Here is a 72,089-nt window from a genome sequence, read left to right as displayed (position 1 = left end):
TTTTACTGTAAAAAACCTTAAGACGCCTATAACAATCGGTGCCATTTACCGGATACCTCACACAAACATCCCAAATTTCAGTGAGAAATTAAAGTCACTAATAACAAACAGACAAATGAATAAGCACCACCTTCTCTTAGCTGGAGACTTCAACATCAACCTTGGCTCACTAGATGATCAGCCTGTAACTGATTTCATCAACAATATGAACAACACACTTCTCATACCAACAATAACTAAACCAACCAGGCTCACTGAGACAAGTGCAACCATAATAGACCACATATGGACCAATATACTAGCCCCCCTTAAATCAGGGACAATCACAGATAGCACTACAGACCACTACCCTACCTTCCTCCTGACAAACATTAGTAAACCACCACTTGAATACAACAAAGTCTCATTTAGACTCCATGACGAGGCCTCAGTAAGGAAGTTCACAGCTGACCTAGAGACTGTTGATTGGTCTACAGAATTCTCCAAGGCCAATGGTATTGATGACTGGACAGACATTTTTCTTAACAAATTACTTAGACTATACAACAAACATTGTCCTATAAAAACAAAACAGATCACAAACAAACGGCTTGGTTGCCCATGGCTAACCAGCACCATTCTGAAATCCATTGACAAGAAACACCAATATGAAAAGCAATATAGACAGGGCTTAATACACAAAGATATTCTTAAACACTATTCATCAGCTCTCACCAAAGTAATAAAGAAAGCCAAAAAACTATACTACTCCAGTAGATTCACAGACACTAGAGGAGATATAAAAAAGACCTGGAAAACACTCTCTCAGATTCTAGGGACCCACAAACTGAGAAAAACCAAGAATATTGTCCTAACTAAACCTAATGAAACACCACTACATCCCACTGACACAGCTAACAAGATAAACGACTTCTTCTCAACCATAGGATCTAATCTCGCCAGTAAAATCCCACATACCAATGCCCATTCTGGGGACTACCTAGATGGGAATTTCCCTGATTCCTTCTATCTTGCACCAACTGAGCCCATGGAAGTCATTGAGATTATAAAGTCACTTAAAAATAACTCGGGGAATCTGTCTCATGTCCCACCATTACTGTACAAGCGAGCGGCCCATGTCTTTTCGCATGCTATTTCATTACTTTTTAACAAGTCACTAGAGACTAGCACCTTCCCGAAACTACTCAAGATGGCAAGGGTTACACCAATACATAAAGGTGGTGACCCTACAGACTTAAACAACTATAGGCCAATATCTAACTTACCATTGCTATCCAAAATCTTTGAGAAACTCGTGCACAGGAGACTGTATTCATTTATAACGGCTCAAAACATACTCAACCCCTGCCAATTTGGATTCAGGAAAAATAAAAGCACTAATGATGCAATCATAAAAATGCTAGATCTGCTTTACACAGCATTGGAAAATAAGGAATATCCACTAGGAATTTTTATTGACCTAAGAAAAGCTTTTGACACAGTAGACCACGACTTCCTACTCCACAAACTTGATCATTACGGTATAAGAGGCCATGCGCTTGCTTATTTCAAATCTTACATTACTAATAGGTATCAGTACGTCACCATTAAAGACATAGCATCAGCAACACGGCCACTTGATACTGGAGTTCCGCAGGGAAGTGTCCTTGGTCCCCTGCTCTTCCTCATATACATCAATGACCTTCCAAATGTATCCCAACACCTGAAACCCATTCTCTTTGCTGATGACACGACCTATGTCATCTCTCACCCTAATCTTGCCACCCTCAACACCATTGTGAATGAGAAGCTGATTAAAATATCGACTTGGATGACAGCCAATAAACTTACGCTTAACACTGACAAAACCTACTATATTATGTTTGGTAGCAGAGCAGGAGATGCACAAATTAACATTAAGATTGACAACACTCTAATTACCAGAAATAATGGGGGCAAATTCCTAGGCTTATACCTTGACAACAACCTGAATTTCAGCACCCATATCCAGCATATAACCAAAAAAGTATCCAAAACGGTTGGGATCCTCTCCAAGATACGATACTACGTGCCGCAAAATGCCCTTCTCACACTATACCACTCACTTATTTATCCATACCTCACCTATGCTATCTATGCTATTTGTGCTTGGGGATCAACTGCAGCAACACACCTAAAGCCAATAATAACCCAACAAAAAGCTGCAGTAAGAATAATCACTAAATCCCATCCCTGGCAACACACCCCCCCACTCTAGATACATGATTATATACACCTGGAAAATCCTAGAGGGACTAGTACCGAACTTGCACATGAAAATCACTCACTACGAAAGCAAAAGACTTGGCAGACGATGCACCATCCTCCCAATGAAAAGCAGGGGTGTCACTAGCACGTTAAGAGACCATACAATAAGTGTCAGGGGCCCAAGACTGTTCAACTGCCTCCCAGCATACATAAGGGGGATTACCAACAGACCCCTGGCAGTCTTCAAGCTGGCACTGGACAAGCACCTAAAGTCAGTTCCTGATCAGCCGGGCTGTGGCTCGTACGTTGGTTTGCATGCAGCCAGCAGCAACAGCCTGGTTGATCAGGCTCTGATCCACGAGGAGGCCTGGTCACAGACCGGGCCGCGGGGGCGTTGACCCCCGGAACTCTCTCCAGGTAAACTCCAGGTAAACACCTGACAGAAACCTCCCAGCAAGGCATCGGTGAAGATGATTGGGCTGCATTTACCCACCAGTGGGACATGTTTAGAAATGGAACCGACTGAACGCCAAGTCAAGTCATTGCTCAGCTCCAGGCCTTCTGTGAGCCGGACTTAGAAGCCGCGTTGTTCCAGGAAGCCATCACAGAAGCCAGCAGTACCGAGACAGAGGTCTTAGATACCATGAGACACCTCACGATGTTGAACGTGGCGCTGAGTGTGAGACGGGCAACACTACTTCAGACGAAGCAGATACCAGAGAAACACATCAGGCAGTATGTGGCAAGGCTCCGCAGACTGGCCAGTGTCTGTCACTGGACCAAAATTGGGACCTGCAGCACGGCCACCTGCTCCGGTACCATCGCTGTGGACTACACCGAGGATGTCGTCAAACTTGTTCTCTTAACTGGTCTGGCAGATGACGACATCAAGAAAGAGGTCCTCAGGACACCAGACATTGACTCACGAACTCTGAGTGAAACTGTCAGTTTCGTTGACAGCAAAGAGACTGTTACCCGCACCATGGCACCCAAGAACCTATAGGTGGTGGCCAGTGGTTACAAGATGGTTTGTGGGAGCAGCACCCAGGCATCACTAGCCCCAGCACGGGATCATGGCGAGCAGGCCCAGATGAAACACAAGATAAGTTGCCAGTGCAACTCCCTCACTCCCCAATCAGTATGGTGAGAGGCAAGCTCAAGGAATTCACGTTGTGTCTCAGAAAAGGAACAACCCACGCATTGGTAAATCATCTCCACCATCATCCAGCGGGTCAGTGGAGGTGCTCTTTCACTATGTGGCCACCACTGAGATCAGCCCCTGCGTAGGTATTGCAACCCAGGAGTCCCAAAGGCCTGTTATCCTGGGTATAAAGGGAGCAAAATAAACACAGCAGAAATACTTTTGACTTGTATTATCCTTCACCAATTTAGAACAGAAGTATGTACACTATATACACTATGTACAGCAATAGGTATTAGTGCACTCCACGGTAAGCAAGGCAGAATAGAAGCCACTAGAGAGCAGACTGTGCTTCAACCAGCTCTAGAATGGGAATGACAAGGGCAGACAGGAGAGTGGTACCCACATAACCTCTGCGATTGCCAAAACCATCTTCTCATTGGCTGGAACCTGGGTACTGGTTGAACGACAGGGCCCTATCGTCAACCCTCAGTCCCCTGATTCACTGGTTGGGGGAGATAGCCTGTAAATGAGGGTGTGTACATGCACTGAATAAAGGTTACATACTCTTTGCATGCTACATCCCCACCCCGAGAGGGCTCAGGATTAGGCTCCCACCTCCCAGTGGTAACCGTGCCGCCATGGCACAAAATAATGGGACCGCCTTTCCTCTCAACCATCCAACTCTTAGATAGAGCTCAGCTTTTCTCGTGGCAAAAAGCCAAACCCTAAGCTCAGAGTGAGACAGCAGACAGTCGGGCTAGCTTAAGTCCAAGACACGGGCGGACGGTAGCCCACATCCCCTCACTAAAAAAAAAAACCCACACCAGGGGATAAAAAAAAGAGCTTGGAAGGGGTTACTACAAGTAACCTGACCAGCCGGGCTGTGGCTCGTACGTTGGTTTGCGTGCAGCCAGCAGTAACAGCCTGGTTGATCAGGCTCTGATCCACCAGGAGGCCTGGTCACAGACCGGGCCGCGGGGGCGTTGACCCCCGGAACTCTCTCCAGGTAAACTCCAGGTAAACACATCCTAACCTAATATATAATTATTATAAATAATATTGTTAGACCCTAGATAAAGTCTGCCAACATATTTTCTTTACCGGCAATATGTAAAATTTTTATAGAATAGGGTTGCAGTCGTAGACTCCATCTCATGAGCCTTGTATTGTGGTTCTTCATGGCTTGGAGATATACTAGAGGATTGTGATCACTGTAGACCGTGACCACCTGCGAAGTTTGTCCCACGTAAACATCAAAGGGCTCCAAAGCCAGTACCAGCACGAGGGCTTCTTTTTCAATGGTAGAGTAAGCCCTCTGATGCGGCTGGAACTTTGCAGAGAAGAAGGCTACCAGCTGCAACTCCTTGGCCCCGTTTTGCAACAGTGCTGCCCCAACCCCAGACTCACAAGCATCAACCTGTAATGAGAAAGGTTTGGAGAAGTCTGGGGACAAAAGAATGGGTGCAGTACACAATAATCTTTTTGCTTTGTCAAATGCAACCTGAGCAACTGAAGTCCAAATAAAGGGAACTTTGTGACTGGTAAGAGAGGTAAGAGGGGCTACAATATCTGAGAAATTCTTACAGAATCTTCTGTAAAATCCTATCATGCCTAGGAAATGTTGAAGAGATTTCCTCTCATGTGGAACTGGATAATCTTTAATGGCAAGAGCTTTAGCAAGTTTAAGAGCAACTTTACCACTACCTACCTCATGGCCTAGAAAAGTAACAGTGGCCTGGCCAAAGGAAGACTTCGATAAATTAACATTTAAATGGGAACTTTGAAAGGTCTCAAAGAGAGCCTTAAGTCTAAATAGGTGTTGATCTCAAGTATCAGACACCACAACAATATCATCCAGGTATGCTGCCGTGCCTTCAAATCCTTTAATAGTCTGATGGATAAGTTTCTGGAATGAAGAGGGGGAGTTTTTCATTCTGAAGGGGGTAACTGTATACTGATAATGACCTCCTGGAATTACGAAGGCAGAGATTTCCTTCGCCTTATCCGTCAAAGGTACCTGATAGTAACCTTTAAGGAGATCTAACTTGGACACAAAAGTAGCCTTACCCACAAAGTCGATTATGTCATCCAGACGAGGAAGAGGGTAAGCATCTGTGATTGTGACCTCATTCACCTTACAGTAGTCTGTACACATACGAAACCCTCCATCAGCTTTTTTAACAAGGATGCACGGTGAAGCCCATGGACTAGACGGCTCCTCCACTAACCCATGCTCTAACAGAAATTCTACTTCCTGCTGAAGTAACCTCTGCTTTTCAGGATTAGCTCTGTAGGGGGAGAGTTTAATAGGTTTAGAGTTTCCCACATCTACTTCATGATAACCTAATGTACATTTTTTTTCGGCACATCCGAAAAAATATCATCCGAAAAAATATGAGTTTCAGATAGCCCTATAATTAAAGGGCTAGGGTTCTTGAGGAGGACAGAGTTTGGAAGTTTGTCAGTGATCAGTGAACGCAGTTGCGCAGCTGTGAGAGTGCGTTCATAATCAATGCCAATGGAACGAGCAATTTGCCAACAACGTTGGGTTATCCTAGGTTCTCTACACATATGCTGCTATATATGATAATTCTATGTAACTGTGTTTGTGTATACCTGAATAAACTTACTTACTTACTTACTTACTAGGTAGGTTAAACAAGGTATATGCCGACACCAGACGTCTGACTCGTCTTGGTGGCATACCCAAATATACAAGTTATTTGCTATGCACAGTACGATTGCAGAATACCCCAATGTAACATGTTATTTGCAGAACACGCTTAGCTATGCACAGTACAATTGCAGAATATGCATACGCTTACAAGGTGGATGCGCAATAGCAAAGCTAACTGCAAAATCTTCACACCGAACAAGCGAGGAGCGAGCTGTTAAATGATCACACAATAGCAAGGCTGACCATAGCAAAGCAACTGACACGCAAAGTTTGTAAAGCGCTGGCAAAGCTAATGCAATGCCAGACAGCAAGCTACTCACTGTTCCACAAGATTGACCATAGTGAAGCGAGCACACCTGAACAAGCTAGTAGCGAGCTGTTGAACAAACATACAATAGCAATGCTGACCATAGCAAAGCAACTGACACGCAAAGTTTGTAAAGCGTTGGCAAAGCTAATGCAATGCCAGACAGCAAGCTAGACAATGTTCCTGCTTCCAGCTTCATCCTAGGCTCAACCTGTTCTCTAAGTCCAGCTCCAGCTCTTGGACAGGCTACCCATATTACAACCCAGGAGTCCCAAAGGCCTGTTATCCTGGGTGTAAAGGGAGCAAAATAAACACAGCAGAAAAACTTTTGACTTGTATTATCCTTCACCAATTTAGAACAGATGTATGTACACTATATACACTACGTACAGCAATAGGTATTAGTGCACTCCACGGTAAGCAAGGCAGAATAGAAGCCACTAGAGAGCAGACCGTGCTTCAACCAGCTCTAGAATGGGAATGACAAGGGCAGACAGGAGAGTGGTACCCACATCACCTCTGCAATTGCCAAAACCATCTTCTCATTGGCTGGAACCTGGGTATTGGTTGAACGATGGGGCCCCATCGTCAACCCTCAGTCCCCTGGTTTGCTGGTTGGGGGAGATAGCCTGTAAATAAGGGTGTGTACATGTGCCGAATAAAGGTTACAGTGGGTGAGGCACTGCCACATTCAACTTTGTCTTTGACAGTAGCTGTGGACGGTGAGGCTTACAACCTGATGAAGACACCGTGTCCACCACAGCAGTCTGTCAACATCTCCGCCATCGCCGACTCAGGCTCAAAAACCTGTCTGATGGGGCTCCAGCTCCTTAAGAGGTTGGGTTTACGCCAACACATCACTCGTGTCTCTACATGCATTCTTGCTGCAAATAATGCAAAGATAAATGTTCTGGATGCTGTGTTCCTCACACTGTCAGGCTGCAATAAAAACGGAGAGCAACTCAAGACTTCTGCTAGGGTCTACATAACAGACTCCACTAGCCTGTTTTACCTGAGCTTGAAGTTGCATTGGAACAGCTGAGGGTTATTGGGCCAAACTTTCCAAAAATTAGCGCAACAGAAACCAGAGTGTCCGGGAATGCCATGCGTACAGGTACCCACCCCACTGTGGCAGGGTGTGGATGCCCACAGCATATAGCACCACCTCCCTACCCTGCTATTTTGCCCATTATACCTTCACTTGAGTCCACGGCGGAGATGAAGACTTGACTCTTGGAGAGGTATGCTTCATGAACCTTAAACATATGCCAGCACCAGCCACTCTCTGCAATGGCAGGTTCCCCAATGGAGATTCGGATTGATCTGGACGTTCAACCAGTGGTGGCCAGGAGACCCCCAAATGTCCCAGTTCATTGGCAACAGGAAGTGTCAGACCAACTCGACAGAGACGTGGCACTGGGCATCATAGAGCATGTGCCTCTGAACACACCTGTGATGTGGCTTCACAGAATGGTCTTGACACCCAAGTCGGATCACACGCCTCATCGTACAATGGATCTGCAACCACTAAATCACCACAGTGTACAGGAGACCCATCACACTGTTCCACCTACGAAACAGGCAAAAGCCATTCCACCTCACACCTTCAAGACTGTCACAAATGCATGGAACGGTTTTCACTCCATTGAGATCTGGCCTGAGGATCACCACAAGACAACATTCCTGACTGAGCAAGGCAGGTTCTGCCACCGTCACACGCCTATGGGCTTCCTCGCATCACAGGATGCCTACACACAGTGGTAGGATGCCATCATCGCTGATGTACCCAGAAAGACCAAATGTGTGGACGACACCATCATATGGGATACAGATTTGATGGAACATTGGTGGCGGGTGATTGACTATCTGGAGCTCGTAGGATGCAATGGGGCGATCCTCAACCCAGCTAAGTTTCAGTTTGTCTCAATGGAAGTGGAGTTTGCAGGATTTTAGATAACCAAGTCTGAGGTGAAACCTCTAAGTATCTGAATGTCATTGCATCGTTCCCAAGACCCTCCAGGTGTCACACTACGGCAGGACCATGGCCATGATGGCACCATTCAGACCGCTCCTCAGCCCTAAGGTCAGTTTCAAATGGGACTCTGATCTGGAAGAGGCATTCCACTGCTCAAAAGAGGCAATCATCAACGAGATCGAAGCAGGGGTCAAGATATTCTATCTCAGCAAGCATACGTGCCTCAACACAGACTGGTCTAGAACTGGGATGGGATATTGGCTTCGCCAGAAACATTGCAACTGCAACCACACTATTCCCGGGTGTTGTGCAGATGGATGGAAGATAACACTGGCTGGGTTGCAGTTCTTAAGGGATGCGGAGAAGCAATATGCACCAATTGAGGGAGAAGCCTTGGTCGTTGCATGGACCCTGGAAGACAACTGCTTCCTCACCATGGGGTGCTGGGATTTTATCATAACTACCGACCACAACCCGCTCGTGAAAATTCTCAGCGATCAAGCACTAGACGACATCACCAATCCGAGGCTCTTCAGACTCAGACAGTGCACTCTCATGTGGCAACACAAGATTGTGCACATTCCTGGGAAGACTATTCCAGCAGCAGACGCAACATCTCGATATCCACCAGCTACAGACCCACTGGACACAGCCAGTGAATTGTGTGCTCTGTCCTCTGTCTGGCTCCCGGTGAGTTCCCATGATGACCTGGAGATGCTACTCATGGCGGCAGCAAGATCATCCATGGACTCACTCAGGGCTGTCACATGGGAGAGGATCAAGTAGTGCACCTCTGAAGACCATGACCTCCAACTATTCATGCCACTAGTCGAGTTTGGGTTCCCACCATCCTGTGATACTGTACAGAAGGAGCTGCAGTCATATTGGCAGTACCATGACAGATTATCTCTCGTGGACAAAGTCGTCATGATGGACCACAGGATCATGATACCACAAGCCCTTTAGAACGAGGTACTATGGACACTTCATGCTGCTCACCAAGGCACCAGCCATATGCACAGTAGGGAATTGGGTGCTGTCTTTTAGCCCAGCATCACAAGAGAAATTGAGGGCACACAGTCCAGGTGCCATATGTGCTGGGGAATGTCACTGTCCCAGCCATGCATGCTGCCTGTACAACCATGTGTGCCAAACAACCCCTTCCAAGCCATTGCCGCCGACTTCTGTGAACTGTGCGGCATCAGGTGAGACTCCAAGCAGAAATCAACCAAATCTTCGAATGGGCCACTCAAAACAATATGAAGTTCAACGAGGAGAAATTTAAACTACTCAGATATGGGAAACTTGAAGAAATTAAAAATGTATCAGGGTATGCAACAAATTTTAACCATATAATAGAGCGGAAAAATAATGTGAAGGGCCTGGGAGTGATAATGTCAAAGGAACTCGCCTTCAAGGACCACAACAATGTATCTACCTCATCCGTTAGGAAAATGATAGGATGGATATTGAGAACCTTTAAAACTAGGGACACCAAGCCCATGATGATTCTCTTCAAATCACTTGTGCTGGAATACTGCTGTACACTGATGGCCCCCTTCAAGGCTGTTGACATTGCAGATCCGGAGAGTGTACAAAGAACTTTCACGGCACACATAAGTACGATAAGGCACCTAAACTTCTGGGAAAGGTTGAAGGTCCTTGATCTGTATTCCCTCGAATGCAGGCGAGAGAGATACATGATAATATACACTTGGAAGGTCCTGGAGGAATTGGCACCAAACCTGCACATGAAAATCACCCCCTATGAAAGCAGAAGACTAAGCAGGAGATGTAACATTCCCCCGATAAAAAGCAGGGGGGCCACGAGTACATTGAGAGATAACACAATAAGTGTCCAGGGCCGAAGACTGTTCAATTGCCTCCCAGCATACATAAGGGGGATTACCAATAGACCCCTGGCTGTCTTCAAGAAGGCACTGGACAGGCACCTAAAGTCATTACCTGACCAACTGGGCTGTGGTTAGTACGTTAGCTTGCATGCAGCCAGCAGTACCAGTCTGGTTGATCAGACCCTGATCCACCATGAGGCCTGGTCTCTGGCCGGGCTGCAGGGGTGTTGACCCCCGAAACCCTCTCCAGGTAAACTCCAGGTACTTGGTCATTGTGGACAGGTTCAGTGGTTTGCCACACATTGCTGTCTCCAAGTCTGGTGCCAAGGGTTTCATCACAGCCCTTCTCAATTACTTTGCAACATTTGGCATGCCCGAAGAATAAAGCACAGACAGAGGCCCAGAGTTCACTGCAAAGGAAACAGCATCACTTCTGCGATGATGGGGTATGAGACATTGTCTTTAATCAGCACACCACCTGCAGTCCAACAGGTGGGCAGAGGTAGCCGTCAAGTCTACGAAGAGCTTACTGACATCACACACAGATGCGAATGGTAGTCTCGACACCAAGGCAGTGACTGCTGGCTTGTTACAGTATCAAAACATGTCAGACCCTCAGACCAATATGTCATCAGCACAAATCATCTTCAGCAAGAACCTTCGGTACCTGCTATCCGTTACTCTGGGAACACAGGTATTCACCATCCCAATGGTTCACCCTGTGTGTCGTCAAATGTGGGGCAAGCAAGAGGAGGTTCTCCAATTGAGGTTCACCCAACAATTTGATGATCTATAGCACCATACCCGGCAGTTTCCCCCCTTAGCACCTGGCAATCGGGCAGTTCTGCAGAACCAAACTGTCATTTGAAAACAGGTGAATTTGTAAATGAAGTGATAAGCCTATAGAGGCAGGTGCCAGAAGTCGCCAGAAACTTACCACACAGGTCAGCTGTTTTAATAATCTTCCTGGCCTGTTAGTGTACATGCATATAATCTAGTGATACCAGTGAATAGCAGAATACAGTGTTGTAGTAGCAACTAACCAGTATTATAATGGTACTTAGTGGAGTGGAGTGACTTTCATTAGTTTCTTTTTTCTTGAAATACCAGACGTATACTGCGAATTTCGTATAACCTATAGTTACCAGCGGTCACAATATACACAACGAGAAGCAATTATTACTACAGAAAAAGTGTCCTTCCTCCAAAATTTCCACCAGTCAACTATAGTTATAATATAGCATTTATTGTGGTGGAGACGAAAAACCTAGAAAAGCTAGATACAGTGATTGATAAACAAGGGCTGAGGCTCGACTGTTCGTCACTGTAGGAGCTGCCAGCAATCACCGGTTCTTCAACACGCAAGTTATACTTTTGTATCAATCAAATCACATATTACTCGGGTAGATAATTTCCAGTAGATCCTTCATGTGTTAGCCCAAATCACCGACTAGAATGTTTTAAATAAGTGACCCACTGATCAGATCAGATCGACTGGTCCGAACCCTCGACTGGTCCGAACCCTCGATGGTCCGAAACCTTGACTGGTTTCAAACGGATTCGTTAGACAATAAAGCAGACTGTAAACGGATGGGGTTGTAGGCGCCCTTATCAAACACAAATAAATATAAATCAGGAACGTACACGGTAAGCTGTCCAATATACAAGTACAGTTAGAAATAGAAATACAAATACCTAGAGCTTCATTTAAGGAGGTTATTAATAGAGTATTCAAGAGGTTGCGAGTAGAATTACAGTAAATCAACCATTCAAATCATTATGAAGCTCTGTATAGTCTGCAGTCAATCAAACAAACGGGCTTCCACATGGATAAATTGTCATTTTTGTGGAAATTGGTGTCACGCCCCTTGTGCAGATATCCAAGAACTAGCTACAAGCAGTATTAAAACAGGGAAGTGTTTTTGGGTATGCCCAAATGAGGAAAATCTGTGGACTAAAATCACAAGGGTATTAAAAGAGGATAACATCAAAGCTGCTTTCATAGACAACCTGGAAGCTTTCTACAACAGATGGGAACATAAAAAGTCTGGGCTGAATGGTACTGCCCTTGATACTGGCCATGTAGTCAGAAACTGTAAGGCTGGAGGTGATGTCCTGGTAGTCAGTAAATGTGGGGCTGATAGTTCTGTCCTGGGAGACAGTAATGGTGAAGCTGGAGGTGCTGTCCTGGGAGACAGTAATGGTGAAGCTGGAGGTGCTGTCCTGGGAGACAGTAATGGTGAAGCTGGAGATTTTGTCCAGGTAGTCGGGAGTTATACGCAGGAAGGAATACATATAAATGACCTCATAGGGGACAGGAGCCGTAGTGGGGAAACAAGTGTAGTCAAAGATAAGATAAAACCAATATTGCAAACTAGAAATACCACAGGAAACAGCAAACAAGAGGACTCCACTAGCAATAGTGAGGATATATTACCAAAAACAACTGGTGGGAGCTCCATTGTTGGTGCTAGGGAGGATAGGAATAAGACAGGGAAACATGCACCAACAGGGAATACAGTCACAGAAACCCAAGGCAAACGGAAACCAAGCCTGTGCACATACTATGCACTTTGTATCTGCAGACATGGGAAATCTGGAAAAACAGACGGGACGTGCAACTATGACCACCCTAGAAAATGCCCTGCCCATATGACAACAGGAAAATGCAAACTCCCTTCCTGTAAGCTTTTTCACCCTGAAATGTGTACCTCTTCAATACAGGAAAGACTGTGCTATAACTTAAATTGCCAGGCACACCATCTAAAGGGGACAAAAAGATACAAAACATCCAGGCCATGGGAAAACCTGGGTAGCCACAGCCACTCAAGAGGGAGAGGTTTTTTAGTCCCAGGAAGGAAAAAAAACTGGCAGGAAATGGCAGAAATCGTACACCAAATCCAGTCATTCCTGGAGTGGAACCACAGTCGATGGTCTCCACTCCAAACCAATGGATACAGATACTAATGCCGGAAAAAAAATCCCCCCCCAGTACCAACAATACCACCAGTCCAATGACATTCTTTTTTGCAAATATACAGGGTCTAAAGCCAGCAACAAACAACAAAATATCTTTCATCCGTGGACTGCTCGCAGAGGCAAAGGCAATGTTCGCGGCTTTCACTGAGACCCACATAAAGGATCACTTGGACAACGAAATATGGATCCCAGGTTACAACCTATACAGATATGACAGAGTGAACAGGCAAAATGGGGGGAGGGGGAGTTGGCCCGTACATTGCAGAGTCACTTGTTTGCGAAGAACTGCTTAATGCCTCAAATGATGTAGTGGAAGTTTTAGCAGTAAAGGTCGAGAACCAAAACCTAGTCATTGTGGTAGTCTACAAGCCTCCAGATGCAACATCCCAGCAATTCCAGGAACAGCTGTTAAAAATTGACCACTGTCTGGAAAATCTTCCAGCTCCTGCACCCAACATCTTGCTCCTGGGGGATTTCAACTTAAGGCACCTAAAATGGAGGAATATAGCAAATATTGTTGCAGTAATAACACCAGGAGGCAGCACTGATGAAAACTCACACGAGGTATTAAATCTCTGCACAAAATTCAATTTAAGCCAGCAAATAATAGAGCCTACTAGACTGGAGAATACACTAGACCTCATCTTCACTAACAATGATGATCTGATAAGAAATGTCACCATATCAAAAACAATATACTCAGATCACAACATAATTGAGGTTCAGACATGTATGCATGGAGCCCCAGACCGACATAATGAGATTAGTCACGAGGGAGCATTCACCAAATTCAACTTCAATAACAAAAACATAAAGTGGGACCAAGTAAACCAAGTCCTAACCGATATAAGCTGGGAAGATATACTAAGCAACACAGACCCAAACTTATGCCTAGAACAGATTAACTTGGTGGCACTCGATGTATGCACAAGGCTTATTCCGCTAAGAAAAAGGAGGAGTAGATGTAAAATAGAAAGAGACAGGCGCTCCCTTTACAGGCGACGGAAAAGAATAACAGAGCGGCTAAAAGAGCTCAATATATCTGAAATGCGTAGGGAGACACTGGTCAGAGAAATAGCAAGCATCGAACTTAAGCTAAAGGAATCTCATAGGAGTCAGGAATCGCGGGAAGAACTAAAAGCCATAAATGAAATCGAAAGAAACCCAAAGTATTTCTTCTCCTATGCCAAATCAAAGTCGAGAACAACGTCCAGTATTGGGCCCCTACTTAAACAAGATGGGTCTTACACAGATGACAGCAATGAAATGAGTGAGCTACTCAAGTCCCAATATGACTCGGTTTTTAGCAAGCCACTAACCAGACTGAGAGTCGAAGATCAAAATGAATTTTTTATGAGAGAGCCACAGAATTTGGTTAACACAAGCCTATCTGATGTTATCCTGACACCAAATAACTTCCAACAGGCGATAAATGACATGCCCATGCACTCTGCCCCAGGGCCAGACTATGGACCTCCGTGTTCATCAAGAACTGCAAGAAACCCCTAGCACAAGCCTTTTCCATCCTATGGAGAGGGAGCATGGACACGGGGGTCGTCCCACAGTTACTAAAAACAACAGACATAGCCCCACTCCACAAAGGGGGCAGTAAAGCAGCAGCAAAGAACTACAGACCGATAGCACTAACATCCCATATCATAAAAATCTTTGAAAGGGTCCTAAGAAGCAAGATCACCACCCATCTAGAAACCCATCAGTTACACAACCCAGGGCAACATGGGTTTAGAACAGGTCGCTCCTGTCTGTCTCAACTATTGGATCACAACGACAAGGTCCTAGATGCACTAGAAGACAAAAAGAATGCAGATGTAATATATACAGACTTTGCAAAAGCCGTCGACAAGTGTGACCATGGCACAATAGCGCACAAAATGCATGCTAAAGGAATAACAGGAAAAGTTGGTCGATGGATCTATAATTTCCTCACTAACAGAACACAGAGAGTAGTCGTCAACAGAGTAAAGTCCAAGGCAGCTACGGCGAAAAGCTGTTCCACAAGGCACAGTACTCGCTCCCATCTTGTTCCTCATCCTCATATCCGACATAGACAAGGATGTCAGCCACAGCACTGTGTCTTCCTTTGCAGATGACACCCGAATCTGCATGACAGTGTCTTCCATTGCAGACACTGCAAGGCTCCAGGCGAACATCAACCAAATCTTTCAGTGGGCTGCAGAAAACAATATGAAGTTCAACGATGAGAAATTTCAATTACTCAGATATGGTAAACACGAGGAAATTAAATCTTCATCAGAGTACAAAACAAATTCTGGCCACAAAATAGAGTGAAACACCAACGTCAAAGACCTGATACACCCCATCAACTAACTACACGAATACCACCTGGTGGTTCACACTTACACTCACTCACCCATTTGACCATAAACAGAAATATTAATCTCGATCTTAAAATAATGAATCCTATGATACTCCAATACTGAAACTATGTACTGTTCCAAAACAAAAGCATTCACATTGCTAAACTCACAAACTAGTATTTAGTCACTTAGCCATAATACCAACTTACCTCATAATTTGTAATATTTTAAAATAAAGAATTAAACTAAGTCTGCCCGAAATGCCTAGCCATGCTAGGCATTCTAGTGGTACACTCTGTAATCATTATTTTACTACATGTAAACCACACAACAACCAAATTCTGTAAATTCAACATTGTAATCTTTATAGAGAATAAACTTTGAATTTGAATTTGAATTTGAATTTGAATCATGTCGGAGGATCTCACCTTCAAGGACCATAACATTGTATCAATCGCATCTGCTAGAAAAATGACAGGATGGATAATGAGAACCTTCAAAACTAGAGAGGCCAAGCCCATGATGACACTCTTCAGGTCACTTGTTCTATCTAGGCTGGAATATTGCTGCACACTAACAGCACCTTTCAAGGCAGGTGAAATTGCTGACCTAGAAAATGTACAGAGAACCTTCACGGCGTGCATAACGGAGATAAAACACCTCAATTACTGGGAGCGATTGAGGTTCCTAAAACTGTATTCCCTGGAATGCAGGTGGGAGAGATACATGATTATATACACCTGGAAAATCCTAGAGGGACTAGTACTGAACTTGCACACGAAAATCACTCACTACGAAAGCAAAAGACCTGGCAGACGCTGCAACATCCCCCCAATGAAAAGCAGGGGTGTCACTAGCACGTTAAGAGACCATACAATACGTGTCAGGGGCCCGAGACTGTTCAACTGCCTCCCAGCATACATAAGGGGGATTACCAACAGACCCCTGGCAGTCTTCAAGCTGGCACTGGACAAGCACCTAAAGTCGGTTCCTGACCAGCCGGGCTGTGGCTCGTACGTTGGTTTGTGTGCAGCCAGAAGTAACAGCCTGGTTGATCAGGCTCTGATCCACCAGGAGGCCTGGTCACAGACTGGGCCATGGGGGCATTGACCCCCGGAACTCTCTCCAGGTAAACTCCAGGTAAACAGTTAGAAATAGAAATACAAATAGCTAGAGCTTCATTTAAGGAGGTTATTAATAGAGTATTCAAGAGGTTGCTAGTAGAATTACAGTAAATCAACCATTCAAATCATTATGAAGCTCTGTGTAGTCTGCAGTCAATCAAACAAACGGGCTTCAACATGGATAAATTGTCATTTTTGTGGAAATTGGTGTCACACCCCTTGTGCAGATATCCAAGAACTAGCTACAAGCAGTATTAAAACTGGGAAGTGTTTTTGGGTATGCCCAAATGAGATAAATCTGTGGACTAAAATCACAAGGGTATTAAAAGAGGATAACATCAAAGCTGCTTTCATAGAAAACCTGGAAGCTTTCTACAACAGATGGGAACATAAAAAGTCTGGGCTGAATGGTACTGCCCTTGATACTGGCCATGTAGTCAGAAACTGAAAGGCTGGAGGTGATGTCCTGGTAGTCAGTAAATATGGGGCTGATAGTGCTGTCCTGGGAGACAGTAATGGTGAAGCTGGAGGTGCTGTCCTGGGAGACAGTAATGGTGAAGCTGGAGGTGCTGTCCTGGGAGACAGTAATGGTGAAGCTGGAGGTGCTGTCCTGGGAGACAGTAATGGTGAAGCTGGAGATTTTGTCCAGGTAGTCGGGAATTATACGCAGGAAGGAATGCATATAAATGACCTCATAGGGGACAGGAGCCGTAGTGGGGAAACAAGTGTAGTCAATGATAAGATAAAACCAATATTGCAAACTAGAAATACCACAGGAAATAGCAAACAAGAGGACTCCACTAGCAATAGTGAGGATATATTACCAAAAACAACTGGTGGGAGCTCCATTGTTGGTGCTAGGGAGGATAGGAATAAGACAGGGAAACATGCACCAACAGGGAATAGTCACAGAAACCCAAGGCAAACGGAAACCAAGCCTGTGCACATACTATGCACTTGGTATCTGCAGACATGGGAAATCTGGAAAAACAGACGGGACGTGCAACTATGACCACCCTAGAAAATGCCGTGCCCATATGACAACAGGAAAATGCAAATTCCCTTCCTGTAAGCTTTTTCACCCTGAAATGTGTACCTCTTCAGTATAGGAAAGACTGTGCTATAACTTAAATTGCCAGGCACACCATCTAAAGGGGACAAAAAGATACAAAACATCCAGGCCATGGGAAAACCTGGGTAGCCACAGCCACTCAAGAGGGAGAGGTTTTTTAGTCCTAGGAAGGAAAAAAAACTGGCAGGAAATGGCAGAAATCGTACACCAAATCCAGTCATTCCTGGAGTGGAACCACAGTCGATGGCCTCCACTCCAAACCAACAGATACAGATACTAATGCCGGAAAAAAAATCCCCCCCCAGTACCAACAATACCACCAGTCCGATGACATTCTTCTTTGCAAATATACAGGGTCTAAAGCCAGCAACAAACAAAATACCTTTCATCCGTGGACTGCTTGCAGAGGCAAAGGCAATGTTTGCGGCTTTCACTGAGACCCACATAAAGGATCACTTGGACAACGAAATATGGATCCCAGGTTACAACCTATACAGATGTGACAGAGTGAACAGGCAAAATGGGGGGGGGGGAGGGTTGGCCTGTACATTGCAGAGTCACTTGTTTGCACAGAACTGCTTGTTCAACCTTTGGACGAAGACCTACTTCGACTAGTGGATGGTACCACTATGACCCCGCCTCCACCTGCTTCACCTCACCTCACTACAGTAAATAAGCCACGTTTACGGCCCTATGCTGTACATTCTACAAGATTGATGGACTGAACACATCGTCTCCAGGCCGAGGGACTGATTACCTCATACTCCTCCTCTCCTTATGCCTTCCTCTTTGTATTGGACTGATGAAGCCACTGTGTGGCGAAACGTTTCCTGAATAAAGATTCCCATATGCTGCATATGTGTCTCAATCTTCAACTTGTCGGTTTTTCAAACCATTCATCACAACTGTCAGACACTGCAGCATCATGGGATCTTGTTACAAAGAATTCTTCAACACTTGTTCAACCTTTGGACAAAGACCTACTTCGACTAGTGGATGGTACCACTATGACCCCGCCTCCGCCTGCTTCACCTCACCTCACTACAGTATATAAGCCATGTCTACGGCCCTATGCTGTACATTCTACAAGATTGATGGACTGAACACATCGTCTCCAGGCCGAGGGACTGATTACCTCATACTCCTCCTCTCCTTACGCCTTCCTCTTTGTATTGGACTGATGAAGCCACTGTGTGGCGAAACGTTTCCTGAATAAAGATTCCCATATGCTGCATAAGTGTCTCAATCTTCAACTTGTCGGTTTTTCAAACCATTCATCACAACTGTCAGACACTGCAGCATCATGGGATCTTGTTACAAAGAATTCTTCAAGACTTGTTCAACCTTTGGACGAAGACCTACTTCGACTAGTGGATGGTACCACTATGACCCCGCCTCTGCCTCCTTCACCTCACCTCACTACAGTATATAAGCCACGTCTACGACCCTATGCTGTACATTCTACAAGATTGATGGACTGAACACATCGTCTCCAGGCCGAGGGACTGATTACCTCATACTCCTCCTCTCCTTATGCCTTCCTCTTTGTATTGGACTGATGAAGCCACTGTGTGGTGAAACGTTTCCTGAATAAAGATTCCCATGTGCTGCATAAGTGTCTCAATCTTCAACTTGTCGGTTTTTCAAACCATTCATCAGAACTGCTTAATGCCTCAAATGATGTAGTGGAAGTTTTAGCAGTAAAGGTCGAGAACCAAAACCTAGTCATTGTGGTAGTCTACAAGCCTCCAGATGCAACATCCCAGCAATTCCAGGAACAGCTTTTAAAAATTGACCACTGTCTGGAAAATCTTCCAGCTCCTGCACCCAACATCTTGCTCCTGGGGGATTTCAACTTAAGGCACCTAAAATGGAGGAATATAGCAAATATTGTTACAGTAATAACACCAGGAGGCAGCTCTGATGAAAACTCACACTCACACGAGTTTTTAAATCTCTGCACAAAATTCAATTTAAGCCAGCAAATAACAGAGCCTACTAGACTGGAGAATACACTAGACCTCATCTTCACTAACAATGATGATCTGATAAGAAATGTCACCATATCAAAAACAATATACTCAGATCACAACATAATTGAGGTTCAGACATGTATGCGTGGAGCCCCAGACCGACATAATGAGATTAGTCACGAGGGAGCATTCACCAAATTCAACTTCAATAACAAAAACATAAAGTGGGACCAAGTAAACCAAGTCCTAACCGATATAAGCTGGGAAGATATACTAAGCAACACAGACCCCAACTTATGCCTAGAACAGATTAACTTGGTGGCACTCGATGTATGCACAAGGCTTATTCCTCTAAGAAAAAGGAGGGGTAGATTATGCTGCACAGTTTTGGTCACCGTATTACAGGATGGATATAAATTCTCTGGAAAATGTACAAAGGAGGATGACAAAGTTGATCCCATGTATCAGAAACCTTCCCTATGAGGATAGACTAAAGGCCCTGAATCTGCACTCTCTAGAAAGACATAGAATTAGGGGGGATATGATTGAGGTGTATAAATAGAAGACAGGAATAAATAAAGGGGATGTAAATAGTGTGCTGAAAATATCTAGCCTAGACAGGACTCGCAGCAATGGTTTTAAGTTGGAAAAATTCAGATTCAGGAAGGATATAGGAAAGTACTGGTTTGGTAGTAGAGTTGTGGATGAGTGGAACAAACTCCTGAGTACAGTTATAGAGGCCAGAATGTTGTGTAGCTTTAAAAATAGGTTGGATAAATACATGAGTGGATGTGGGTGGGTGTGAGTTGGACCTGATAGCTTGTGCTACCAGGTCGGTTGCCGTGTTCCTCCCTTAAGTCAATGTGACCTGACCTGACCTGACTAGGTTGGGTGCATTGGCTTAAGCCGGTAGGAGACTTGGACCTGCCTCGCATGGGCCAGTAGGCCTTCTGCAGTGTTCCTTCATTCTTATGTTCTTATGTAAAATAGAAAGAGACAGGCGCTCCCTTTACAGGCGACGGAAAAGAATAACAGAGCGACTAAAAGAGGTCAATATATCTGAAATGCGTAGGGAGACACTGTACAGAGAAATAGCAAGCATCGAACTTAAGCTAAAGGAATCTTATAGGAGTCAGGAATCGTGGGAAGAACTAAAAGCCATAAATGAAATCGAAAGAAACTCAAAGTATTTCTTCTCCTATGCCATATCAAAGTCGAGAACAACATCCAGTATTGGGCCCCTACTTAAACAAGATGGGTCTTACACAGATGACAGCAAGGAAATGAGTGAGCTACTCAAGTCCCAACATGACTCAGTTTTTAGCAAGCCGCTAACCAGACTGAGAGTCGAAGATCAAAATTAATTTTTTATGAGAGAGCCACAGAATTTGGTTAACACAAGCCTATCCGAGGTTATCCTGACACCAAATGACTTTGAACAGGCATTAAATGACATGCCCATGCACTCTGCCCCAGGGCCAGACTATGGAACTCCGTGTTCATCAAGAACTGCAAGAAGCCCCTAGCACGAGCCTTTTCCATCCTATGGAGAGGGAGCATGGACACGGGGGTCGTCCCACAGTTACTAAAAACAACAGACATAGCCCCACTCGACAAAGGGGGCAGTAAAGCAGCAGCAAAGAACTACAGACCGATAGCACTAACATCCCATATCATAAAAATCTTTGAAAGGGTCCTAAGAAGCAAGATCACCACCCATCTAGAAACCCATCAGTTACACAACCCAGGGCAACAAGGGTTTAGAACAGGTCGCTCCTTTTTGTCTCAACTATTGGATCACTACGACAAGGTCCTAGATGCACTAGAAGACAAAAAGAATGCAGATGTAATATATACAGACTTTGCAAAAGCCTTCGACAAGTGTGACCATGGCGTAATAGCACACAAAATGTGTGCTAAAGGAATACAGTGGACCCCCGGTTAACGAACTTTTTTCATTCCAGTAGTATGTTCAGGTGCCAGTACTGACCGAATTTTTTCCCATAAGGAATATTGTGAAGTAAATTAGTCCATTTCAGACCCCCAAACATACACGTACAAACGCACTTACATAAATACACTTACATAATTGGTCGCATTTGGAGGTGATCGTTAAGCGGGGGTCCACTGTAATAGGAAAAGTCGGTCGATGGATCTATAATTTCCTCACTAACAGAACACAGAGAGTAGTCATCAACAGAGTAAAGTCCAAGGCAGCTATGGTGAAAAGCTCTGTTCCACAAGGCACAGTACTCGCTGCCATCTTGTTCCTCATCCTCATATCCGACATAGACAAGGATGTCAGCCACAGCACCGTGTCTTCCTTTGCAGATGACACCCGAATCTGCATGACAGTGTCTTCCATTGCAGACACTGCAAGGCTCCAGGCGGACATCAACCAAATCTTTCAGTGGGCTGCAGAAAACAATATGAAGTTCAACGATGAGAAATTTCAATTACTCAGATATGGTAAACATGAGAAAATTAAATCTTCATCAGAGTACAAAACAAATTCTGGCCACAAAATAGAGTGAAACACCAAAGTCAAAGACCTGGGAGTGATCATGTCGGAGGATCTCACCTTCAAAGACCATAACATTGTATCAATCACATCTGCTAGAAAAATGACAGGATGGATAATGAGAACCTTCAAAACTAGGGATGCCAAGCCCATGATGACAATCTTGACCTCACTTGTTCTATCTAGGCTGGAATATTGCTGCACACTAACAGCACCTTTCAAGGCAGGTGAAATTGCTGACCTAGAAAATCTACAGAGAACTTTCACGGCACGCATAACGGAGATAAAACACCTCAATTACTGAGAGCGCTTGAGGTTCCTGAACCTGTATTCCCTGGAATGCAGGCGGGAGAGATACATGATTATATACACCTGGAAAATCCTAGAGGGACTAGTACCAAACTTGCACACGAAAATCACTCACTACGAAAGCAAAAGACTTGGCAGACGATGCAACATCCCCCCAATGAAAAGCAGAGGTGTCACTAGCACGTTAAGAGACCATACAATAAGTGTCAGGGGCCCGAGACTGTTCAACTGCCTCCCAGCATACATAAGGGGGATTACCAACAGACCCCTGGCAGTCTTCAAGCTGGCACTGGACAAGCACCTAAAGTCGGTTCCTGAGCAGCCGGGCTATGGCTCGTACGTTGGTTTGCGTGCAGCCAGCAGTAACAGCCTAGTTGATCAGGCTCTGATCCACCAGGAGGCCTGGTCACAGACCGGGCCACGGGGGCTTTCACCCCCGGAACTCTCTCCAGGTAAACTCCATGTAATACCTACTTCATGGCCTAGAAAAGTGACATTGGCCTGGCCAAAGGAAGATTTAGATAAATTAACAGTTAAATGTGAACTCTGAAAGGTCTCAAAAAGAGCCTTCAGTCTAAGTAGGTGTTGATCCCAAGTATCAGACACAACAATATCATCTAGGTACGCTGCCATGCCTTCAAGTCCTTTAATAGCCTGATGGATAAGTTTCTGGAATGAAGAGGGGGTTTTTCATTCCAAAGGGGGTAACTGTGTATTGATAATGACCTCCTGGAATTACGAAGGCAGAGATTTCCTTCGCCTTATATGTCAAAGGTACCTGATAGTAACCTTTAAAGCTACAAAAGTAGCCTGACCCACAAAGTCAATTACGTCATCCAGACGAGGAAGAGGGTAAGCATCTGTAATTGTGACCTCATTCACCTTACGGTAGTCTGTACACATACGAAACCCTCCATCAGCCTTCTTAACAAGGATGCATGGTGAAGCCCATGGACTAGATGACTCCTCCACTAAACCATGCTTTAACAGAAATTCTACTTCCTGCTGAAGTAGCCTCTGCTTTTCAGGATTAGCTCTGTAGGGGGAGAGTTTAATAGGTTTAGAGTTTCCCACATCTACATCATGATAACCTAACGTACATTTTTTCGGCACATCTGAAAAAATATTAGGATATGACTGTAGAAGGTCAGTTAAACTTGTTGCTTGCATTTCAGATAGTCCCTCCATTAAAGGGCTAGGATCCTTGAGGAGGACAGAATTTGAAAGTTTAACATTAATTTCAGAGATAGAGTGCAAAGAATCAGAGTCGTCCTCAGAGGTAGAGGACAGAGTCATTACTGGGACTTTATCTGGTGTATGAAAAGATTTTAATTGATTAATGTGGTAAGTTTTAGTTTTTGAGGTCTTATCAATGGGAGCTATCACATAATTTACATCAGATAATCTACTTACAATTTGCATAGGTTCCGTAAATCTAGCTTTCAAGGTGTGGCCAGGTATAGGTTCCTGCACCAACACCTTGTCTCCTGGATGGAAGGAGCGGAATAGTGCACTTCTGTCATACCTCTGTTTCATGGTACTTTGAGCTGTCTTTAGGTTAGCCTTGGCTAACTGACGTGCCACCTGCAACCTTGAAGACGGGTTGTAGAGTGTTGAGCTAACGTCTTCTCCCATCCATCCTTCTTTGAGCACCCGAAGAGGACCTCGTACATTGTGCCCAAAGATCAGCTCAAACGGACTATACCCTGTAGACTCTTGCACCGTTTCTAGTGCTGAGAACAGCAACAAAGGTAGTGATTCATCCCAGTCTGTAGGAAAATGCATGTAAAAAGTTCTCATCATCGTGCTTCAACCAGCTCTAGAATGGGAATGACAAGGGCAGACAGGAGAGTGGTACCCACATAACCTCTGTGATTGCCAAAACCATCTTATTATTGGCTGGAACCTGGTTATTAGTTGAACGACGGGGCCCCATCGTCAACCCTCAGTCCCCTGGTTCACTGGTTGGGGGAGATAGCCTGTAAATGAGGGTGTGTACATGCGCCAAATAAAGGTTACGTACTCTTTGCATGCCACACCAACCAAGTCTACTTTCCAACATAATAGATAAAACCAAAAGATACATAAGCTTCTGTGAAGTGCTCAGACTTCTTGCAGCTGTGGGTAAAGAAATCTCCTTTGGTTGAACGGTAACCCCACTTCTGAGCTGTAGAATGATGAGTATAGACATTACAATTTGCCTCACAGGAGCGTATATCCAGCATTTTACAAATGAAATGCATAGTGGTACTCACTGGGTTTGAGTGGGTCACCCTCTTGTCACAAGATCTATTGGTAACTCCAGACAAATCTCACATCTACCTATCAGCTGCAGCTAACGTGAGCCAATGTGTGTATGAGTGGACTTACCTGTGTATGTAGCTGACCCAATTTCCCTCAGCTTGTTGTAGGGAAGTTTAAGGGGGGCGATGACGGATGTCAATTTTTTTTTTTCCAATTTCAATGAAATTTTTACTGTGATTTAAGCAGCATTTGAAACCTGCATTCTGTGTTTGTAGTGACTTTTTGCCTTAAAAGATAGATAGAAAAAAGAAATAATGCTTTATTCTATAGGGCATAAAACTCAACCATTTTTGCAAAATTATTAAGATGTACAATGTTCTAGTTGACATCAGATGAAAAATAATGGGCTGCATAATCCTTAAACAATTAGATATGAGTGAAATGTCAATAGACTGTATAATAAAAAGTGTTGATTTTTTTAAGAATTTTTTCGTGGAAAAAATAAATAAAAACAACACGGTAAAAAGAATATCACAAATCCCCATTTTATCTAAGTAGAACCATCATTCCTTAATAACGTGTGCAAAAATCATGTCACTCCTATAAATAGTTTTTGCAAATAAAGAAAGAAAAGGCCAATAATTTATTCCTGAGTAAAAGACATACAGTGGACCTTTAAATTTCATCCACCTTGAATATTATGGAAAATTAAATTTACTTGGATGAATCTCATTAGATACATACCAGCAATTTTTTAAAAGTAACAAAGATAATTATTCTTTATCAAGGTTACGGAGACATATAGGAATTTTAGGACACCAAGGTCGCAAAAATGTCTCCCTTTGATACCTACTGTCATATCTCCACAAGTCACTCTGGACCTATATTAACTTCAAATGAAATATACATTACCAGGAATTCTGGTAAACATTAATATAAATATGTGGACTGTATATTAAATTTAAAAAATGAATACATATACATTGAAGGAGAAATTATAATAATAAGACTCATCAATTTGTCTGGAGATTACTTGGTGTATCATACACAAACCCCTGCCTAAATATGAAGAAAATGCTGGCCAGAATTCCAACTTAAATAGACATGACTTAGCTGGGGTTCCTTGATTGTCCTGTCCACTCACCTAATGCTCACATTATGCAGGACTGCAAATCCAACAATTCTGACTCCTATTTGAGAGGTTTCAACCACAATTTAACCTCCAGAGCAACAAAATTTATGTACATTTCACAAGCATGCCTTCAGCCAGTTCAAAACAATGGTGTCTCTTCCCCAGCAATGCTCACCCATTTTACTGGTTCTTTATTTATTTACAAATTAATTTTTATTGCCCACAATATATTCAATCAATTTACATACAAAATACACTGTATTTTTGGAAAATATACAGTATTTTCCACACTGCAGCCGGGTGGAGTTTGTTGCTAAACGACTCAAATTACTCCTTCTTTTAGAAGACGATTCCAGCTGGTTCTAGCTTGAGTGGCTGTTCTGCTAATAGGTTTTACTACAATTTCATCTTCTTGCTTCGCTTGGTCAATGTTATCTTCAATATCACTCGTGTCACTTTCCCTTAGATTTTCATTTACATTTGACTGAATACCATTTAATTCCAAGGGAATCAATTTGTTAGTCGTGCGCAAACTTTCTTGGCCATGACACACTTTCACATTCCGGAGAACACCTTGTGCATGTGGGTACAATGTCAATACTTTGCCCAGAGGCCAAAATGTTCGATGCTGTTCAGTATCAATTAACACAATGTCACCTGGTTGAATGCTCTGTCGATTTACTGCCTCTTTCGCACCATAAAAGTGTTCACGTACTGTAAGAAGATATTCCTTACGCCACACATTAGACCAATGATCAATTACTTTATTTAACATTTTAAATTTATCACACAACACTGCCGCATCATTGTAATCTTCATCACTTTCTTCAGGGTTATCTCTATAGACAGGGGCAGCTTCCAATTTCCTTCCACATATTAGGTGAGGTGTTAATACATCTTGCATCAGGTGTATTGCTCATGTACAAGGCCTATCTGATTCTCCGCCTCCACTAACACTGCATGGAATTCTTCCAAATTAATTCTCTTCTGGTGTAGTACTTTATGGAGACACCTCTTCACTGTGCCTATCAGTCTTTCGTACAGCACCCCCTACCAAGGGGCTCTAGGAGTAATAAATTTTCAGGTATACCCTCATTGGGTTAACAGAGATCGAACATCGTTACTCTTATTTAATTCTATCAAGTGTTGAGCATCCGCTACAAAATTTGTGGCATTATCCGAAATCATCAATCTTGGACAGGATCTCCTAGCTGCAAATTTTCGAAACATCTGTATAAATTGTTCTGCAGACAAGTCCTGAGCCACTTCTAAATGAACTGCCCTAGTAGCAGTACAGGTGAACAAGAATACATACACTTTCAGTGGAACACCATCTGAAGTACCTGTTAAAATAATTGGACCACTATAGTCTACACCTGTTACATCAAATGGTTTCATTAATTGTATATGCTCCTTTAGCAATGGTGGAGGACCTAGGTACATATAGGATCTGGCATCCACACGGAGACATATTACACAAGATTTATTCACCCTTTTTACACTTTGCTATCCTTGTGGAATCCAGAAAGTTTCCCTAATACAATTTAAAGTATCTTGTACCCCACCATGCATTACATTTTTATGGGCATTTAAAACAATTAAATTTGTTAGATGATGAGTTTTGGACAGTAAGATAGGGTGTTTAGCATAATCACCCAATTCATCCTTTTGTAACCTACCTCTGCACCTATTTACATTGTTCTCTAAACACAGCCCCAATTTCTCTATTATGGAGCCTTTCACAATTTTTCTTTCCATCATCAATTTAATCTCATTTCCATAGATTTCTTCTTGTACCCTCTTTATCCAATATTCAAGAGGATGTGAAAACTTATATGAGATATTCATCTTGTTTAGAAATTTAAACACCAACTTAGTTACATTGATTAGTTTGGGTAAAGAAGAATACCTATTTATATCAATGGCTAAGGAAGGACAAACTATTGGAGCGGTGGTCACAGTAATTTCAACAGGAGCAATATACACCTTTTGTACAGGCCAATTAGCTTTATTTACCAACCAGCTCGGTCCTTTAAACCATGATATAGCATTTACGAATTTAGCATAAGGTAAACCTCGGGACAAGAAATCAGCTGGATTCTCCTCACCAGGTATATGATTAAATGTTAACATATGCTGACCCAAACTATTATACTTCTCTTGCATCTGATTAATTTCAGTGACTCTGTTTTGTACATACACAATTTTGCTGTTTCCATTATGAATCCATTGTAAGGATACCTCATGATCAGACCAAATAACAGTGTCGCTAATATTTATCTCCTGCAACTTATTTCTTATATAATTAGCTAATTTGACACCTACATAAATGGCTGTTAATTCCAACTGAGGTAAGGTACGTGATTTAATTGGAGACACTTTAGCCTTAGACATAACAAGAGAAATAACACTATTACATTGAAGGTAAGCAACTGCTCCATACGCCAATTTTGAAGCATCACAAAAAATACGGAGTATATTTTTCCCATCTGGATTAGCCACCTGGTGTGGGAACTCCAACATTGGAATTTTTTCATAATCACCAATTAATTCATCCCACCTGTTAATGAATTCCTCAGGCAGAGATTCATCCCAAGCACATTTAAGCTTCCATGCTTCTTGTATTAATAATTTCCCTCTTATAGTAAGGGGTGACACTAAGCCTAGTGGATCAAAAGATTTGAAAACTTTAGCAAGCAAAATTCTTTTAGTTAATTTATTGGACATACTGTAATTATTAGGTTTTAACATTAACAAATCTCTCTCAGTATCCTAAGTTAATCCCAATACATTACTACATTTTGGTACTTCATCTCCAGGGTAATCTTTACTTATTTTGTTCTTTAATTTGGATGAATTACTATTCCATTCCCTCAGAGGTATATTTGCACTTTGCATTATTTTATTAGCCTCTCCATAAGTCACTAACAGTTCCTCCTCAGTTGACATCACACCCAGGATTATTATTATTATAATCAAAAAGAAGCGCTAAGCCACAAGGGCTATACAGCGCTGCAGGGTATTGAAGGAAGCAAGGGAATTGGATGGCAGAAGGGAGGGGGGATGATCAGCAGGTTACAGAAAACAGCGGGGCAGGGGATAGTACGGGGGTAGAGGGTAGCAAGAGATTCAAGTAGAAAGGGCTGAAAGTATCAGAATTTGTGAAGTAAGTCAGTCGTTGTCAAAAAGTCAATGAGAGAGTCCGGATGAAAGGTGGGCCCATCAGCGAGAAGGGAAGGTAAAGAGAGAGCAGCGGGGCGAAGACGACGACAGAGGTAAATTCTGCGTGCTCGTTGATAAAGTGGGCAGTCCAACAGAATGTGGCTGACTGATAATGGAGCTTGGCAATTCTCACAGAGAGGAGCAAGACGCCTCTCCATGAGATATCCATGAGTAAGACGAGTATGGCCAATGCGAAGACGGGAGAGAGTAGTCTCCCAACCTCGACACTGGTGATAAGAAGACGGCCAGTAACCTATACTCGGTTTAATAGACTGAAGTTTGTTGCCGAGCATAGTAGACCAACGTTGTTGCCAACGGGTGTGAAGGTGGGAAGATATTACAGCAAAATAGTCCGTACATGGAATACCTCTATAAGAAACTGGTAGGTCATGTACTGCTGACCGCGCAGCAGTGTCTGCCTGTTCATTGCCCTGTACGTCAACATGACCAGGGACCCAACAAAAAACAATATCTTTATGCTTAGTAAAGATGCGGCGTAGCCAAAGTTGGATACGGAGGACTAAGGGGTGAGGTGTATCAATTTTTTGTATAGCCTGTAAAGCACTAAGGGAGTCTGAGACAACCACAAATGATGACACAGGCATAGATGCAATACGGATAAGTGCTGTAAGGATGGCATATAATTCAGCAGTAAAAATACTAGCTGAAGATAGTAAATGCCCTTGTATGACGCTGTCCGGAAACACTGCTGCGAATCCTACTCCGTCAGAAGACTTAGAGCCATCTGTGTACACAGCAATGGCATGAGAATGAGAGTGAAAGTGGTCAAGAAAAAGAGAGCGGGAAGCGACCGTAGACAGTTGGGCTTTCGAGCAAGGGAGGGAGAAAGAACAGACTCGAACAGCTGGAACTTCCCAGGGGGGTAGGGAAAAGTGAGATGCTACATGTACATAGAAAGGTGGTAGTTGAAGAGAAGACAAGAGCGAATGAAGGCGAAGAGAGAAGGGACGGAGTAAGCAGGGGCGGCGAACAAATAAAGAATGTCTACTAATATCAGTGACCATTCTATAAATGGAAGGATTGCGGAGATCATGAGAGCGTACATAGTAGCGCAGGCAATGGGCATCACGGCGATCGGATAAGGATGGAACGTTCGCTTCTGCATAGAGGCTTTCGACAGGGGAAGAGCGAAAAGCACCAAGGCATAAACGTAATCCTTGGTGATGAATGGGGTTAAGGCTAGAGAGAGTAGCAGGAGATGCCGCCGAATAGATCTGGTCACCATAATCAAGTTTCGATAAAATAAGGGTGGAATGTAGGTGAAGGAGGGTTCGACGATCAGCTCCCCACGAAAGATGAGCAAGGGTTTTAAGAAGGTTCAGCCGGCTGTGACAAGTTGCCTTCAGAGAGGTAATGTGAGGTTTCCAGGATAACCTACGATCAAAGAGGAGGCCCAGAAACTTGACTGTATCACGTTCAGGGATACGGGAGCCATAGAGGTACAAAGGATGATCGGAGATGACAGAGCGTCTAGTGAAAGTGATTTGGTGGGTTTTAGTGCTGGAAAATTTAAACCCATGTGTGGTGGCCCAATTGGAAACACGGTCGACTGCATGCTGGAGAGAAACTGTAAGGAGGTGACAGTCAGCGCCTGCACAGGCAATAGCGAAGTCATCAACATAGAGTGATGACCAAATATTTGATGGAAGACTAGAGGCCAAATCATTAATAGCAAGGAGAAAAAGTGTTGTGCTCAGAACACATCCCTGGGGGACACCTTCAGCTTGGATAAAGTCTGGGGAGAGCACATTATTAACCCGAACACGGAAATGCCTGTCAGTTAAAAAGTTCTTAAGGAAGGATGGTAGATTGCCTCGAAGGCCTAAGGAGTGGGCTTGGGCTAAAATATTATACCTCCAAGTTGTGTCATATGCCTTCTCAAGGTCAAAAAATATGGCAATAACTGAGTGGTTATTCGCAAAGGCATTACGAACATACGTATCCAAGCGCAGTAAGGGGTCTATGGTAGAACGTCCCTTACGAAAGCCATATTGACGAGTGGAGAGACTGTTGTGTGTCTCTAAATACCACACTAAACGTCTATTTACTAGACGTTCCATTACTTTGCAAACTGCACTGGTAAGAGCAATGGGACGATAGTGGGAGGTTTCATGTCCCGTAGTGCCTGGTTTGCGGAAAGGGAGAACAATGGCGGATTTCCACAGCTGTGGAAGAACTCCTTGTGACCAAATAAGATTGTAAAGGCGTAATAGGACTGCAAGGGCTGACTGATGTAAATGTTGTAGCATACGAATATGAATGTCGTCGGGCCCAGCTGCCGATGATCGACAAGCTGAGAGTGTTGCCTCCAGTTCTTGAAGTGTAAAAGGCACATTATACTGTTCTTCTCTGAGAGAAGAAAAGTCCAAGGGTGCTAACTCTCTGGCAGACTTTGAGGAAAGAAATGAGGGGCATAGATGGAGTCCCTGAGAAATACGGACCAGATGATTGCCAATTTCATTGGCAACATCTAGTGGGTTTGCTATATCAACACCGGCAACCCGCAGAACAGGAGCCGGGTCAGGAGAATATTTACCACTCAGTTTTCGTACTTTTTTCCAGACTGCACTCATAGAGGAAGCAGAGGTGATGGTGGAGACATAATCTCGCCAGCAAGTGCGTTTAGCGTCACGGATGACACGGCGAGCGATCGCACGCTTCTGTTTAAAATCAAGGAGTCGCTCTGTGGTTCTATTGTACCGGTACCTGCCCCATGCAGCGCGTTTCAAACGTACTGCACGAGCACAAGCAGGAGACCACCAAGGCACGCATTTCTGAGAATGCCTGCCCGAAGTTTGGGGTATAGAATGAGAAGCTGCGGTGAAAACGGAGGACGAGAAGAGGTGTAAAAGCTCATCGATGGAGGACGAAGAAGGAACCTCTTTAAAAACAGTCAGGTGTGAGTAAAGGTTCCAATTTGCCCGATTAAATTGCCAGCGTGGGGTGCGAAGAGGTGGCGAATATGAAGGGGAAGTAAGAATGATTGGGAAATGATCACTGTCATGTAAGTCCGGGAGAACAGACCAAGTGAAGTCTAATGCGGCGGAGGAAGAGCAAACTGAGAGATCGATGCAAGAGAGAGTATGAGTCCGAGGATCAAAATGGGTGTGAGTACCTGTATTTAAAACATGGAGGGGGTGGGTGGCAAGAAAAGCCTCTAACTGAATTCCACGGGAATCACAGTGAGACCCCCCCCAGAGGAAATGGTGGGCATTAAAATCACCAAGTAACAGAATCGGTGGCGGTAATGACGAAACAAGGAAGGCAAAATCCGGAATAGATAATGCCCGAGAAGGAGAGAGATATAAAGAACAGAGCGTATACCACCTATGTAAGTGGATACGGGCTGCTGTGTAATGCAGCGAAGTATGAACAAATAGCTGATGGTACGGAATATCAGTGCGGAGAAGAAGGGCACTTTCATTAAAGGTCCCATCAGGAAAAGGATCTGAAGAATACAATAAATTATAGCCTGAGATGTGAGAAATAACAGCAGAGTGTAATTTTGGTTCCTGTAAGCAAACACCAACAGGGGCAAACTGGGAGAGTAACATCTGAAGCTCACCCCGATTACCCCTGAGGCCGCGTATATTCCACTGTAAAAAGGCCATGATTGGCAATGATAAAGATACTTGAAATCCGCAGGTAAGGGTTCCTACGGACTAGAAGGGTTAGAAAAGTCCACATGCGGAGGCAGTGGAAAATGTTCAAGCAGCGAAGGAACGGTGCGCTGTGAAGAAAGGAGTTGCGCAGATGGAGCAGAGGAGAGAGAAAGAGCGGAAGGTGGATCAGTGTCCATTGATGGTTTGGTCTCTGCAATATATTCAGAGATTGCTTCAAGTGTTTCGGAATTCAGAGATGTCGTATGGGAGACAATATTGGGAATGGTAGGGGGAGGATGAGTAAAGATTGGAACTGTATTGGACTGTACCAAGGTAGGGGGGGGCGAAAGGGTGGAGGGAACTGGAGAAGCGTGGCAGGGGACAGAAGAGACAGGAACCTGGGAGGTGGCAGAAGAGGAAGAAACTTGGGAGGGAACAGGGGAGGAAGGTACATTACGAGGAGGAGGGTGAACCTCTGCACTTGTAACTGAGCCAGTGAGAGGGGAAGAACTAGGGACAGAGACAGGGAGGGTAAAATGAGGAGGTGGAAGATGGGTAGGAGGTGTTACCGGACCTTTTTTTGACTTTTGAGAAGTAGAGGGACGATTGGGAAGAGGTGTCGTACGAGGTCTCGTCGATACTGAGGCTTGTAAGAGAGAACTCGAAGAAGCGAGATTAGACTGAGGCGTTGAAGTAGGGACGTCTGAGCCGAGGACAGCAAAAGGATTAGATACAGGAGTGATTATGGGAGAGGTAACCACAGAGGTGGGTGTAGAAGATGGGATACCAGAAGTGGGGGGACGTTTTGAAACACGGGAATAAGAAACACGTGGGAGTCTCCCTTGGAGGCGGAGATGAGAAACTGCCATGGCATAAGGGAGACCTTCTGTCTCTTTGAGGTAACAGATTTCCCGCTCGTTTAAATAGACCTGACAACGGCGAGAGTACGAAGGGTGAGCCTCATGACAGTTAAGGCAAGAGGGAGATCGATTGCAAGACGTATTAGAATGGTCATCGGCACCACAGACTGGGCATTCGGCGATAGATCTGCAATATTTCGCTGGATGGCCAAATCGCCAGCAATTTCTACACTGTTGTGGTGTAGGGATCACCTTTCGAACTTGTAACCGATGTCCTGCTATATAAACTGAGGATGGGAGTTCTCGGCTGTCAAAAGTTAAACGAGCCACATTGCTAGGGTATCGTCTCCGCCCACGGGCAGGAAGAACGTAAGTGTCTACCTTGAGGATTGGGAGATCTTGGAGTTCCAGCTGTTCTAGAATGTCGGTGCCACATGTCTGGAAATTTTGTTGAACTATGGTATGGGGCAGAATGACGGTACCACTACAAGAATTGAGGGAATGATGTTTTTCAAGGGTGACAGGAACAGTATCTATATGGGAAAGACGAGAGAGCTCACGAGCCTGGGTAGCATTCTGTACGGTAATGATGCGCGTACCGCTCTTAAGAGCATGAAAAGAAATATCTTTACCAACATGGCGTAGGAGTGCCTTGCCAATACTATGGTCAGAAAGATAGGCAGTAGAGGAAGTTGGTCGTAAAGTGAAGAATTTAGTCCACTGTTCAGTGAAACTGAGCGTGGAAAGGTAGTGAAGGACGTGTCGATCGTTTCTGAGAAGAACGAGAAGGTGAAGGTGGAGAAGTATCATCAGCAGGTAATTGTCGTTGACGTTTAGGCGTGGGACCAGAGTTGGTCCGACGTGGAACGGGTCGGCGATTTGAAAATTGCCGCACCGTAGAGGGAGAGGCCGGAAGCATAGTCAGAGGAGAGCGAAGGTCTGATAAATCGAAGGAGTCAGTCGAGGCCTCAGCACCTGAAGCGGGTGAGGAAACAACACCGGCAATAGGTACAGAGGCATGAGGAATGTCTGAAGAGTGGTCCAAAGACGAGGCGGGGTCAGAACGGGGTGCGGTATCAAGAAGGGGCCCGGGGGTACCAGGTTCATGGACTAGGGCTGCCATGGTTAGGTTACTTCTTTCTTTTTGTTTTTAAGAAAAAAAAAGAAAGAAGAAAAGAAAATAAAAATAAAAAAAAAGAAAAAAAAAAGGGGGGACCGGGGAGGGATAGTTCCTAGGAGGAATGAAAGGGCCAGAAATCTCCCTCCGCGCCCAAGAGGACCTCAGCACCGCAAGTAGCGCAGATGCAGCATGGAACCCGTGCCATACCCTACCCATCATGCTAGTAAACTAACAATCCGGGATAGCAACCTCACATCTGCCGAGCTACCTCGGTGGACAAAAGAGAGGGCGGCCGGATATCCGCCACAAAGCATACCTCTTTCGGCCACCACCCCCGGAATCCGAAAGGTGGCTTCCAGAGATACACTCGTCGCCCGAAAGACACCCAAAGCTACTCCGGGATACCGGAGAGGGATCGGGACATCCCCAGGCGATCCAGATTCCACGGCAAACTACGCCACCGCTAAGAACCTCAACGGAATGGGATGGACCCCGGTATCCTTTCTCCTACCCAGGAACTAGCGTGCCTGTGGGAGAAATCCCAAAGGACAAAAAGAGGAAGGGCAAAAGGGAGGAGTGGGGAGGAGGAGGAGGAAAGGAAAAAGGGGAGGATGGGGAGGATGGGATAGGGGAGGGGAGATTGGGGGGTAATTAGGTTCGGTCTGAGGAAGAAGACCGATAGGTCTAGTTCCTCAGACCAAGAGCCTCTTCACCATGCCAAGGAGCCCCCCTTGAAGAGGATCACACCCAGGAAATTGTCCACATAAAATTGTTTGCTCATTACTTTACTCAATGGACTTCCGGTATGTTTAAGGTGTGCATTTATCGTCGCTTGAAATACGAACAGACTGTATGTAGCACCAAATAATATGCTCCTAAAGTGAAAGGTTTTCAGAGGGATAAGTGGGTCACTAGGATTCTCAGGCCATAAGAAGCGGGTACAATCCCAGTCAGCCTCTTGTAAACCCACTCTTAGGAAAGCTTAACTTATGTCAGCCATAAATGCATAATTCTTCACCCTGAAATTTAATAAGATATCTCCTAATTTTTCCATCAATGATGGACCTGTTATCAGTCATTTAAACTAGGTACATTTTTGTTACTCCTGGCACTACAATTAAACACAATCCTCAGAGGAGTGGTCTTAGAATCCTTCACTCTGTGATGTGGCAAATAGTGACCATAAATTTTGGCTTGCTCAGAAGGTACCTCTTCTATAAATTTATTAATTAATTGTTCAGTAATTATATCATCATAGGCAGTCAACAATTCTGGTGTCTTACTCAGTTTGCAGAGCTGAGCCTTTAATTGTCCATATGCCATTCTGTAATTAGTGGGCAACTCTGGATGGTTCAAACTCCACGGAAGTCGTACCCTGTATTGTCCAGATTCAAATTTTACATCTCTCAGGTACTGTTCCTGAGTAAAGGAATCGTCTGAACTTTCTTCATTTACATTTATTCCAATGCTGTCTAATTCCCACAATTTATGCACTGGCTCAACACCCTCCTCTATGGAAGAATTATATTGGCGCACGATTTCGTGAGTAAGACACACAGTGATAGTATTTATAGTCTCCTCTAGTCATGCATTATTATTACGAGGAATCCTACCATACATTACATGGCCTCCTGCAGTCTTTAAAAGGGTGACACTACATTTCTTTACCATACCCTTTACAAAGGAGGCATAATAGTCACTACCTATCAAAATATTTATTGGGCCTACAGAATCATCATTTACACCAGAAGGTGCTAAATTTACATCATGTGAAAGTCTTTCTGTAGCTTTACTAAGCCCTACTGTAGATATTTTCTCTGGGAGTGTATCTACAATTACTGCATTAACACGTTTTTTCTCATTGCCCAAAACTGACAGTTACATAAACAGTGTCATACAATTGAGCCCTATTATCTGAGAGAAAACCAGATAATTTTAGAGTTGTAGGATCTCCCATTTGTACTTTCATCCCATTAAGACATTTACGTTTTATGAAAGTACGGTGGGATCCCTGGTCTAATAATGCAGTTACTTTTTTTGATTTATGCCATTTATCATCAATTCTTACCTCTAACACAGGTAATGCTACTTCAGCAAAACCATCATTATTAACATTAGCAGCAATTTTTACATTAGCCACTGTTGTGTCAGAATTGTCAACATTATCATATAGACCCTTACACATGACTATATGGTGTCTTCCTTTGTGACATTGATAACAGTTGTTTAATTTGGCATGACAATCCTTTGCATTGTGATTACCTAGATATCTGATACATCTGCCAAGTTCCTCCAATCTTTCAACTTTATCATTCCATGAATTGTATGCATTGCAATTCTTAGAAAAATGAGTACCCTTGCAGAAGAGACAATCTCTCTTTTCTTTGACTGGTTTCTTATTAACTGGGCTACTCTTAGGAGGGTACTTATTCTTCTTACCTTGTTGAGAATCATTATTTCTCATTCCTGCTACTTGATATGTACCTATATGTCTTATTAGTAAATGAATTCTGATTAACATTGGGATAATTTTTCCCTTTGTAAAACTTGACAGATACCTCAGAGTTATTATGTGTTGCATCTTTAAAATGAGTTGGTTGGCTGGTCTGCAACTGAACAATTAATTCTTGCAGACCTAGTCTTATTTCCTCCAGACCAAAATAACCTTTGTGATACTGGTTTGCGATCCATTCAAGTGTTTTACAGCTTAATTTCTTCTGTACAATGGCACTCAATAACCAGTCTGATTCTTTCACATTATATTTATTACTTAAAGTTTTGAGATTGCTCTCCAGTTTAACTCTAAACTGCTGTAAACCTTTGTAAGTGTGATCTGGAGATTTTAAATTAACAATGATATTCACTAGATCCAACCTACTCTGTTCTATATTATCATAAATGACCTTCAACAAGTCAACTGCTTCCTTGTAAGAGTCATTTACATTGGGAAATGCTTGTATGAGTATGTGAGCATCTCCTATCTGCCCTTTGAGGTAAAATAATTTAGTAACGCATGCTAGTTCACTCCTATCATGCACAGCTGCTTTAAAAATTGACCAAAACTCCTCCCAGTTTTCTCCAGGATTAAATACAGGTAAACATAATTCTGGGAGTTTCGGCAAAGTCATCTTATTTATTGGAACAGATTTATTAACTGTCTGGTTTACAATTTTTAATTTATTCAAAGCCTGACTTTTACAAGAATTTTTTCTTCCAATTCATAATACTGGTTAATCATAAGATCTATTTCTGTCTCATCTGTACAATTTACTAACAAATCTCCTTCATATTTTTTATAATATAATTTGTATGAATCATATCTATTCCCTAAAGCATCTAAATATAATTTTAAATCATCAGTATTCACAGTTTCTTGATTCATTAATTCCAAACATTTATTGTATGCCTTTGTTACATGACCCTTTCTAGCCTGCAATGATGCTTTTTTTGCTCTAAATTCCATGTGTTTGTCATCTACATTAATTTCCTCATTTTCACCTATGATGCAATGTATTAAATTCAACTTAATTAATAACACTGATTATGTACTTAATTATGCACTTTATAAAGCTAAAATATTACAGCTTACCTTGAATAAATCCTAGCTACTTAAGCTTAGCAATTACATGTAAGGAAATTATAAAATAAACTTTAAATATACATTAATATAATCTTAGCTACACTTGAGCTTAGCAATTACTCATGTAAGGAAATTATAAAATAAGTTTTAAATACACATTGATATAAATCTTAGCTGCACTAACGCTTAGCAAAATTAGTATTGTAATAATTATAATCCACTACACATTAAGTAAATCTGTGGACCTAACATCCACCTCCTTCTGTCATTTCACATATAATTATTAAGTAATTAAGTCACTAATTAATGACTTCACTAATTACATCCAGTTTGATCAAGGACCAACAAGCAACTACATGGAAAATTAAATTTACTTGGATGAATCTCATTAGATACATACTAGTATTTTTTTTTAAAAGTAACAAAGATAATTATTCTTTATCAAGGTTACAGAGACATATAGGAATTTTAGGACACCCAGGTTGCAAAAATGTCCCCCTTTGATACCTACTGTCGTATCTCCACAAGTCCCTCTGGACCTATATTAATTTCAAATGAAATATACATTACCAGGAATTCTGGTAAACATTAATATAAATATGTGGACCGTATATTAAATTTAAAAAAACATTGAAGGAGAATTTATGTTATTTTTATTTATTTTATGCCTTTGCAAACAGTACATTGAGACTATATATTTACAATAGTGGGTTGCAATGCAAAGAGAGCCTCTATTATGCCTAGGCATTATGGGCCAACTTAACATTGGCTTACAGTCTACTTAACACTAAGGAGTACGTGGAAAATATATAGTATATTTTCCGAAAATAGGGTATTTGTATGTAAATTAATAAAATATATTGTATTTAACAAAAATTATATTATAAAAAATGGGAAGCTTGGCGCCTGTGCGGTCGAGCAGGGAGGACTCTCCATTGTGTTTTTGAATGAGCCAAGAAAACGTTAGTGAAAATAAGAATTTTTGATGCTCTAGAGGTTATATTGGGCTTACACCTCTCAAATAGGAGCCGAAATTGTTGGATGTGCATTTCTGCATAATTTGAGTATTAAATAGATGTACAGGACAGCTCCAGGAACCTCAGGTAAGCTATCTAAATTATGTTTGTAATTCTGGCCAGTATTATCATCATAAATTTAGTTAGAGGGAGGTTTTAGAGTTTGATACACGGTAATCTCCAGACAAATTGGCGAGTGTTATGATTATAAATTCTCCTTCTGTTATATAAATGTGTATATGTACTCATTTATAATTTTAATATACAGCCCAAAAAATTATAATAATTTTACCAGAATTCCTGGTGTGTATGTACATTTCATTTGCAATTAATATAGGTCTAGAGCAACTTGTGGAGAGATAGATGGTAGGTACTGAAGGACATTTTTGCAACCTAGGTGTCCTAAAAATTCCTACTTGTCTCTGCAACTTTGATAAATAATAATCTTTGTTACCATTTACTTGTATGTATCTAATGAGATACATCCAGGTAACTGTAATTTTCAATAATTTGCCCATTGGTCCTTGTTCGAGCCGGAGGTAATTAGTGAAGTCATTAATTAGTGAATTAATTACTTAATAATTATATGTGAAATGACAGGAGGTGGATGTTAGGTCCACAAATTTACTTAATATGTAGTGGATTATAATTATTACAATATTAATTTTGTAAGCCAAGTCTGGCAAGGATAAGCCAAGCCTGGCATGATTTATATTAGTGTATTTGTATAATATTAATTTTGATAAGCCAAGTCTGGCTTAGCTTCTATTAATGTGTATTTAAAATTTATATTATAATTTTCTTACATGTAATTGCTAAGCTCAAGTGTAGCTAGGATTTATTCAAAGGTAAGTTGTAATATTTACCTTTATGAAATGCATAATTTAGTACATAATCACTGTTATCAATTAAGTTGAATTTAATACACTGCATCATGGGTGAAAATGAGGAAATTAATGTAGAGGACAAACATATGGAATATAGAGCAAAAAAGGCATCACTACAGGCTAGACAAGGTCATATAACAAAGGCATATAATAAATGTTTGGAATTAATGAATCAAGAAACTGTGAATACTGATGATTTAAAATTGTATTTAGATGCTTTAGGGAATTTTTTTTAGTCAGTGTGTCAGCGTGCCTCGTTGTGCTCCGGGTTATCTCGTGTTTTCACGGTCGCTCTTACGTGCTAGAACTTTAATTTGTGTCATCAATCCTATACGATACATCCCTCTAGCGCCTGGAACCAATCTTGGGCGGAAAACATTATATACTGAGTCAAAGAAGGAGAATTAGTGTGCACTACCTAGCAGAGTTTACTGCCTGAGGGGAATCATAGGCCTGTGTCCCGTGTGAAAAAAAAAAAAAAAAAAAAATAATAATAATTGAACTTTTCGTGTCAAAGGAAAGAAAGTCTCCCTGATAACACTGAGTATACATAGTGTATAGTGTATACTACAGTGGCTCCCTAGTATATTGATGATAAAGGCTAAAGTGTCATTTGAAAACAGGTGAATTTGTAAATGAAGTGATAAGCCTATAGAGGCAGGTGCCAGAAGTCGCCAGAAACTTACCACAGGTCAGCTGTTTTAATAATCTTCCTGGCCTGCTAGTGTACTCGCATATAATCTAGTGATACCAGTGAATAGCAGAATACAGTGTTGTAGTAGCAACTAACCAGTATTATAATGGTACTTAGTGGAGTGGAGTGACTTTCATTAGTTTCTTTTTCTTGAAATACCAGACGTTACTGTGAATTTCATATAACCTGTAGTTACCAGCGGTCGCAATATACACAACGAGAAGCAATTATTACTACAGAAAAAGCGTCCTTCCTCCAAAATTTGCACCAGTCAACTATAGTGATAATATAGCATTTATTGTGGTGGAGACGAAAAAAAAAAAAAGAGAAAAGCTAGATACAGCGATTGATAAACAAGGGTTGAGGTCGACTGTTCGTCACTGTAGGAGCTGCCACCAGTCACCGATTTCTTCAACACGCAAGTTATACTTTTGTATCAGTCAAATCACATATTACTCGGGTAGATAATTTCCAGTAGATCCTTCATGAGTTAGCTCAAATCACCGACCAGTATGTTTTAAATAAGTGACCCACTGATCAGATCAGATCGACTGGTCCGAACCCTTGACTGGTCCGAACCCTTGACTGGTCCGAACCCGGGGACTGGTTTCAAACGGTTTCGTTGGACAATAAAGCAGACTGTAAACGGATGGGGTTGTAGGCGCCCTTATAAACACAAACATTAAAAATCAGGAACGTGACGGTAAGCTGTCCAATATACAAAAACAGTTAGAAACAGAAATACAAATAGCTAGAGCTTCATTTAAGGTTATTAATAGAATATTCAAGAGGTTGCTAGTAGAATTGCAGTAAATCAACCATTCAAATCATTATGAAGCTGTGTGTAGTCTGTGGTCAGTCAAACAAACGGGCTTCCACATGGATAAATTGTCATTTTTGTGGAAATTGGTGTCACGCCCCTTGTGCAGATATTCAAGAACTAGCTACAAGCAGTATTAAAACAGAGAAGTGTTTTCGGGTATGCCCAAATGAGGAAAATCTGTGGACTAAAATCACAAGGGTATTAAAAGAGGACAACATCAAAGCTGCTTTCATAGAAAACCTGGAAGCTTTCTACAACAGATGGGAACATAAAAAGTCTGGGCTGAATGGTACTGCCCTTGATACTGGCCATGTAGTCACAAACTGTAAGGCTGGAGATGATGTCCTGGTAGTCAGTAAATGTGGGGCTGATAGTGCTGTCCTGGGAGACAGTAATGGTGAAGCTGGAGGTGCTGTCCTGGGAGACAGTAATGGTGAAGCTGGAGGTGCTGTCCTGGGAGACAGTAATGGTGAAGCTGGAGGTGCTGTCCTGGGAGACAGTAATGGTGAAGCCGGAGGTGCTGTCCTGGGAGACAGTAATGGTGAAGCTGGAGATTTTGTCCAGGTAGTCGGGAATTATACGCAGGAAGGAATACATATAAATGACCTCATAAGGGACAGGAGCCATAGTAGGGAAACAAGTGTAGTCAAAGATAAGATAAAACCAATATTGCAAACTAGAAATACCGCAGGAAATAGCAAACAAGAGGACTCCAATAGCAATACTGAGGATAAATTACCAAAAACAACTGGTGGGAGCTCCATTGTTGGTGCTAGGGAGGATAGAAGTAAGACAGTGAAACATGCACCAACAGGGAATACAGTCACAGAAACCCAACGCAAGCGGAAACCAAGCCTGTGCACATACTATGCACTTGGTATCTGCTGGCATGGGAAATCTGGAAAAACAGATGGGACATGCAACTATGACCAGCCTAGAAAATGCCATGCCCATATGACAACAGGAAAATGCAAACTCCCTTCCTGTAAGCTTTTTCACCCTGAAATGTGTACCTCTTCAGTACAGGAAAGACTGTGCTATAACTTAAATTGCCAGGCATACCATCTAAAGGGGACAAAAAGATACAAAACATCCAGGCCATGGGAAAACCTGGGTAGCCACAGCCACTCAAGAGGGAGAGGTTTTTTAGTGCCAGGAAGGAAAAAAAACTGGCAGGAAATGGCAGAAATCGTACACCAAATCCAGTCATTCCTGGAGTGGAACCACAGTCGATGGCCTCCACTCCAAACCAACAGATACAGATACTAATGCCGGAAAAAAAATCCCCCCCCAGTACCAACAATACCACCAGTCCGATAACATTCTTCTTTGCAAATATACAGGGTCTAAAGCCAGCAACAAACAACAAAATACCTTTCATCCGTGGACTGCTTGCAGAGGCAAAGGCAATGTTCGCAGCTTTCACTGAGACCCACATAAAGGATCACTTGGACAACGAAATATGGATCCCAGGTTACAACCTATACAGATGTGACAGAGTGAACAGGCAAAAGGGGGGGGGGGTTGGCCTGTACATTGCAGAGTCACTTGTTTGCACAGAACTGCTTAATGCCTTAAATGATGTAGTGGAAGTTTTAGCAGTAAAGGTCGAGAACCAAAACCTAGTCATTGTGGTAGTCTACAAGCCTCCGGATGCAACATCCCAGCAATTCCAGGAACAGCTGTTAAAAATTGACCACTGTCTGGAAAATCTTCCAGCTCCTGCACCCAACATCTTGCTCCTGGGGGATTTCAACTTAAGGCACCTAAAATGGAGGAATATAGCAAATAATATTGTTGCAGTAATAACACCAGGAGGCAGCTCTGATGAAAACTCACACTCACACAAGCTTTTAAATCTCTGCACAAAATTCAATTTAAACCAGCAAATAATAGAGCCTACTAGACTGGAGAATACATTAGACCTCATCTTCACTAACAATGATGATCTGATAAGAAATGTCACCATATCAAAAACAATATACTCAGATCACAACATAATTGAGGTTCAGACATGTATGCGTGGAGCCCCAGACCGACAAAATGAGACTAGTCACGAGGGAGCATTCACCAAATTCAACTTCAATAACAAAAACATAAAGTGGGACCAAGTAAACCAAGTCCTAACCGATATAAGCTGGGAAGATACACTAAGCAACACAGACCCCAACTTATGCCTAGAACAGACTAACTCGGTGGCACTCGATGTATGCACAAGGCTTATTCCTCTAAGAAAAAGGAGGAGTAGATGTAAAATAGAAAGAGACAGGCGCTCCCTTTACAGGCGACGGAAAAGAATAACAGAGCGGCTAAAAGAGGTCAATATATCTGAAATGCGTAGGGAGACACTGGTCAGAGAAATAGCAAGCATCGAACTTAAGCTAAAAGAATCCTTTAGGAGTCAGGAATCGCGGGAAGAACTAAAAGCCATAAATGAAATCGAAAGAAACCCAAAGTATTTCTTCTCCTATGCCAAATCAAAATCGAGAACAACGTCCAGTATTGGGCCCCTACTTAAACAAGATGGGTCCTACACAGATGACAGCAAGGAAATGAGTGAGCTACTCAAGTTCCAATATGACTCAGTTTTTAGCAAGCCGCTAACCAGACTGAGAGTCGAAGATCAAAATTAATTTTTTATGAGAGAGCCACAAAATTTGATTAACACAAGCCTATCCGATGTTATCCTGACGCCAAATGACTTCGAACAGGCGATAAATGACATGCCCATGCACTCTGCCCCAGGGCCAGACTCATGGAACTCTGTGTTCATCAAGAACTGCAAGAAGCCCCTATCACGAGCCTTTTCCATCCTATGGAGAGGGAGCATGGACACGGGGGTCGTCCCTCAGTTACTAAAAACAACAGACATAGCCCCACTCCACAAAGGGGGCAGTAAAGCAACAGCAAAGAACTACAGACCAATAGCACTAACATCCCATATCATAAAAATCTTTGAAAGGGTCCTAAGAAGCAAGATCACCACCCATCTAGAAACCCATCAGTTACACAACCCAGGGCAACATGGGTTTAGAACAGGTCGCTCCTGTCTGTCTCAACTATTGGATCACTACGACAAGGTCCTAAATGCACTAGAAGACAAAAAGAATGCAGATGTAATATATACAGACTTTGCAAAAGCCTTCGACAAGTGTGACCATGGCGTAATAGCGCACAAAATGCGTGCTAAAGGAATAACAGGAAAAGTCGGTCGATGGATCTATAATTTCCTCACTAACAGAACACAGAGAGTAGTCGTCAACAGAGTAAAGTCCGAGGCAGCTACGGTGAAAAGCTCTGTTCCACAAGGCACAGTACTAGCTCCCATCTTGTTCCTCATCCTCATATCCGACATAGACAAGGATGTCAGCCACAGCACCGTGTCTTCCTTTGCAGATGACACCCGAATCTGCATGACAGTGTCTTCCATTGCAGACACTGCAAGGCTTCAGGCAGACATCAACCAAATCTTTCAGTGGGCTGCGGAAAACAATATGAAGTTCAAAGATGAGAAATTTCAATTACTCAGATATGGTAAACATGAGGAAATTAAATCTTCATCAGAGTACAAAACAAATTCTGGCCACAAAATAGAGCGAAACACCAACGTCAAAGACCTGGGAGTGATTATGTCGGAGGATCTCACCTTCAAGGACCATAACATTGTATCAATCGCATCTGCTAGAAAAATGACAGGATGGATAATGAGAACCTTCAAAACTAGGGAGGCCAAGCCCATGATGACACTCTTCAGGTCACTTGTTCTATCTAGGCTGGAATATTGCTGCACTCTAACAGCACCTTTCAAGGCAGGTGAAATTGCCGACCTAGAAAATGTACAGAGAACTTTCACGGCGCGCATAACGGAGATAAAACACCTCAATTACTGGGAGCGCTTGAGGTTTCTAAACCTGTATTCCCTGGAACGCAGGATTATATACACCTGGAAAATCCTAGAGGGACTAGTACCGAACTTGCACACGAAAATCACTCACTACGAAAGCAAAAGACTTGGCAGACGATGCACCATCCCCCCAATGAAAAGCAGGGGTGTCACTAGCACGTTAAGAGACCATACAATAAGTGTCAGGGGCCCGAGACTGTTCAACTGCCTCCCAGCACACATAAGGGGGATTACCAACAGACCCCTGGCAGTCTTCAAGCTGGCACTGGACAAGCACCTAAAGTCAGTTCCTGATCAGCCGGGCTGTGGCTCATACGTTGGTTTGCGTGCAGCCAGCAGCAACAGCCTGGTTGATCAGGGGCTGATCCACCAGGAGGCCTGGTCACAGACCGGGCCGCGGGGGCGTTGAGCCCCGAAACTCTCTCCAGGTAATAGATACCTGAAGTTTACCTGGAGAGTGTTCCGGAGGTCAACACCCCCGCGGCCCGGTCTGTGACCAGGCCTCCTGGTGGATCAGAGCCTGATCAACCAGGCTGTTACTGTTGGCTGTACGCAAACCAACGCACGAGCCACAGCCCGGCTGATAAGGAACCGACTTTAGGTGCTTGTCCAGTGCCAGCTTGAAGACTGCCAGGGGTCTGTTGGTAATCCCCCTTTTGTATGCTGGGAGGCAGTTGAACAGTCTCGGGCCTCTGACACTTATTGTATGGTCTCTTAACGTGCTAGTGACACCCCTGCTTTTCATTGGGGGATGTTGCATCGTCTGCCAAGTCTTTTGCTTTCGTAGTGAGTGATTTTCGTGTGCAAGTTCGGTACTAGTCCCTCTAGGATTTTCCAGGTGTATATAATCATGTATCTTGTTCCTCATGAGGATGAGGAACAAGATGGGAGCAAGTACTGTGCCTTGTGGAACAGCTTTTCACCGTAGGTGCCTCGGACTTTACTCTGTTGACTACTACTCTCTGTGTTCTGTTTGTGAGGAAATTATAGATCCATCTGCCAACTTTTCCTGTTATTCCTTTAGCATGCATTTTGTGCGCTATTACGCCATACAAATTATATTACAACAAATATGAAGATTTGTTAGTAAACTGTGTAGATGAGACCGAAGTAGATCTTATGATTAATCAGTATTATGAATGAGAAGAAAAGATTCTTGTAAAAGTCAGGCCTTGAATAAATTAAAATGTGTAAACCAGGCAGTTAATCAATCTGCTCCAACAAAAAAGATGTCTTTGCCAAAACTCCAAGAATTATGTTTACCTGTATTTAGTCCTAGGTCACTCCTAAAGCTGTGCATGATAGGAGTGACCTAGCCTGTGTAACTAAATTATTTTACCTCAAAGGACAGGTAAGAGGAGATGCTCACATACTCATACAAGCCTTTCCCAATGTAGATGATTCTTACAAAGAGGCAGTGGACTTGTTGAAGGTCACTTATGGTAATATAGAACAAAGCAGGTTGGATCAAGTGAATAGCATTGTTTAATTTAAAATCTCCAGATCACACTTACAAAGGTTTACAACAGTTTAGAGTTAAACTGGAGAGCACTCTCAAAACTTTAAGCAATAAATATAATCTGAAGGAATCAGACTGGTTATTGAGTGCCATTGAACAGAATAAATTAAGCTGTAAAACATTTGAATGACTCTCGAACAAGTATCACAAAGGTTACTTTGGTCTGGAGGAAATAAGACTAGGTCTACAAGAATTAATTCTTCAGTTGCAGACCAGCCAACCATCTCATTTTAAAGATGCAACACATAATAACTCTGAGGTATATGTCAAGTTTCACAAAGGGAAAAATTATCCCCATGTTAATAATGAAAATTCATTTCCTAAAAAGAGTTGCATAGGTGCATATCAAGTAGCAGGAATGAGAAATAATGGTTCTCCACAAGGTGAGAAGAATAAGTACCCTCCTAAGAGTAGCCCAGTTAATAAGAAACCAGTCAAAGAAGAGAGAGATTGTCTCTTCTGTAAGGGTACTCATTTTTCTAAGAATTGCAATGCATAAAATTCATGGAATAATAAAGTTGAAAGACTGGAGGAACTTGGCAGATGTATCTGATGTCTATGTAATCACAATGTAAAGGATTGTCAAGCCAAATTAACCCTTTGACTGTTTCCGACGTATAAATACGTCTTACGAGCCAATGTTTCTGACGTATTTATACGCACAAATTCTAGCGGCTTCAAATCGCGCGCCAAAGGCCTGGTAGGCCTACACGGGAGAGAATGGGTCTCAGTGGTCGGTGTGCACCCTGTGAAAAAAATCTGGGACCTAGCGGTGCATTGTGGGAACGCCATGTTGTCAGTCCATTTTCACCATGCCTCTCGGTAAGAAGTTCCTCACTCCTCGGCGGATTGGAGGTCTTTTGTTCCCAAGTGATAGCTCTAACAGCGATGAAAATGTCAGTGACAGTGAATTCAAGGGTTTTCAAGTAAGTGTTACCGAAAAAAGTGCCCAGGATAACGTAAATAGTGACGAAAACCCAGATGACCCACAACCTTCGACCTCTGGTGCTGTGCCGGCTTGTTCACATTCACCTTCGCCTGTACCAGGACGAAAGAGGAAACTATTTGGTCGTGTACAACACCCTGATGATAGCAGTGATAGTGATAGTGATAGTGATTTCAAGGTCATTGAAAGCAGTTCTAGTGACAGTGAGAGTGAATATTCCCCAGTGAAGCGCCAGTATGTACGACGTAGCATGCGGTCTGGTAGTGTTTCATATGTTGTTCCAAGGGGAAGGAGAAACTCTGGGAGCACATCCCGTGGCCCAACACCACGACCTGATAGTGAAGATGACGATATTGTAACGATGGGTATGAATGGTGACAGTGAGGGAGGAGGCAGTGGTGGTGATAGTGAGGGTGGCACGGCCCATGTGGCACCATCACCGGGCCACGCTACTAGCCACACGGCTGACTCAGCAGAACAACCAGCCTCACCCTACCCCACACTGCCACAACCTGCACCACCACAACCTGCACAGCCACAACCACGGTACAATATCCAGACCCCACCAGCAGACCGCATCTGGGATTGGCAGGACGGTGACGAGTTTGTTCCCAGTCCCCATGACTTTGATGAAACACAAAGTGGAATAAAGCCATCTTGTCCACTTGGGAACAATGCCAGTGAACTGGACTGCTTTGAGTTATTCTTCGATGAACCCCTGATGGACATCATTGTCAGGGAAACCAACACATACTGTGAATACACCATGGCAAATACAATTCTTTCACCAAAATCACGGCTACACAAGTGGAAGGAGACAACTGTGGCAGAGATGTACCTGTTTTTTGCCACAATAATGCTTATGCCACATGTGTATAAGCACACTGTCACCACATACTGGACAACAGATCGCCTGATTTCAACTCCAGGTTTTAGTGACATTATAGGTGTCAATCGTTTCCTGATACTGTTGCGTATGTTACACTTTTCAGACAAAACCAGGCCTGACAGAAGCGACAGGTTATATAAGATAAGAAATGTGTTTATGTACCTGAAACAAAAGTGCTGCATGTATTTTTATCCCTTCAGGAAGCTTGTTATTGATGAGTCCTTGATTTTATTCAAAGGAAGACTCTCATTCAAGCAATATATACCAAGCAAGAGGAAACGCTTTGGTATAAAGCTATTTGTACTGTGTGATTGCAGAAGTGGTCTTGTTTTAGATATTATTGTGTACACTGGCAGTAATACTTTGAGAGATACCATGAAGTTATTGGGTATCTCTGGTGATGTGGTTCGAACAATGATGGAACCATATCTTGGTAAGGGGCATATGTTATTTACTGATAACTGGTACACAAGCCCCTTACTCAGTGATTTCTTGCGAGTGAACTTGACAGACGTGTGTGGCACAGTGCGTGGTAATCGCAAACATATGCCAAGGTTCGACGCTGGCACTCGCAGAGGTGAGGTGCAAGCCTTTGCTGCCAATGACATCATGGCATTTCGGTGGCATGACAAACGTGATGTCACATTGTTGACATCAGTTCACACAAACGAAATGGTACCCAGTGGCAGGGACAACAGAGAGACCAATGAACCCATTCTAAAGCCTGCAGCTGTCATGGACTACAACCTCAATATGCGCTTAGTGGACAAATGTGACATGCAGATTGGGTTTGCAGACTGTGTACGCAAGAGTTATAAGTGGTATATCAAACTTTTTTTCCATCTTGTTGATATCTCTATGCTAAATGCTTATAACATATACAAGTTGAAGACCAACAAAACACCAAAATATGGTGAATTTTGCCTGTCAGTAATCAGACAAATAATTGCAAAGTACAAAGGAGCAACTCCTGCAATAGACCAGCGCCCACAGACGTCATCTCGTTTGAGGCCTGGTGATCACTACCCCATACAACTGCCTCCTACTACTGCCAAGAAAAATGCTCAGAAGAGGTGTTATGTATGTATGCATACCACAAAACGCCCACAAACACGCAGAGACACTCGTTTTATGTGTGAGGAGTGTGAAGTGCCCCTCTGCATATACCCATGTTTCAAAGAGTTCCACAAGCTGCAGCAGTTCTAGGAACGTGGTTAGTGACTGTACATATGTATATATATTATGGAACAATAGTAATAAACATTGTTTTGTATTGTTTGTTTGTGTAAACAAAGTGTATACACAAACTAATAGTGATAAAGTTTGTTCTGTTATTGTGTTGTAAATAATGAGTGTATATTTGAACAATGCACCTTACATTGGTCTCACAGGCCACATAAGTTACCTGGAAAAGAAAAATATTGAAAAATGCAAGAAACCTTTGAATTAGAGTAAATAAAAGAATACCGGGTGGGCGGCAGTCGCCGCTGTTGCCATACGCACGTCAATTTCTGCAAACTTTGCGGCTCTATATCTCGGTAAGTACTGATGGCAAAAATTTTTTTTTAGGCTTAAAACACTAGTAAAAATATTCCTAACATTTTCATAAGAAAAAATAATTTTTTTTTTTTCGAATATTTGGCGACATAGAATGACAGTTTCAGAGAGGGCCCTGAAACAGTCAAAGGGTTAAACAACTGTTATCAGTGTCACAAAGGAAGACACCATATAGTCATGTGTAAGGGTCTATATGATAATGTTGATAATAATAATAATGTTGACAATCCTGACACAACAGTGGCTAATGTAAAAATTGCTGCTAATGTTAATAATGATGGTTTTGCTGAAGTAGCCTTACCTGTGTTACAGGTAAAAATTTGACAAAAGGCATAAATCAAAAAATGTAACTGCATTATTAGACCAGGGATCCCAGCGTACTTTCATAAAACGTAAATGTCTTGATGGTATGAAAGTACAGATGGGAGATCCTACAACTCTAAAATTATCTGGTTTTTTCTCAGACAAAAGGGCTCAATTGTATGACACTGTTTATGTAACTGTCAGGTTGGGCAATGAGAGAAAACGTGTTAATGCAGTAATTGTAGATAGACTTCCAGAGAAAATATCTACAATAGGGCTTAGTAAAGCTACAGAAAGACTTTCACATAATGTAAATTTAGCACCTTCTGGTGTAAATGATGATTCTGTAGGCCCAATAAATATTTTGATAGGTAGTGACTATTATGCCTCCTTTGTAAAGGGTATGGTAAAGAAACGTAGTGTCACCCTTTTAAAGACTGCAGGAGGCCATGTAATGTATGGTAGGATTCCTCATAATAATAATGCGTGACTAGAGGCAACTATAAATACTATAACTGTGTGTCTTACTCATGAAATCGTACCCCAATATAATTCTTCCATAGAGGATGGTGTTGAGCCAGTGCATAAATTGTGGGAATTAGACAGCATTGGAATAAATGTAAATGAGGAAAGTCCAGACGATTCTTTTACTCAGGAACAATACCTGAGAGATGTAAAATTTGAATCTGGACAATACTGGGTACGACTTCCGTGGAGACTGAACCATCCAGAATTGCCCACTAATTGCAGAATGGCATATTGACAGTTAAAGGCTGAGCTCCGCAAACTGAGTAAGACACCAGAATTGTTGACTGCCTATAATGATGTAATTACTGAACAATTAATAAATTTATAGAAGAGGTACCTCCTGAGCAAGCCAAAATTTATGGTCATTATTTGCCACATCACAGAGTGAAGAAGGATTCTAAGACCACTCCTCTGAGGATTGTGTTTAATTGTAGTGCCAGGAGTAATAAAAATGTACCTAGTTTAAATGACTGTTTGATGACAGGTCTGTCGTTGACGGAAAAATTAGGAGATATCTTATTAAATTTCAGGACGAAGAATTATACCTTTACGGATGACATAAGTTAAGCTTTCCTAAGAGTGGGTTTACAAGAGGCTGACCGGGATTGTACCCGCTTCTTATGGCCTGAGAATCCTAGTGACCCACTTAGCTCTCTGAAAACCTTTCGTTTTAGGAGCATATTATTTGGTGCTACATTCAGTCTGTTCCTACTTCAAGCAACGATAAATGCACACCTTAAACGTATAGGAAGTCCATTGAGTAAAGTAATGAGCAAACAATTTTATGTGGACAATTTCCTGGGTGTGACGTCAACTGAGGAAGAACTCTTAATGACTTATGGAGAGACTAATAAAATAATGCAAAGTGCAAATATGCCTCTGAGGGAATGGAATAGTAATTCGTCCAAATTAAAGGAAAAAATAAGTAAAGATTACACTGGAGATGAAGTACCAAAGTGTAGTAATGTATTGGGAATAACTTGGCATACTGAAAGAGATTCGTTAATGTTAAAACCTAATAATTGCAGTATGCCCAGTAAATTAACTAAGAGAGTTTTGCTTGCTGAAGTTTCCAAATGTTTTGATCCACTAGGTTTAGTGTCACCCCTTACTATAAGAGGGAAATTAATACAAGAAGCATGGAGGCTTAAATGTGCTTGGGATGAAACTCTACCTGAGGAATTCATTAACAGTTGGGATGAATTAATTGGTGATTATGAAAAAATTTCAATGTTGGAGTTCCCACACCAGGTGGCCAATCCAGATGGGAAAAATATACTCCATATTTTTTGTGATGCTTCAAAATTGGCATATGGAGCAGTTGCTTACCTTCAATGTAATAGTGTTATTTCTCTTGTTATGTCTAAGGCTAAAGTGTCTCCAATTAAATCACTTACCTTACATCAGTTAGAATTAACAGCCATTTATGTAGGTGTCAAATTAGCTAATTATATAAGAAATAAGTTGGAGATAAATATTAGCGACACTGTTATTTGGTCTGATCATGAGGTATCCTTACAATGGATTCGTAATGGAATCAGTAAAATTGTGTACGTACAAAACAGAGTCGCTGAAATTAATCAGATGCAAGAGACGTATAATAGTTTGGGTCAGCATATGTTAACATTTAATCATATACCTGGTGAGGAGAATCCCGCTGATTTCTTGTCCCGAGGTTTACCTTATGCTAAATTTGTAAATGCTATATCATGGTTTAAAGGACCGAGCTGGTTAGTAAATAAAGCTAATTGGCCTGTACAAAAGGCGTATATTGCTCCTGTTGAAATTACTGTGACCACCGCTCCAATAGTTTGTCCTTCCTTAGCTATTGATATAAATAGGTGTTCTTCTTTACCCAAACTAATCAACGTAACTAAGTTGGTGTTTAAATTTCTAAACAAGATGAATATCTCATATAAGTTTTCACATCCTCTTGAATATTGGATAAAGAGGGTATAGGAGGAAATCTATGGAAATGAGATTAAATTGATGATGGAAAGTAAAATTGTGAAAGGTTCTATAATAGAGAAATTGGGGCTGTATTTAGAGAACAATGTAATTAAGTGCAGAGGTAGGTTACAAAATGCTGAATTAGGTGATTATGCTAAACACCCTATCTTACTGCTCAAAACTCATCATCTAACAAATTTAATTGTTTTAAATGCCCATAAAAATGTAATGCATGGTGGGGTACAAGATACCTTAAATTGTGTTAGGGCAACTTTCTGGATTCCACAAGGATGGCAAAGTGTAAAAAGAGTGATTAAATCTTGTGTAACATGTCGCCGTGTGGATGCTAGATCCTATATGTACCCAGGTCCTCCACCATTGCCAAAGGAGTGTGTACAAATAGTGAAACCATTTGATGTAACAGGTGTAGACTATAGTGGTCCAATCATTTTAACAGGTACTTCAGATGGTGTTCCACTGAAAGTGTATGTATGCTTGTTCACTTGTACTGCTACTAGGGCAGTTCATTTAGAAGTGACTCAGGACTTGTCTGCAGAACAGTTTATACAGCTGTTTCGAAAATTTGCAGCTAGGAGATCCTGTCCAAGATTGATGATTTCGGATGCCACAAATTTTGTAGCAGGTGCTCAACACTTGATAGAATTAAATAACAGTAACGATGTTCAATCTCTTTTATCCCAGCGAGGGTGTACCTGGAAATTTATTACTCCTAGAACCCCTTCGCACGAGGGTAGCTGTATGAAAGACTGATAGGCACAGTGAAGAGGTGTCTCCGTAAAGTACTACACCGGAAGAGAATTAATTTGGAAGAATTCCGTGCAGTGTTAGTGGAGGCGGAGAATCGGATAAATAATATAGGCCTCTCTCGTACACGAGTGATACACCTGATGCAGATGTATTAACACCTTCTCACCTACTACGTGGAAGGAAATTGGAAGCTGCCTCTGTCTATAGAAATAATCCTGAAGAAAGTGATGAAGATTACAATGATGCGGCAGTGTTGTGTGATAAATTTAAAATGTTAAATAAACTAATTGAATATTGGTCTAATGTGTGGCGTAAGGAATATCTTCTTACAGTACGTGAACACTTTTGTGGTGCGAAAGAGGCAGTAAATCGACACAGAACATTCAACCAATTGACATTGTGTTAATTGATACTGAACAACATCGAACATTGTGGCCTCTGGGCAAAATATTGACATTGTACCCAGATGCACAAGGTGTTGTCCGGAATGTTAAAGTGTTGTGTCGTGGCCAAGAAAGTTTACACACAATTAATAAGTTGATTCCCTTGGAATTAAATGGCATTCAGTCAAATGTAAATGAAAATGAAAATCTAAGGGAAAGTGACATGAGTGATACGGAAGGTAACGCTGACCAAGTGATGCAGGAAGATGAAATCGTAGGAAGACCTACTAGGAGAACAGCCACTCAAGCAAGAACCGGCTGGAATCATCACCTAAAGGAAGTAGTAATTTAAGTCGTTTAGCAATGAACTCTGCCAGGCCGCAGTGTGGAAAATATATAGTATATTTTCCGAAAATAGGGTATTTGTATGTAAATTAATAAAACATATTGTATTTAATAAAAATTATATAAAAAATGGGAAGCTCGGCGCCTGCGCGGTCGAGCAGGGAGGACTCGCCATTGTGTTTTTGAATGAGCCAAGAAAACGCTAGAGGAAATAAGAAGAATTTTCGACGCTCTAGAGGTTATATTGGGCTTACACCTCTCATATAGGAGCCGAAATTGTTGGATGTGCATTTCTGCATAATTTGACCATTAAATCGATGGACAGGTCAGCTCTAGGAACCTCAGATAAGCTATCTAAATTACGTTTGTAATTCTGGCCAGTATTATCATCATAAATTTAGTTAGAGGGAGGTTTTTGAGTATGATACACAGTAATCTCCAGACAAATTGGCGAGTGTTATGATTATAAATTCTCCTTCTGTTATATAAATGTGTATACCTGGAGTTTACCTGGAGAGAGTTCCGGGGGTCAACGCCCCCGCGGCCCGGTCTGTGACCAGGCCTCCTGGTGGATCAGAGCCTGATCAACCAGGCTGTTACTGCTGGCTGCACACAAACCAACGTACGAGCCACAGCCCGGCTGGTCAGGTACCGACTTTAGGTGCTTGTCCAGTGCCAGTGCCAGTCCAGTGCCATTTATTAATTTTAATATACAGTCCACAAAATTATAATAATTTTACCAGAATTCCTGGTGTGTATGTACATTTCATTTGCAATTAATATAGGTCTAGAGCAACTTGTGGAGAGATAGATGGTAGGTATTGAAGGGGGACATTTTTGCGACCTAGGTGTCCTAAAAATTCCTACTTGTCTCTGCAACTTTGATAAATAATAATTATCTTTGTTACCATTTACTTGTATGTATGTAATGAGATTCATCCAGGTAAATGTAATTTTCCATAGAGTATATCATAGTTGTACAGTAGGATTGTAATTATTTCATAGTTGTACAGTAGAATATTCATTATGAATTAATCAAAATTTGTGTAATACAAAGATTTATTTATATTCGAAAATACTTTTTGAGAAACCAATGATTCAATTATATTCCTGTCAACAATGGATAAAAGGTTCAAAGTGATTGTTTCAGTTTTGATGTGGGAGTACATAGGTGAGTGTGTGTGTACTGAGGATTTAGCATTTAATCTAGGGTGATTAAGTGGCTTTTGAGAAGAGTCTTAAACTGATTTTCAGACTGGGTTACTTTAATATCTTCTGGTAATGAATTCCATATTTTGGGGCCCTTTATGTGCATAGAGTTTTTACACAGTGTGATATGGACACTAGGTATATAAAAAAGAGATCTGTGTCTTGTGTTGTGGTCATGTGTCCTGTTTAGGTTGGTGAGGAGAAGTTTGAGTGGAGGGTTTATATTTGTGTGTATTGTTCTGTGTATGTAGTAGGCACATGAATAAGTATGGATGTTCTTAGTGGTGAGCAGATTCAGACTTTTGAAAATTGGTAGAGTATGCTGGCAGGGGTGGGAATTTCTTATCATTCTTACTGCTGCCTTTTACTGGGTTATTAGGGGTTTTAGGTGACTGGATGTTGTTGATCCCCATGCACAAATTCCATATGTAAGATAAGGGAATATGAGTGAATGGTACAGTGCCAGGAGAGCTGATTGTGGAACGTAGTACCTTATCTTTGATAGTATGCCTACAGTCTTGGAGATTTTCTTGGCGATTTGTTGTATGTGTGTCTGGAACTTAAGGCTACTGTCAAGGTGGATACCTAGGAATTTTCCCTCTGTGACTCTTGTGACTGATGATCCATTTAGCGTTATGTTAAATGGATCATTTGCAGCTGTTTCCAAACTGAATGATATAGGTTTTATCAGTGTCCAGGGTAAGTTTGTTAGTCATCATCCAGGCAGATATTTTCTGTAATTCAGCATTGACTGTGTTTGCTAGTATGACTGTGTTTGGGTGGGAAAAGACATATGTAGTATCATCTGCAAATAATATGGGTTTGAGTAGCTGTGATGCATTCGGTACATCATTGATGCAGATGAGAAAGAGGAGTGGTCCAAGGACGCTTCCTTGTGGGACTCCTACTGTGCTTGGTTGGGTGGAAGAGTTTGCATCATTTGCATACACATATTGAGTTCTGTTACTAAGGTATGATTTTAGGTAGTTAACCCTTTCAGGGTCCAAGGCCCAAATCTGGAGTCACGCACCAGTGTCCAAGAATTTTCAAAAAAAAAATTTGTTATTTTTTCTTATGAAATCGTAGAGAAACTTTTTGTGAAGGTAATAAAACAAAAAGTACGAAATTTGGTGGAAAATTGACGAAATTATGCTCTCGCGAATTTTGATGTGTCAGCGATATTTACGAATCGGCGATTTTGCCGACTTTGACTCCCATTTTAGGCCAATTACATTATTCCAATCAACCAAATTCTTAGCTATTTCACTAGTATTACTTCTATTCTATCGATTGAGCACAAGAAATCGCCAAGTCAACTGTTTCAACTACAAAATAAAGTGATCGGAAATTGTTAATTTGGCCAATTTAACACAAAGTTCAAAATATTCCAATTTCAAAATAGGGTCCAGAATAAACAATGTAGGCATTCCTGGCACTAAACTAACATTTCCTCTGTTCATTAGTCATGTTTTGAGGCTTTACAAATAAATTCCATTTTGATTTTTTATTCACATAATGAATTTTTATTCACACCAAAAAATAGAAGATTTACTGCTATGCAATACTGTAATAATTGTATAAATATCATCACCATATTTGTGAATGTATATTAGACCCACCAGCTGACGTGTATTAGACGTGTGAGGTCGTTTGTTTACTCTTGAATATCGGCAAAAATTTAACATTTCCGCTACTTTGAGCTCAGTTTCAAGCCATTTCCAGTGCTAAAACCAATCAAAATCATCTCTATTTCTGTAATATGTCTTCCATTCTATCAAATGAGACCAAGAAATCGCAAATACAACTATAAAAAACATACGAAAAAACACTGCAAAGTTGCTGTTTTAATCAAAAAATCATGATTTCAGTTTTTTTCTCTCATTATACACAGTGTGCTGCAGGATCTGTTTTATGTGGTGCACACATACCACATAGATGTATTCTCTCATATCTAGGCCCAAATGTACCACTCACAGTTTATCAGAGTGAGCTGAGCTCATGGCGTAGATCTACGGTTTGGACACTCACCATAAAGCCGTAGATCTACGGGACGGACCCTGAAAGGGTTAAGGGAGTGGCCTCTGATACCATAGTGCGTTAATTTGGAGTACAGCTGTTCATGGTCGACTGTATCAAAAGCTTTATGCAAATCAATGAAAATTCCCAGTGGGACTTCTTTCTGTTCGAGTGCAGTATATATTAGTTCTAGCATGTGTATGATAGCGTCATTTGTGCTTTTATTATTCCTGAATCCAAACTGACAAGGGTTTAATATGTTGTGTGAGACGAGGTAGGAATAGATCCGTCTATGCATTAATTTTTCAAAGATTTTAGAGAGCAGTGGTAAGTTAGATATTGGTCTATAGTTATTCAAGTCAGCTTGGTCACCTCCTTTATGGATCGGAGTGACCCTCGCTATTTTGAGGATTGTTGGGAAGGTAGATGATTCAATGGATTTCTTAAAGAGCGTTGCAATAATTGGTGACAATACTTGAAAAGCATTTTTGTACATAAAAGCAGGCAAGTTGTTTATGTCACCTGCCTTGTTTTTAAGTGTGTTTATGATGAGTGTAACTTCTATGCCAAATATTATTCATTCTGGAGTATTTAACATGTTTTTATGTTGTTTATTGTTTATTATGTCATATTAGATCAATTGTGATAGGCAAATAAGCCATAGTGTTTATATTAGCATAATAATAAAGCATATTTCCCTGCATCACGAGACTGAGCTCATAGCAACTGACAGTGGCTTCAAGGCCACCTTATCTTTAATGGACAATGTACTGTGTAGGTGCTATACACAACAAGAAGCATTTCTTTTATTCGTTGGAACCATGGCTAGGGATAAAAGTAAGCAGGTTATAACAATAATTGGAGAAAAAGAAATTGGAATGACTTATGCAGCAAGTAGCACCACCAAACAGTACCAGCAGGTTGGTGTGGCCACCCTGGAAATTTGAAATTATGTTAGCCAAAATTAGTGCTGAATAACTGATTGCCGGATTTGTGATGGCAGACCTGTAATTACAACAGGACCCATAGACACAACACCAGACACAAAAATCTCTAAGACATTCCCCTTATCTGGCTAAACCTCTACAAAAATTTGATGTATATAAAAAGGCCAAAAATCTGTAACTCCCTGCCTGAAAACTCTAGAACCGCAGACTCAACCACTATTTTCAAAATTACCGTTAAAAAACATCTCATCTCCCTAACACACCCCATCATCAGCTAACCAAATTAAAAACCGCCCAATTCTCTTTTTTTTTTTGTATCATGAACACATCCAAAACAATATAGACTTACTTATGTTATCTGTAATTCTCCCATAATTTACACTTACACTCACCCAAATGACTGTAACCATAAAATTCCTAATATAGCTATTGCCTATTGAATCTTCAGTTAGTCCTGTTAAATCTTAAGTTAATCCTAAGTTTGTCTAAGATGTTGTTCCAGTATGGCTTTAATAGAAACAATGTATCATGCCAAGACAAATCGAATCCCATTACTAAATCTATAATTTGTAATATTATTATATGATTTGTATTACCTATTTTAAACCTAATTATGTATGTACCTAACTGGGAATGTATCTAATTATGTATCCAATAATATGTTCAAATGTACTGCTCAAATATAACCTATATCAATATAGCATAATAATTAGTATTAGTCTGCCCGAAGTGTCTAGCCACAATAGTGGCCATCTTTGTAATTAAAATCTTATAACACGTAAACCACACATTGTAGGCTTTACAAGGAAATAAATATTTAAATTTGAATTTTGAAAAGAACATCATAGATGGATTAATAAAAATGTCTATATTAACGTAATAGTATATGACATTTAAAGCACTCCATAGCGATTAATAATAATACAGTGGACCCCCGCATAACGATCACCTCCGAATGCGACCAATTATGTAAGTGTATTTATGTAAGTGCGTTTGTACGTGTATGTTTGGGGGTCTGAAATGGACTAATCTACTTCACAATATTCCTTATGGGAACAAATTCGGTCAGTACTGGCACCTGAACATACTTCTGGAGAGAAAAAATATCGTTAACCGGGGGGTCCACTGTAATAATAATAATAATAATAATAATAATAATAATAATAATAATAATAATAATAATAATAATCATAATAATAATAATAATAATAATAATAATAATAATATGGCATCTTCATGACCAGCGAGACTCAGTGATTTTAATACTTACCTGCATGTAAGCACAGTGTGTAAGTTTATTTAGGTACAGGTACACACAATTATTTTTTCATTAGCACATCGGCAGTTTCCCACCAAAGTAGGATGGCCCAAAAAGGAAAAACTTTCACCATCATTCACTCCATCACTGTCTTGCCAGAGGTGCACTTACACTACAATTATAAAACTGCAACATTAACACCCTCTCTTCAGAGTGCCGGCACTGTACTTCTCATCTCCAGGACTCAAGTCCAGCCTGACAGGTTCCCTGAATCCCTTCATAAATATTACCCTGCTCACACTCCAACAGCATGTCAAGTCCTAGCACGCATGTCACTCCTAACACGCTCATGCATGCTTGCTGGAAGTCCAAGCCCCTTGCACACAAAACCTCCTTTACCCTCTCTTTTTGACCTTTCCTAGACCAACCTCTACCCTGCCTTCCCTCCACTACAGATTTATACATGTCCGAACCACCTCAACAACCCCTCCTCAGCCCTCTGGATAATAGTTTTGGTAATCCTGCACTTGTATATTTGGAAAGTTTCCAGACATAATGGAGATGTGGAGCTCATGGAGGATGTAAACAAACAGTGGCACATGGTGACCGTTTTAGCAAGTCAGGAGGTGGGAAGCTGTGTAACGAGGATTGGTCATAATATGAAATGTCCATATTAGTGAGGTGCCGTAAAATGGGGCCCTACAGGTGTAATGTTGCATTAGAGACAACAATGTCTTGTATAAGTACTCTGATGTATTTTAGTACCAGAAAATTTCAACCCATGAGTAGTGGCCCAGTGGGAAATATGATCAATAGCATTCCAGAGTCAGCCAGCACCCGCACAAGTTATAGCAAAACAGACAAAATGACAACTAAATATTAGATGGGAGAACAGAGGCAAGGTAGCAAGTAGAAAAAGAATAGTGCTAAGAATACAACCCTGAAGGATACCTCCAGTCTTGACAAAGGAGAAAATATCTATTAACCCAGCACAGAAATTTCACTCAGACAAGAATTTTTTAAGCAAAACCGGCAGATTGCCCCGAAGGCCTAAAGAATGAGTTTGGGCAGAAATATTATATTGCCAGGTAGAGCAATGCTTTGCCAAGATAAAAAAAAAATACTGCAATAACCAACTATTTACTAACAAAGGCATCTAAATGGATCACAGAACAGGTGGGGCTTCAACCCATCATGAGCGAGTCTTAAAACTCACAGGTCAGTGTGCTGACTACTTGGCCAGTTGGCTCTTAAGATTTATCCAACTAGGTATATTTCTATACACCACACCTCTTCAAGGGGGAGGGGGGGGGGGCTACATGGTGTGGTGAAGAGGCTCTTGGTCTGAGGAATTAGACCTTTTGGTCCCCTTCCTCAGACTGAACCTAATTACCCCCCAATCCCCCCTACCCTATCCCAACCTCCCTTTTTGCCTTTCCTCCTCCTCCTCCCCATCCTTTCCCTATTCCCTTCCTCTTTTTGGCCTTTCCACAGGCACTCTAGTTCCTAGGTAGGGGGAAGGGTACTGGGGTCCACCCATTCTGTTGAGAGTCCTTGGCTGTGGTGTAGTTCACCATGGAATCTGAATCACCTGGGGATGTCCCAATCCCTCTCTGGTCTCCCAGAGGGTGGCTTTGGGTGTCTTTTGGGTGACCAGCGTATCTCTGGAGGCTGCCTGTTGGATCCCAAGGGGTGGTAGCCAAAGGAGGTATGCTTTGTGGCAGGTGTCCAGCTGCCCTCTCTTTTGTCCACTGAGGTGGCTCGGTAGATGTGAGGTTGCTATCCTGGATTGCTAGTTTACTGGCATGAAGGGTAGGGTACAGCATAGGTCCCGTGCTGCATCTGCACTACTTGCGGTGTTGAGGTTCTTTTGGGCGTGGAAGGAGATTTATGGCCTTTTTTGTCTCCTATTAGCTATTCCTCCATGTTACCCCCACCTGTTTTTTTCTTTCCTTCTTTTTTCTAATAAACAGAAAGAAGTGATCTCACCATGGAGTCCCAAATCCATGAACCTGCTCCCCCTGGGCCCCTTCTTAATACCACACCCCATTCTGACCCTGCCTCGTTTTTTGACCACTCTTCAGACACTTCTAATGCCCCTGTACCTCTTGCTGGTGCTCTTTCATCACCTGCTTCAGGTACCGGGGTCTCGACTGACTCCTTCGATAAGTCTGACCTCCGCTCTTCTTTGACTATGCTTCCAGCCGCTCCCTCTATGGTGCAGCAATTTTTGAATCACCACCCCGTCCCATGTCGGACCAATTCCGGTCCCACTTCTAAATGCCCATGACAACTGCCTGATGATACTTCTTCTCTTCCTTCTTGTTCTACTTAGAAAAGATCGACATGCCACACACTCCCTTTCCACGTCCAGTTTTGGAATGCACAATGGACTAAATTTTTTACTTTATAACCATAGTATTGGCAAGGCACTCCTACGCCATGTTGGTAGAGATATATCCTTTCACGCTCTCAAGAGCAGTACACACATCATCACAGTCCAGAATGCTAACCAAGCTCAGGACCTTTAGCTTCTTTCAAATATCGATACTATTCCTGTCACTATCGAAAAACATCATTCCCTCAATTCTTGTAATGGCACTGTCATTCTGCCCCATACCATTGTCCAAAAGAATTTCCAGACATGCAGCAATGACATTCTAGAACAGCTGGAACTCCAAGACCTCTCAATTCTTAAAGTAGACACTTATGTCCTTCCTGCCTGCGAGCGGAGATGATACCCTTGCAATGTAGCTCGATTAACTTTCAACTGCCATGAACTCCCATCCTCTGTTCATATAGCGGGACATCGTTTACAAGTTTAAAAGGTGATCCCTACACTGCAGCAGTGTAGAAACTGCCGGCATTTTGGTCATCCAGAGAAATATTGCAGGTCTATGGCCGAATGCCCAGTCTGTGGTGCCGATAACCATTCCAATATGTCTTGTAGTCTACCTCCCTCTTACGTTAATTGTAGTGAGGCTCACCCATATTACTCTCACCATTGCCAAGTTCATTTAAATGAGCAAGAAATCCATTGCCTCTAAGAGGCAGAAGGTTTCCTCTATGCTATGGCAGTTTTTCATCTACGCCTCCAAGGAAGACTACCCCATATTTCTTACTCGTGTGTTTCTAAGCTCCCCCCCACCTCTGGGGTCCCACCTTCGGCAGCCCCCTCTGGGGTTACCCCTTCCATAGTCACTCCTGTCTCTAATTCTTTTGCTATCTTGGACTCAGAAGCCCCTACCTCAACACCTCAGTCTGTTCTCACTTCATTTTCTCCCTCAAGTTCTATCGACAAGATCTCGTACAACACCTCCTAATCGCCCCTCTACTTATCAGAAGTCCAAAAAACCCTCATTGCTTAAATCTCCTTTAACTACTCCTTCCCTTCTTCTACCTCCACATTTTACTTTTCCAGTCTCTGTACCTGGTTCTTCACCTCTCACTGGCTCTATTACAAGTGTGGAGGTTTACCCTCCTCCTCATACTGTACATTCCTCCCCTGTCCCCTCCCATGTTTCTTCTTCTTCTGCCCCCTCCCAGGTTTCTTCCTCTTCTGTCTCCTCCCACACTTCTTCTCCAGTTCCCTCTACCCTTTCATCCACCCCTACTTTGGTACAGTCCACTGCTGTCCCAATCTATACTCACCCTCCTCCCTCCATCTCCAATATTCTCTCATACGTCTTTGTCTTCTGAAACACTTAAAGCTATCTCAGAATATACTGAAGGGACTAAACCATCAATGGACACTGATCCATCTCCTGTTCCTCCTCTTCCCTCTCCCCCATCTGTGCAACTCCTGTCTTCACAGCATCCCATTCCTTCACTGCTTGAACGTTCTTCATTGCTACCACATGTGGACTTTTCTAACCCCTCAAGTCTGTAGGTACCTTTATCTGCAGATTTCTTGCATCTTTCTTGTAACCAATCATGGCCTATTTACAGTGGAATATCCGCGGCCTCAGAGGTAATCGGGGTGAGCTTCAAATGTTGCCCTCCCAGTTTTCCCCTGTTGGTGCTTGCTTACAAGAACCAAAATTACACTGCTGTTATCCATCCTATCTCAGACTATGATTTGTATTCTTCGGATCTTTTTTCTGAGAGAACCTTTAATGAAAGTGCCCTTCTTATACACACACTGATGTTCCGTACTGTCAGCTATTTGTTCATACTTCACTGCAGTGTAATTCAGCGAACTTGAATAAGTAATGCATCCACTTGAATAAGTGGTATACAATCTGTTCTTTGTATCTCTCTCCTTCTCGGGCATTATCTATCCCGGATGTCGCCTTTCTTGTTTCATCCTTACCGCCACTTCTGTTACTTAGCGATTTTAATGCCCGCCATTTCCTCTGCAGGGGTCTCACTGTGACTCCCGTGGCATTCAGTTAGAGGCTTTTCTCACTTCTCACCCCCTCCATGTTTTAAATACGGGTACTCCCACCCATTTTGATCCTCGTACTCATACTCTCTCTTGCATCAATCTCTTGGTCTGCTCTTCCTCCACTGCACTAGACTTCACCTGGTCTCTCCTCCTGGACTTACATGACAGCAATCATTTTTCAATCATTCTTACTTCTCCTTCATATTCACCACCTCTTCGTAGCCCACACTGGCAATTTAATTGAACAAATTGGAACCTTTACTTGCAACTAACTGCTTTTAGTGAGATTCCTTCTTTGTCCTCTATTGATGATCTTTTACACCCCTTCTAGACCTCAGTTTTAACTGCAGTTTCTCATTCTATACTCCAAACCTCGGGCAGGTATTCTCGGAAGTGTGTGCCTTGGTGGTTTCCTGCTTGTGCTCAGGCAGTACGTTTGAAATGCACTGCGCGTGGGCAGGCACTGGTACAACAGAACCACAGACACTTCTTGATTTTAACCCTTTCAGGGTCCAAGGCCAAAATCTGAAGTCACGCACCAGTGTCCAAGAAATTTTGAAAAAAAAAAAAAAATTATTTTTTCTTACAGAATTAAAGAGCATATTTTTGTGAAGGTAATAAAACAAAAAAAAATTAGAATCTGATCAGTACTTACCGAGATACAGTGCCAAGAAGTTTGTAGAAAATGATGTGGTGGCGGCAACATCGACGAATTCCACATACGCGTATTATATTATTTTGTTGTTTTAGTTGTTTTTTCTTTTCTTTTCCAATTTTTTTCTATTCCTACTAACATTTGGGGCCTGAGAGACCAATACTGTATATAATGTATATATATAAACTCACTGTATTGAACACAATAACCGCACTAAAGTTATTATCATATTATTGTTTACCACTGTTGTTTATTACAATAAACATGCACAAATATTGTATAATACTAATGTTCTATCATATATTTACATATTTACAATCACTGGACATGGTTTTAGAACTGCTGGAGCTTGTGGAACTCCTTGAAACAAGGCACCATGCACAGAGGCACCTTACATTCCTCACACATAAAGTGAGTGTCTTTGCGTCTTTGTTGCCGTCGTTTTGTTTGTGCACAGACAATGCATCTCTTCTGAGCAAATTTCTTTTGAGTTGAAGGAAGCTGTATTATGAAATGATCACCTTCTCTTCTCAAACGCTTGGGTATATTGTGATGAATTCGAGGACCATGTTGTATTGCAGGTGTTGTTACCTGGTACTTCATTATGAGTTGTCTGACAACAGACAAACAAAATTCACCATACGGTGGTCTGTTACCAGTCTTTATTTGGTACATATTATATGCATTCAGCATTGAAATGTCCATGAGATGGAAGAAAAGTTTCATGTACCACTTGTAACTCTTACGAACACAGTCAACAAAACCAATCTGCATGTCACACTTGTCAACCAAGCGCATGTTTTGTGTATAATCAATCACTGTCACTGGTTTTCGAATACGTCCATTAGTCACTCGATCAACTTTGCCACTGTCTTGCATTTCATTACGGTGAATGGTTGTCAACAATGTGACATCTCGTTTGTCATGCCACCGTAATGCCATGATGTCATTGGCAGTAAACACCTGCACGTCATCACCACGAACACCTGCGTTGAGCCTGGGCATATGTTTACGATTAGAACGCACTGTGCCACACACATCTGTCTTGTTCACTCGCATGAAATCACTGAGTAATGGGCTTGTGTACCAGTTATCGGTATATAATGTATGGCCCTTACCAAGATAAGGTGCCATCATGTTTCTCACTACGTCACCTGATATACCCAATAACATCTTGGTATCTTTCAATGTTTTACTACCCGTGTATACAACAATATCCAACACCAGGCCACTGTCACAATCACAGAGTACAAACAATTTTATACCAAAGCGGTTCCTCTTGCTCGGTATATACTGCTTGAATGACAGTCTACCTTTGAACAAAATCAAAGACTCGTCAATTACAAGATTCTTGAATGGATAAAAGTATATCCTGAACTTTTGTTTGAGATACATGAAAACATTTCTAATCTTGTATAACCTGTCACTTCTGTCAGGCCTGGTTTTGTCAGAGAAGTGCAACATACGTAACAGTAAGATAAACCTGTTCACTGGTATTATTTCACTGAAGGATGGGGTACAAATTAGCCGATCTGTGGACCAGTATGCTTTTATATTATGCTTATAGACGTGAGGCATAAGCATTATTGTTGCAAAAAGCAAATACATTTCTGCAACAGTCGTCTCTTTCCACCTGTGTAGTCTTGACTGTGGTGATAAGATCGTATTTGCCATGGTGTACTGAAAATACTTATTACTTTCCCTGACAATAATTTCCATCAATGGCTGGTCAAAGAATAATTCAAAGAATTCCAGTTCATTGGCCGTGGTTCCAAGGGGACAGGTAGGTAGAATTCCACTTTGCGAGTCATCAAAGTGGTGAGGGCTGGGAACAAAATTGGGATTTTGCTGCCAATCCCAGATACGGTTTGCTGGTGGATACTGGACATCATAGGCTGGTTGTACGGGTGGTTGTGGCGGGCTGGTGGGTGATGCTCCGCTTTGTCCTTGAACTGACGAGTCAGCAGCGTGGGTTCCCGCGTGGCACAGCGAGTCACGCATGGCGGTGCCACTACCACCACCAGCCCCACTAACACCATCCACTGATGTCTGTGGCCCATCCATGCCAAGTGTAGCCACATCATCCTCACTATCACTACCTAAAACGGGTGTAGGGCCACGGGATGTACTCCGGGATGTACTCCGGGATGAACTCCGTCCCCTGGGCACAGCATAGGGTACACTACCCGAGCGCATGCGGCGGCGAACATACCGACGCTTCACTGGTGAATATGTTTCCTCACTATCACTACTCGAATGATCGTCGAGCGCAATAAAATCACAATCCACGTCAGAATCATCGTCATTACTGAAGTCAGAGGCCAGGCCACGGGAAAATATTAGTTTTCTCTTACGTTTAGGAACACCCGACCATGAGTCACGAGTGCCCACACCAGAGGTAGAAGGTCGAGGATCGTCGGGGTTTTCTGCACTATTATCGATATCCTGGTCATTATTTTCGGTCACTAACTTATCAAAGCCGTAGAATTCGTCTTCATTTCCACTTCCATCAGTGTCAGAACTATCAGACAGGAAGAGGAGAGTCCCAATTTTCCGGGGAGTGAGAGCTGACTTGCGACGAGACATGGTGAACAAGGGTGACTGAGCCGGCGTTCCCACAATGCTATGCAGGCGCCTAGATTTTTTGTTTATGGCGCACACCCACGGCGCAGACCCATTCTCTCATATGTAGGCCTATGAGCGCTTTCGCGCTAAATTTGACGGCGCTAGAATTTTGGCGTAGATCTACGGTTTGGACACTCACCGACCAGCCGTAGATCTACGGGACGGACCCTGAAAGGGTTAAGCAGAAGCGAGTGGTCGCTTGCCGTGTCATCTGTGATGCTAAATGCACTTGCTGGCGAGATTATGTCTCCACCTTCACCTCTGCTTCCTCTATGAGTGCAGTCTGGATAGAGTATGGAAACTAAGTGGTAAATACTGTCCCAACCCATCTCCTGTTCTACAGGTTGCCAGTGTTGATATAGCAAACCCTCTTGAAGTTGCCACTGAAACTGGTAATCATCTGGTCTGTATTTCTCAGGGGCTCCATCTATACCCTCATTTCATTCCTCAAAGTCTGCCAGAGAGTTAGCACCCCTAGACTTTTCTTCTCTCAAAGAAGAATCTTATGTGCCTTTTACACTTCTGGTACTGGAGGCAACACTCTCAGCTTGCCGATCATCGGCAGCTGGGCTTGATGGCATTAATATTCGGATGTTACAACATTTACATCAGTCAGCCCATGCAGTCCTCTTACAACTCTTTAATCTTATTTGGTCACAAGTTCTTCCCCAGCTGTGGCAATCTGCCACTGTTCTTCCTTTCTGCAAACCAGGTACTATGGGACACAATGCCTCCCACTATCGTCCCATTGCTCTTACCAGCGCAGTTTGCAAGGTGATGGAACATCTGGTAAATCGACGTTTAATGTGGTATTTAGACACACAACAGTCTCTCCGCTAGCCAATATCATTTTTGTAAGAGCCGTTCTACCATTGACCCCTTACTACGCTTGGATACGTATGTTTGTAATACCTTTGTGAATAACTACTCAGTTATTGCCATATTTTTTGACTCTGAGAAGACATATGACACAACTTGGAGGTATAATATTTTGGCCCAAGCCCACTCCTTAGGCCTCCAAGGCAATCTACCATCCTTCCTTAAGAACTTCTCAACTGACAGACATTTCTGTGTTTGGGTTAATAATGTGCTCTCCCCGGACTTTGTCCAAGCTGAGGGTGTCCCCCAAGGATGTGTTCTGAGCACAACACTTTTTCTCCTTGCTATAAATGATTTGGCCTCTCTTCGTCAATCCAATATTTGGTCTCAATGTTGATGACTTCACTATAGCTTGGGCAGGCACTGACTGTCACCTCATTGCAGTTTCTCTCCAGCATGCGGTCAACCATGTTTCCAATTGGGCCACAACGCATGGGTTTAAATTTTCCAGTACTAAAACTCACCAAATTACTTTCATTATATGTTCTGTCATCTCTGATCATCCTTTGTACCTCTGTGGCTCACGTATCCCAGAACATGATACAGTCAGGTTTCTAGGCCTTCTGTTTGACCATAGGTTATCCTGGAAACCTCACATTACATCTCTGAAGGAAACTTGCCACAGCAAGCTAAACCTTCTTAAAATCCTTGCTCAACTTTCATGAGGAGCTGATCATAGAACTCCCCTTCGCCTACATTCAGCCCTAATTTTATTGAAACTCAATTATGGTGACCAGATCTGTTCGGCGGCCTCTCCTGCTACTCAAGCCTTAATCCCATCCATCACCAGTGATTACATTTATGCCTTGTTTTTCACTCTTCACCTGTTGAGTGTGTGTATGCAGATGCGAACATCCCATCCTTGTCCGATCGTCGTGATGCCCATTGCCTTCGCTATTATGTTTGCTCTCATGATCTCCGCAATCCTTCCATATATAGAATAGACACTGATGTTAGTAGACATTATTTGTTGCCCCTGTTTACTCCGTCCCTTTTCTCTTTGCCTACATTCAGTCTTGCCTTCCCTTCAGTTACTACCTTTCTATGTTTATGTGACATCTCACTTTTCCCTACCCCCTTGGGAAGTTCCAGTTGTTCGTGTCTGTTCTTTCAAACTGCCATGCGTGAGAGCCCAACTGCCTACGGTAGCTTCCCGCTCTCTTTTTCTTGACCACTTCTGCTCTCATTTTCATGCCATCGCAGTGTACACAGATGGTTCCAAGTCTTCTGATGGCGTCGGATTCGCAGCTGTGTTTCTGGACATTGTTGTGCGAGGGCATTTACTATCCTCGGCTAGCATTTTTACTACTGAATTGTATGCCATTCTTGCAGCACTTATCCGTATTGTATCTATGCCTGTGTCACCATTTGTGATTGTTTCAGACTCCCTTAGTGCTTTACAGGCAAAAATTATAGGGGGATAAGTCTGTTGAGTGTACCTGGTAAAGTGTATGGTAGAGTTATAATTGAAAGAATTAAGAGTAAGACGGAGAATAGGATAGCAGATGAACAAGGAGGCTTTAGGAAAGGTAGGGGGTGTGTGGACCAGGTGTTTACAGTGAAACATATAAGTGAACAGTATTTAGATAAGGCTAAAGAGGTGTTTGTGGCATTTATGGATTTGGAAAAGGCGTATGACAGGGTGGATAGGGGGGCAATGTGGCAGATGTTGCAAGTGTATGGTGTAGGAGGTAGGTTACTGAAAGCAGTGAAGAGTTTTTACGAGGATAGTGAGGCTCAAGTTAGAGTATGTAGGAAAGAGGGAAATTTTTTCCCAGTAAAAGTAGGCCTTAGACAAGGATGTGTGATGTCACCGTGGTTGTTTAATATATTTATAGATGGGGTTGTAAGAGAAGTAAATGCGAGGGTCTTGGCAAGAGGCGTGGAGTTAAAAGATAAAGAATCACACACAAAGTGGGAGTTGTCACAGCTGCTCTTTGCTGATGACACTGTGCTCTTGGGAGATTCTGAAGAGAAGTTGCAGAGATTGGTGGATGAATTTGGTAGGGTGTGCAAAAGAAGGAAATTAAAGGTGAATACAGGAAAGAGTAAGGTTATGAGGATAACAAAAAGATTAGGTGATGAAAGATTGAATATCAGATTGGAGGGAGAGAGTATGGAGGAGGTGAACGTATTCAGATATTTGGGAGTGGACGTGTCAGCGGATGGGTCTATGAAAGATGAGGTGAATCATAGAATTGATGAGGGAAAAAGAGTGAGTGGTGCACTTAGGAGTCTGTGGAGACAAAGAACTTTGTCCTTGGAGGCAAAGAGGGGAATGTATGAGAGTATAGTTTTACCAACGCTCTTATATGGGTGTGAAGCGTGGGTGATGAATGTTGCAGCGAGGAGAAGGCTGGAGGCAGTGGAGATGTCATGTCTGAGGGCAATGTGTGGTGTGAATATAATGCAGAGAATTCGTAGTTTGGAAGTTAGGAGGAGGTGCGGGATTACCAAAACTGTTGTCCAGAGGGCTGAGGAAGGGTTGTTGAGGTGGTTCGGACATGTAGAGAGAATGGAGCGAAACAGAATGACTTCAAGAGTGTATCAGTCTGTAGTGGAAGGAAGGCGGGGTAGGGGTCGGCCTAGGAAGGGTTGGAGGGAGGGGGTAAAGGAGGTTTTGTGTGCGAGGGGCTTGGACTTCCAGCAGGCATGCGTGAGCGTGTTTGATAGGAGTGAATGGAGACAAATGGTTTTTAATACTTGACGTGCTGTTGGAGTGTGAGCAAAGTAACATTTATGAAGGGATTCAGGGAAACCGGCAGGCCGGACTTGAGTCCTGGAGATGGGAAGTACAGTGCCTGCACTCTGAAGGAGGGGTGTTAATGTTGCAGTTTAAAAACTGTAGTGTAAAGCACCCTTCTGGCAAGACAGTGATGGAGTGAATGATGGTGAAAGTTTTTCTTTTTCGGGCCACCCTGCCTTGGTGGGAATCGGCCGGTGTGATAATAAAAAAAAAATAATAAATAATAATGAAAATTTGATACACCTCACCCCCTAGTTCTCCGTATCCAACTTTGGTTATGTCGTATCTCTACCAAGCACAAAGATATTGTTTTTTGTTGGGTCCCTGGTCATGTTGATGTACAGGGTAATGAACAGGCAGACACTGCTGTGCGGTCAGTAATACATGACCTCCCAGTTTCATATAGAGGCATTCCATTCATGGGCTATTTTGCTCTAATTGCTACTCACCTTCGCACCCATTGGCAACAACATTGGTCTGATCTGCTCTATAACAAACTTCATTATGTTAAACCGAGTATAGGTTACTGGCTGTCTTCTTGTCATCAATGTCGAGGTTGGGAGACTACTCTCTCC

The sequence above is a fragment of the Cherax quadricarinatus genome, chromosome 15 (genome assembly GCF_038502225.1).
Source record: "Cherax quadricarinatus isolate ZL_2023a chromosome 15, ASM3850222v1, whole genome shotgun sequence".
Taxonomy (NCBI): Eukaryota; Metazoa; Arthropoda; class Malacostraca; order Decapoda; family Parastacidae; genus Cherax; species Cherax quadricarinatus.
The sequence above is the reverse complement of the archived record's forward strand: the minus strand, read 5'-3'. Positions refer to the sequence as shown.